The sequence below is a fragment of the Dendropsophus ebraccatus genome, chromosome 3 (genome assembly GCF_027789765.1).
Source record: "Dendropsophus ebraccatus isolate aDenEbr1 chromosome 3, aDenEbr1.pat, whole genome shotgun sequence".
NCBI lineage: Eukaryota > Metazoa > Chordata > Amphibia > Anura > Hylidae > Dendropsophus > Dendropsophus ebraccatus.
Genome location: NC_091456.1, coordinates 40,716,656 through 40,788,744, shown reverse-complemented (window position 1 = coordinate 40,788,744; position 72,089 = coordinate 40,716,656). Strand labels below are relative to the sequence as shown.

At 42.1% G+C, this 72,089-nt stretch overlaps 6 protein-coding genes across 6 annotated transcripts; 5 read left to right on the top strand and 1 right to left on the bottom strand.

Moving 5' to 3' along the window:
* The first annotated feature begins 3,534 nt into the window (after positions 1-3,534).
* On the top strand, positions 3,535-4,488 carry LOC138786463 (olfactory receptor 6M1-like). The gene has a single exon (XM_069963451.1). The coding sequence runs from the start codon at positions 3,535-3,537 to the stop codon at positions 4,486-4,488; it is 954 nt and encodes a 317-aa protein (XP_069819552.1).
* A 19,865-nt stretch (positions 4,489-24,353) lies between these two features.
* LOC138786462 (olfactory receptor 6B1-like) lies at positions 24,354-32,428 on the top strand. The gene is made up of 3 exons (XM_069963449.1): positions 24,354-25,258; positions 27,865-27,882; positions 32,422-32,428. The coding sequence occupies exons 1-3, from the start codon at positions 24,354-24,356 to the stop codon at positions 32,426-32,428; spliced, it is 930 nt and encodes a 309-aa protein (XP_069819550.1).
* Positions 32,428-33,351, top strand: LOC138786461 (olfactory receptor 6P1-like). Its single transcript, XM_069963448.1, has one exon. The coding sequence runs from the start codon at positions 32,428-32,430 to the stop codon at positions 33,349-33,351; it is 924 nt and encodes a 307-aa protein (XP_069819549.1).
* Positions 33,352-36,385: 3,034 nt separating this feature from the next.
* On the top strand, positions 36,386-37,309 carry LOC138786460 (olfactory receptor 6P1-like). The gene has a single exon (XM_069963447.1). The coding sequence runs from the start codon at positions 36,386-36,388 to the stop codon at positions 37,307-37,309; it is 924 nt and encodes a 307-aa protein (XP_069819548.1).
* Positions 37,310-43,765: 6,456 nt separating this feature from the next.
* Positions 43,766-44,707, top strand: LOC138786458 (olfactory receptor 6B1-like). Its single transcript, XM_069963446.1, has one exon. The coding sequence runs from the start codon at positions 43,766-43,768 to the stop codon at positions 44,705-44,707; it is 942 nt and encodes a 313-aa protein (XP_069819547.1).
* Positions 44,708-50,203: 5,496 nt separating this feature from the next.
* Positions 50,204-51,151, bottom strand: LOC138786457 (olfactory receptor 6N1-like). The gene has a single exon (XM_069963445.1). It carries the CDS (start codon positions 51,149-51,151, stop codon positions 50,204-50,206), a length of 948 nt encoding a protein of 315 aa, XP_069819546.1.
* Between the last annotated feature and the right edge of the window lie 20,938 nt (positions 51,152-72,089).

The following is a 72,089-nucleotide window of genomic DNA, read 5'->3' as shown; positions in this document are numbered from 1 at the left end:
ATTTCATTCCTTGAAGGGATGTGTAAAAGAAATATACAAAAATATGAACGAAAAAAATGCAATAGGCTTCTGCAAGACACATTAGAACTCTGGCGGTATGCGGGCAATTTTAATGTGTCTTGCAGGAACCTATTGCATTTTTTTTTACTAATTTTTGTACATTTTATTTTCGCATCCCTTCAAGGGAACAAAATATACAAAAATTTGAACAAATAAAAAAATACAATAGGTGAACCAGGTACCCTCCACTCTGCCGAGCGGCGAGCACCTGGTTAACTGCTGATTTTAATGGGTTTGTTACTTAAGCTGACCTCTTCAATATTGAAAAAAATGCATGACTCATTCTAGTACTGTCTCAACACTAATGTTTGACTATATTTGGCCATGGTGTTAATGAAGGTTTTTAAAGCGTTTTTAAAGAACTGGGTGCCCCCTCCCCAAGTAAACAACCTCATAAATTAGCCAGTTCATATATATATATATATATATATATATATATATATATATATATATATATATATTCCCCCCCCCCACTTCCTCTTCCCCTCCGTCTGACTCTTCCTTTCACTTTTAATCTGAACTTACATTTTCTTCTAAAATCCTCCTCAGCTAAGATTTATGCAATATCTTACCACAGTCCCCATCTGTGTAACCATGCCCTTTATTCGTATGACCACATCCTATAAATGTGACACTAACTGGATAGCATCATCTTCACTGGTATCTTTACCTATGCATCTATATTGCCTAAGAACCCTAGACCATTTTTAGGGGGCCAAACCCCTATTTCCGTGTAATACTAGGCTTTTGGATATCCACTCAATAGGCCATAACATTGATGCCATCTGATGCAATTTATTAAAGTCTAGTTTCATAGTGTATATGGAGCTATAGAGTGATATATGTAAAAAGATGATGAAACCATTTCCACGATTTAGTCATTGTGCGATTTATTTATTATTTTATCTAGCGATAATCCCAAACGTACTATTGACGGTTCCCAGATGTTATGTAATGCTCCACATAATTCTAATTGTCTGCCTATATAACTGCTTCTTCTTGGCGCACAGGTCTCTTAGACCATACAGAATTGGAGGAGGATAAACCTATTATGTCACAAGTGGCTCATTTTTATTATGTGACAAGCGGTTAATTTTTTTTTTATGTATACAAAGGTGAGAATAGAAGGAAAAATGCTTTGTGATTTATTATTATTACACCGCGCTGGGGTTCACTTATCATGAATGCGTTTCTATCCCACTTTTTTCTCCGTTTCATGATTATATTACTTTTAATGCTGCCACATTAAAGCTGGTGTACAGGACAAAAAACATGTGACTTTATTCTTTTTTATTTTTTTTACCCAACACAAGACTAAGAAAGCGTAGAAATTCTAGTGTGTTCATGTAACCATCAGTTTAAAACATCTCAATACTTTAAAAATTGGTTCTGTCAGGGCAACATTTTAATAAAAAGTTTTAAAACAATAAAAAACGTGTACATAGCAAATATAAGGAGAATCCTCTATTTAGGATAGTGCACCATAGAAACTGGCTAGGACCAAATCGGCAAAAGATTTCCTCCTGAATGGTAAGAGCAGGTAATGCTCAAAACCGCAGCAGTACAGGACCAAGAGGTGAAATGACAGAGGAGAGTGTAAAGTAGTCATAATTATTTACTAAATATCAGCAGCAACGCGTTTTGGCTCAGTCATCCAAAAGACCCTCTCTCAACCATATTAACAACCGTTATCTTAAATATTACTTAAAGGAGATGTCTCGTGCCCAACATTTTTTTTAAAAAAGAGTCAGGGAGGAGGTGGCTGAACTTAACTACATGCACTTACCTCCACAGCTCTAGCGTTGGGGTCTGCTGTCCACCCCTCCGGTTCCCAGTCCCCTGGCTGGTTTGAGCTGTCAGCCCCTTTGGTTCCCAGTCCCCTGGCCACTTCCTGGTCTGAGAGGGAACCGGGGTTTGAAGTATCAGAACGGCGTAGTCAGCGGCGGAGGAGGGGCCGGCTGACCCCAGCGCTGGAGTCCAGAAGGTAGGTGAATGTAGTTTCATGACTTGTAAATGATCGCTGACCGTTGACCTGTATCCTTTAAATGCTATTTAAGAGTGGTGAATCATGGTTGTTATTATGATTGAGGTAGGCTCTATTGGATGACTGAAATTTAATAACTAATTATGACTACACTACACACTCGCAACTTGGTCCGCTACTGGTGTGGTTTGGAGCTTTTTATATGAAACTTATTTTGCATTTCTAACTGTACAATATATTTATCTATATTATAAGATAATAAATCTATTATCTATTAATAATCTTGCAGTTTTAATTCTGGTCACTAAGGCCCCTATTACAAGGAAAGATTATCATGGAAAAAATTGTTATATCGTTTGAATGTAAGCAATAATCTTCCTGCGTGTATGTAGGCAACAGTCAAACAACTAACAAAAATTCATTGATTGTATCTTTTAAACTGACCATAAAGTCATCGTAACTTGTTCGCTAATCAAAAATCTTTTGTTTGTTCGTTATTACGATCATTCGTATACCAGAGTATATGAACAATCACAATTTCGATTGTTATTGTGACTATCTTTCCATCTATGATGGTAAATGATTTCAGGTCATTCGCAAAGCACTACTTTGCAATCATTTATTGTTGATTGGAGAAAACAAAAAATCACTAAGTGCTATTACATGGGCTGATCTGGAGGAGCAAGTGAGCACTGACCTGTCAGATCAGCGCTCGCTTGCTCCTCGTTCCCCTCTCACTGCTGGCGCTATTACAAGCGCCAACAGCAAGAGGGTAAGAGCAGGGAGGGCCGTGGGGAGCTGCGACCGCTACCAGCAGACCATCGTTATCATTGTACTTTTTTCAACAAGTTGAAAGACAAGGATCAGCCGAGATCCTTTAGGTTGGCTGATCGTTGCCTTTTAACACTAGCTATTACACCAAGCGATTATCAACCATAATGGCCTATAATCGGCCAAATGCAGCCAATAATCACTTGGTGTAATAGCGCCTTAAGTCTCATAATAAGCTGATTCTTACTGTTCTATAGAGAAAACTTTTCTGCAGTCTCATCATCATGCAGGATTAGAATAAAGGTGACATCAGTAGATAGGATCAAACCATTTACATTAAGTGATGGTCATAGCTCTCCTCTTCTGTCTCTGCAAAATGACTTCCACACAGGTCCCAGAGTATGCCTAGAAAACATTTCCATAAAGGTCAATAGCCCCCTTCGCTCTATTTTTTTCTATGTCCATGAAGCTACTGTAAAACATATACATCTAAATCCTGTTAACAGAGCAGACCATAAGCATGCGGCAATAGGGCCTCCATAATGATGTGGAAAAATTTTTGGGGGAAACATTCACTTTAATTCATTGTTGGCCACTGATGAAGCCATGTAGCTCACTAATCTACAAATGTCTCTATATACTTATTGAAAATAAACAACAAACTAAGGAAAAATTACCCTCACCCGTCCTTACTTTATCATTTTTACAGGGTGAAAGTTATGGAAAATCAGAGCAGTGTGACACACTTTCTCTTAGTCGGGTTTACTTTCTCGGTAGAACTCCAGTTTTTTCTGTTTGTGGTTTTCTTTGCCATCTACCTCTTGACTGTAACCGCTAATGTTGCAATCATTGGCTTGGTACGTCTAGACAATAGACTCCATACGCCTATGTATTATCTTCTTAGCCAGCTCTCTTTTCTCGAGATCTGGTACACATCATCCATTGCGCCAAATCTCCTAACTAATTTGGCTGGTTGGAAATACATCTCATTTTCTGGCTGCCTCTCACAAATGTACTTTTACTTCTCTTTGGGTTCCACAGAGTTTTTCCTCCTGGGAGTGATGGCCATTGATCGTTACTTGGCTATATGCAACCCACTTCGCTATCAGGCCATCATGAATGGGCAAGTATGTGTCCAGGCAACCGCAGCTTGCTGGTCTGTTGCTTTCCTGTCTGTATTTTTTCTTATACTTCTTATTTCCCGCTTGACATTTTGCCAACCTGCTATCATCAACCATTTCTTCTGTGACCTTCCACCTCTTCTTAAGCTTTCATGTCAAGATACCTTTGTAGAGGAAATTATAGTCTTCTTTTTCGCCTGCAGCATTATTCTCACCTCACTTCTTTTTACTATTGTATCGTATGTGTATATCCTTTCTACTATTTTTAAGATACCATCCACCAAGGGGCGTCAAAAAGCTTTCTCTACGTGTGTCTCCCATTTCACGGTGGTCACTATTCTCTATGGTACGGTTATATTCATTTATGTTCGTCCTAGTGTGTCCTACCCAATGGATGTCAACAAGTTCATGGGTGTTTTCAACACTGTGGTGACCCCTTTACTTAACCCTTTGATCTATTGCCTACGGAACAAAGAAGTAAAAGAAGCTCTGAGGAAAGTAATGAATACAAAGCGCTCACAAATAGATGGGATAACCTATATTACTAAGTGACGGTGGACAGACATTGGGAACAAGATTCCAAATTGATAAGAGATTTACAGAAGACAAAGCGCCATGTTATTTACCAGATTATGGACGTGTGGGCGCTTTGGATGTAAAACATTGGCTACTACCATTTCACCTTCAAGTATTGTTTTATATTAGTGAAACCCATACTGTCAAAGGAAAGTAAAGCGGATATGAATTAAAAAAATATATATTGTGAAAAGATGAAAATTAAAAAAAAAAAATCATTGATACAAGGAAAAAAATACAAATACAACAAAACACAATATTAATGTAACTTACTTTTTAAACTATTTTACCCCCCCCCCACACACAAAAAATTGTACATAAAAATCTAAATGGTGATGACTATCATTTAGTTATATACTGACAGCAGCTCCCTGTGTACCTTATAGAGCTAAAAATCCAAATCTTCTCCTCCAGGCTGTACTGTCCTGCTCTGTGGTGAGTCTGTCCATAAGATGGCCGACATGGAGGAGCATGTTACCATGCCCCGCCCCCTGTGTCCAAAACTGAGCCTGTATATATCTATGGAGGACACTGGGGGGCAGTGCATAGTCACATGCTCCTCCATGTCGGCCATCTTATGGACAGAAACACCACAGAGCAAGACAGTACAGCCTGGAGGAGGAAAGTCTGATTGTAGCTCTATGAGGTACACAGGGAGCTGCTGTCATATATACAGCGAGTGCAGTTACTTATACTGTACACTGAACTATTTTACTATAAAGTGGCCAACCCCTTTAATTTACTCTATGTCAGAAATGTGTGCCTAAATTGTTACACACAACTAGTATTGAGCCAATTTGCATCAAGTTCGGGTTCAACAATGTTCGCTTAAACCCTCGGCATTTGACTCCTGGCGTCTTGAGAAGTTGAATGCTGCCCTAGGGAGTCCTGGAAAATATGCATAAAGCCTTAGGCCATAACTACATCTTTTTTTTTGGCTGTTTGACAGCCATTTTTTTTTAATCACGTTTATTTTGGCATCAAGACGTGTCTGGTTTATGCAAATTATAGCCGTAATTTGCATATAGCCGTCATTTTGCGTTTGGTGTCAAAACTACAGTTGGCAAAAAAAAAAAACATGCAGGCCTCAGACATGACAAGAATTTCGGAGTTTCTTTTTATTCTGGTAGCCATCATTCAAGTTTGCAGAGGCTTTGGGGCACTAAAATATTTTTGCAATACAAGTTAGCAATCTCATTGGTACCATTGTAAGGCAATATGTGACACTTTTTATTTCTTCTTTAGTAAACACAAAAAAAGATTAGGAAAAAACTATTATGATGATACTCAATTTATACACTTTACACTTTTTTTTATGATTAAAAAAAAAAAAAAAAAAAAAGGTTTGTGTAAAGCCATATTCTGAGAGCTGTATTTTTTTTTTAACCAACAGACTTGTCTGAGTGTTTGTCTTTTGCTAGATGAGTTGGAATGTTAGTGATACTATTTTTGTAGACATGCGGCCTTTCGATCACTTTTTATTTTGTTTTTTTATGGAGGTGGGATTAACAGAAATAAGTGCAAGTGCAAGTTTTTTTGTAAACATTTTTTACAGCGTTCACTATGCATTTCAAAGTAGCTACAGACGCGCCAATACCAAATATGTATTTTTTTTTAAGACACCATTTATAATTGGGAATAGTGGGATTGTATGTTTTATTGATTTTTATTGTGTTTTATGTAATAAATCATTTCTTTATTTTACTTTATTGTCACTTATTTTTTTCTGTCCCACTAGGGGACAGCTAGCTTTGTCTTGGTGACAGGTTCCCTTTAACTGTTGATCAGACATATAATAGACTACAGTACAGATTTATCCTGCAGTGTATTATACCTGTCAGTGTTACACTGAACGTCAGGGGCGGATTAACTTTACCATAGGCCCGGGGCTGTTCACCAAGCCTAGGCCCCCCCACCCCACTGTAACTATGGCGACACTAGCCTGCCGTTCACAGTACAGGGCAGATAATGTCATGATGTCCTGATTTGTGCAAAATTGCCATAAAAAAACTGTGATTTTTTGCAAATAATGGCGGAAGTGTAGCCAGGAGACAGTACACCGCTCAAAGTATAAGTCTTTTTGGGTGGTCATGGGCCCCCCAGGAGCTCAGGGCCCCGGGCTGCCGCCCAGAACGCCCCTATTATAATCCACTACTGCTGAACGTATAGCTGATCAGTCTCTGCCTCAGGGTAGACCTTGAGAGGCTTCAGTAGCCAGGAAACTGGAGGCTTCTCTGAGGCCTCTGGTTCCTATGGCTACTATCATGTTGCAAGTTGCTGATTTCTCTCTTTGTCACCCTGTTAGATTATGGGCAAGAGGTAGGGGTCGGGAATTAAAAAGGCACTGACCTTACCTGTTCCCATGCCCGGGTTGTGCCACAGGACCGGGCTCCAACATCCCGCCAGGTGTCAACTTCTCCAGGGTTCCAGGTATGTCACGACCCAGCTGAAGCGACATTTTGGTGAATGTTTATTTAAGTTAAAAGGGTTGTCCAGGCTTAGAAAAAGTATGACCACTTTCTTCTATAAACAGCACCACTCCTGTCCTTAGTTTGGGTGTAGTTTTGCAGCTCAGTTCCATTGAAGTGACTGGAGCTGAATTGTAATGCGACACACAACCTGAGAACAGAGGTGGCGCTGTTTTTGTAAGAAGGTAGGTGTGCTATTTTTTTTTAATCCTGGATAACCCTTTTATTTGTTTTAATTTTGTTTAATGCAAATTTCAGCAAAAAAGGTGTATTTGCAACAGTAATTCTGACCCATTATATGCAGTTATTAAGGTATTAAAGTGAGACTCCATAGTTAATAAAAGTGTTACAGTAGCTTGGGTAACTTTGTAAGATTTTGCTTTATATATATATATATATATATATATATGGGTTGTTGTATAAAATAATAAAAGTCATATCCACCATTCCCTGCTTGCTTTTTGTCTGGCTACTTGATCATTACCACTACTTCCTGTATCCAAAATAAGTCATCCTGTGGTGCACACCCACGTGGGTGGTCGACCGATCACTTGCCAGATGGTGATGTGGGATGCCACCACTGTGGTGGTTGGTCAAAGTATCGCTTAGCCAGATGTTATTGTGTCGTGGCGCCAGTGCCTGTTGGGCACACAGGTATGTTTTTAGTTTAGAGTGGCGAGCCATACATTTTCCCCTGTGATCGGTGACCTGCCGGGCTGTGAGGGCGTCCCTTGTGTACTTATCACGGTGGTCCGGAGTGGAATTGTGACCCACCCGGACTATCGGTACTGCCACCCACAAAATGGAAAGATGTCCCAAGGATGTGGTATCTACTGTGTAGGTGCTTGAGCAATAATCACTGAGTCCTCTTATCATAAATAAATCTTCTTTAGTGGGAGAATACTCTATACAACAGTTGACCATAGACAGAATCTATGCTAAGAGCCGTAGAATAGAAGAGCTGATCTGACTTGTATGCTGAGATGTAGAGTGAGCTGAGAACAGTAGAGAGGAGTTTGTGCTTCAAGTACAGAGTAGTGAGAGGAGGTTTGTTGTAAGAGTCCCAACCCAGGGTAGAAGTGTGCTCTGCCGGAACTTTAGAAGAAGAAGAAGAAGAAGAAGAAGAAGTAGAATACTGAAGACTTGAAAGTAGAAGTATACTTGTGCCCATGTTTCAACTTTAGCCGTCGTTATACCACCGATTTGCTCTACAGTGTCGGGTGACCCGTCCTAACAGGGTGACACAAGCCCCAGACCTTTTTATTTGAGTTGAGCAGATTCCTGATGGTCAGGATTTCCTGGTGACACCCACTCTGCGAGATAGAGTACATAGGCTTCTAGCAACTTTGCTCTATCCGGATCAGTTCCTCTTGTTATCAGGACAGGACCGTCCGGCACTTTTAGACGTGTTCTTGGCGTGGGTTGGGGTGTTCCCTGACTTGTCCTCTCTTGAGTAACTTAACACTGCATAGTGTGTAGGAGTGCTGCTTTTAAGAAAGTGGTGTCTGCGTCTCCCATGTGCATCTGTTCACCACCACCGACTAGACTACATTGGACACTGACTAGGTGGGGACCTGGCAGAGCCAGGGCCAAGCTGGACTACAGCAGGGACCAACTTGTTCTGCGTCCTCTCTCCACCAGGACTTAGGTAAGACTCACTAAGTGTGGGTGTCTACTTCCTCTCCCCATGTGACGACTTCCTACAGGAGGTGTAATGTCTCCTGTGAGAGTTGGAGAAGAAAGTATAGAGAAAAAGAACATAGAGACAGGTAGAGAAGAAAAGAGTGCTCTCATTTGTGCGCAGATTATAACAAACTATAACCCTTAGTTACTACAGCTGTGCAATATACAAGTACAGTTACATAAAGTAGCGATATCTTGTGGCAAAACTTAGGTACTACTTCCTTACCCCTTTCACTTGAAGTACAGACTTTTTCAAGGGGTGTAAGACAATATAAACACCCATGGTGGGACACCATAATCCTAGCAGGAAGTGTCTGCTTACTCACTCACTGGCAACAATGTTGTCCCCTTAAGAAAGCAGAAGCAGCACTGACGAGCAATGGACCAGATAACATCAGACTGGGAGCTTCGGGGGACTGAGGTAGGCAAGTATGACTTATTCCATTTTTTAATACATGGCCGCAGTTAGTGTAAAAATAATTGAATATGTCTGGGCAACCCTTTTAAATGGCCACTGTTGGTTCAAACAACTTTTAATCACTTAATTTACCAAAAATGATGCCTTAAACTGGGAGCCTGAAAGGGAGAGCCTGACAATGCCTGAGCTCCAGAAAAACTGCTCTAAAGTCTTGACCACTAGGTTTCTTTCATCTCTGCAATTTGCAGTCCATTGCCTGTTGTTGGGGGGAATCCATCACTGGTACCAGCTTAAGTAAGACCAGAAGTGGAGGAGGGGCATACCATTTTCTCTGTGAAGGGAGCATGTGTTGAGGGCTCCTTTCTACTAGAAATGTAAAGTGAAGGGGACGTCCTATATAACTACTGGGGATGTACAGGGGGAATGGCTCCCATATACCAACTGAGGGTGTACCTAGCTAATGTACTGGCACCTATCTACCTACAGTAGGAGGTGCACAGCTAATAAGGAAGAGTGTCTATTTACCTATTGGAAGATGTACCTCGTAAATGGAGGAGGGGGATGCCTGTCTACCGACTGGGGTTGTACCGGGATTATGGGGGGGGGCGATCATCTATGGGAATTATCTACATACATGGGGTGTACCTAACTAGTGGATGATATTCCTTTCTTACCTATGAGGGATGTACCTAGCCAACTTGGGGGCCACTGGGTGGGATTTACCTACATAACAGGGTGTTATCAACCTAGGTTTTACTGAGGAGAAACTTATTTCTGGCTGCTCTGCCATAGGGCCCATATTGGAGTGCTGATGTCATGGTTGACCTTCTGGACATTTCTCCCATTTCCACATGGGATCTTTTTAACTCAACCAAGGCCGTTCTCCCCTGATTACTTAGTTTTGTGCAGCGGTCAGTTCTAGGTTGTTCGAAATGTCTTCCATTTAAGAATTCTGAAGACCACTATAATCTTGGGAACTTTCAATGTAGCAGATTTTTTTTTAACCCTGTGCCCTGTTACAACCCCTTAATGATGGAGCCAATTTCCTTTTTGTGTTTTCGTTCCCCCCCCCCTCCTCGTGTTTAAAAGGCCATAGCACTTGTATTTTTTCCTCTACAGACCCACATGAGCCCTGGGGCTGTAAGTGGTGTCATTTTTTTGCGCCATGATCTGTACTTTTTATCGGTCGCTTGATTGCATATATGCAACTTTTTGTTTGCTTTTTATTTAAATTTTTCTGGATTTGATGTGACCAAAAATGCACAATTTTTCACTTTGGCGCGTTTTTGCGCTTACACTGTTTATCGTGAGACTTTAGAAAAGTGATTATTTAATAGTGGCGATTCCAAATATGTTTATTAATTTATTTTTATTTATAAAATGGGAAAAAGGGAGCAGCGATTGTCCGCACCCGCTAATAGCCGCAGTCCCGGGCTGCCGTCGGGATTACGGCAGTTCAGAGCTGGGGAGTGGCCCCGCTCTGAACTCCTCTAACGACGAGATGATGTAAATGTACGTCATCCGTCGTTAAAGGGTTAAAAGCAGTGCTGAATTTTAGTTGAGTTTTTTATATTTAATTATAAAAAAAAAGTCTATTATTTACATTTTAAAGCGAATCTCTGACCCCCTGACTGCTTTCTAACCTGGTGATACCGCTGTATAGATATCAGTGAAAGCATTTAGAACATACCTTTGTAGCCTGTGTCTATGTTTCTATTTTCTTAAAAAAAGAAATCTGGATTGTTAATGTAAATAGTGTCAATAAGGCGGAACCTATTGTTCCCTGGGCTATGCCACACTGTGTTGTATGATGTATGATGATGTATGATGTATGATGTGTGCACGGTGCAGGCATATAGCATGGCGTGTGTGTGTGTGTGTGAGGGGTAGCAGTGCTTGGGTCCATGAAATAATAGGCTCCACCCCCTTGACACTATTCACAGCTCATATAAAGATGTGTCCCAAAGCTTTCATTGCTATCTATCCAGCAGTGCTGCCAGCTCTGTAGTAAATCAAGGGAGGTCACAGATTCACTTTTTGCCATTTTATTATTAGGGGGGATGGAGTGAAGAATATTGGGGGCAACATAATAAAGTGTGAAAAAGTGGAAGGCTTTCCGAATGCACTAGAGAATTTCGGAGTCTAAAGACTTTCAGCATGTCAGGAGAGGTTTTAAATGCAAGTACTGAAAGTACTATATAAATGTGCTGTGTATTTAGCCTAGTACACATCTAATATATCCGTATATATGATTTATTTTATTTAAACTACGAATAAATTAGTGAAGTAACGAATCTTTAATTAAAAGTTTAATTTAAAGTGTTAGCAGAAAAGTTCTCCATAAAAACCTACTGAGATTTAGCCAACTGGGTAAAGAAGGCCCAGTTTTATAACACTTCTGTAATCTCCCAAGGATAGCCTTGTAGCCTTGATATATGCCAGCACATCCTACATACTATAATCAGAGAAGAAATGGGAGTCCCATATCTTACAGGGCCCTGATCACAGAAAGAAGGAAAGATTTTATAAATTGCCATCACTTTAAGGACATTTACTGCACTTTGGTAAGAAAGATCATAGTCCAATCCAATACAGTTTTTGAATTTCTGCAGACCATGGATTACAACTTGGTTCGAGAGCACTTACAATATACAACCGAAGTTCAGTCCAAGAAGAAAAAAACGGAGGGCACACACCACTATCTTCAAGTAACAATTTTATTGTTTGCATGAAACAAACAATCAAACATCAATGCTGTTGCAGGCAAGGACGCTATGCATAGACACGAGTGGATAGCTGCTGTTTCGCGTGCATGCAAACTTCCTCAGACATCATCCCTTATGCATTTCACTGGTGATATAATTCTTGTATGATGATGTGCATTAAAAAAGGTGTTACACAAAGTTTTAAAAAAATTGAAACAATTCCTATCCTGTGATAACTTACAATTTACAGGAATGCACTAAGATCGATGCAGATTGAAGCAAACTCCCCGTGCTCTAAGGCTAGGTTCACAATATGTAATTATGACTTCTATCTTTCATAAGAATGGACGTCATTGTGCAAATAACAAAAAATAACGGACGTTATTTGCACATTGATGCCCATTCTTATGAAAGATGGCCGTCATTTTTATATAGAGTGAACCTAGCCTTAGTCTATAAATTTCAAACCCTTCGGATCACCTCCATGTTTCTCTATAACATGCTGTATGAAATGGGGGATTAGAGTAAGTTCACACTGTCAAAAGCTATCACAGGATAATAATTGTTTACATGCACATCATCACACAAGGATATTTCAGCGGTGGCGTCCATGAGGGGTGATGTCTGAAGAAGTGTGGGAAACAGCAGCAACCCACTTGTGTCCATGCTTAGTGTCCTCACCTGCTACAGCGTTGATGTTTGAATGTTAGATTCACGCAAAGCAACAATAAAATTGTGACTTCAAGAAAGTGGTGAGCGCCCTCCGTTTGTTTCTTCTTGGACGAATTTGTGAAATTGTGGAGTTGGTGCAAAACTGAGTGATGTTTTACTCCTAAGGCTAGGTTCACACTGCGTTTTTAGCATCCGTTTAACGGATCCGTTTTTTTTTAGTGGTCAAAAAAGTAGTGTCAACAGTACTTTATTGTGCGTAAAAAAACCGCATCCGTTTTGATCCGTTTTTTTTAGAATGGAAGTCAATGGAAAAACGGATCAAAAACGGATGCACACAAATGCATCCGTTTTTTGCAATCCGTTTTTTGCAAAAAACGGATCCGTTAAACGGATGCTGAAAACGCAGTGTGAACCTAGCCTAATGGGGAAAGTGTCTTCCAAGAGAGAAGGGGGGGAGTAGTGCTGATCGCTTTTTCTTGTATAGACCCAAGATCACATACAAGTATATAGTTACATGGGTCAATGCTAGAGTTAAAACAAAACACAGCTGGTTGACCAGAACAAGAACAAGAATACCATGTCTCTGTTAGGCTGCATTCCCACGTTCCGTGATCCTTCCAGATCACGGACGTGGAATGCATGTACTGGAGCCCCCCCGCGCCCGGACAACATCTGTAATTAGATGCTGGGAGCGGGGGAGACTGTATTCATAAGCGCCGCGCTGTAATGAATCAGCCGCACAGTGCTGTTACTACAGCGCGGCGCTTATGAATACAGTCTCCCCCGCTCCCAGCATCTAATTACAGATGCTGTCCGGGCGCGGGGAAACTCCAGTACATGCATTCCACGTCGGATCACGGAACGTGGGAATTAGTCTTCCTTCAAGACTTGAAATAATTCTCAGAAATAGATCACAGTGGCTTTCATGTTGCAATTTTCCAGCTCATTACTAGTATACCGTTGGTGCTCCAAATCTTGCAATGATGACAACTTCAGTACACATACTGTACCCTAACTGTAAAAATGTAGTTTTAGCAATGATTTTATACTACTAATTTGAAGTGATTAATGATTAATATAAAATGATTTTATATTATTCATTTGTTACTTTTTTGTTTTTATTTTTAAATCCATAGTATTTTTTTACATTTCAATAAACAGAGCCACATGAGGACTTGTTTTTTGCAAGACAAGAGGTTTTCTTTTTTACACAGTGCATTTTACAATGTAATCTGTATTCTGTTGGTCAGCATCATTATAGCAATACCCTTTTTTTTATAGATTTTGTTTTATTTCACTACCTTAAATTTTTTTTAAAAAATAAATATGCTTAAAATTCTTCCTGATTAATTTTTTTGTGTCTATTGAGCTGTGTCAGTATTAATTTTTTGCACCATGATTTGTAGTTTTTATCTGTTCTAATTTGGGATAAGATTTTCTGGTAATTTTTTGTTCAATCTTTTCTGGGATGTCACATGACTGGGAGTTCTAATGTTTTTTTTTCTCTTCTGCGCTTGTGACATTATATTTTAGTTTCGACATTTCTGCACACAACAACATCAAATATGTTACTTTTTTGCAAAATTGTAAAATGGATTATATACATTTTTATTTGGGGAGGGATTCAAAAAATGTAAACCCTTTTTTATTATAATCCTCCCACACTTTTTTTAGTCCCCCTAGGGAACTTTTATAAGCAATAATTTGAATGCTAATACAGCTCAAAGCATTACTATTACTATGCATTTTCAGTAAAACTGGCAGATTCTAAAAAGGGGTCTTGGCCGGACTACCCCTTTAAATGACAGGCGTTAACTGGATAGCTTTATGTGGAGCAGTCACAAAGGGGTTACAAAAACTTTTATTTTTTAATCCAACATTTATTGAATTTTCACTTGTCAGACAGCCAATACAATTACAGTGTACTAAGTTACTAAAAGGTACAAATAAAGAGAATCATGTACCATTTTAGTCCATTCATACCCTGAATATTAACATTTGAGTGCAGTTAAGGGGAATCTCTATCTTTCTATTTACCCTTAGAGGACCCGACCAATTTCAACTTTTGCGTTTTCGTTTTTGTTTTTTCCTCCTTGTGCTTAAAAGGCCTCATCACTTGCAGTTTTTCACCTAAAAAACCCACATGAGCCCTTATTTTTTTGCGCCACTAATTGTACTTTGCAATGACAGGCTGAATTTTTTCATAAAGTACACTGCGAAACCAGAAAAAAAAGTCAATGTGTGGTGAAATTGAAAAAAAACAAAAATGCATTTCTTTCATTTGGAGGGTATTTTTTTACACCGTTTGCCCTGGGGTAAAACTGACTTCTTATATATATATGTTCCTCAAGTTGTTACGCTTACAACGATATGTAATATGTATAACTTTTATATTATGTGATGGCTTGTAAAAAATTCTAATCATTGTTTACAAATATTTGTTCCTTAAAATTGCTCTATTCCCAGGCTTATAGTGTTTTTATCCTTTGGTCTATGGGGCTGTGTCAGGTGTCATTTTTTGCGCCATGGTGTATTCTTTCTATTGGTACCTTGATTGCGCATATGCGACTTTTTGATCGCTTTTTATTAAAATTTTTCTGGATTAGATTTTTTTTGTGCTTGCACCGTTTACCGTGCAAGATCAGGATTGTGAAAAATTAATAGTTCAGGTGATTGCGCACGCGACGATACCAAACATGTTTATTTATTTATTTTTATTTATAACATGGGAAAAGGGGGGGTGATTCACACTTTTATTAGGGGTGTTTTTTTTTTTTTAACATGAATGACTTTTTTTTCTTTTACACTTATACTAGAAGCTCTCCTGGGGGACTTCTAGTATAAGTATACTGATCTCTCATTGAGATCTATGCTGTATAGTAATACAGCATAGATCAATGAGATAGGCACTCGATTGCTTCCGGCTGCTGCAGCGACATTACGGCACAGACCCCGGCCTGAGTCGGATGTGTGGATTCCTCCTCCGGGACGAGCGATCCACCCCACTAGACACCAGGGAATGGCTGCATAAGGTAATCGGATGCAGCTGTCATCTTTGACAGCTGCATCCGATTACCTAATTAGCGGGCACGGCGATCGGACTATGCCCGCTAATAGCCGCGGCCCCGGGCTACATGCGGCACCCGGGACAGCGTGTGTTTGTACCCTAGATGCATTTCCCATAAGTGTCTATTAGTAATTTGCATAACTTTTTTTAAATTATTTTTCCCCGACTTCCCCTTTAACTGTGATACCTGCCTAGTTAGTTATCGGGGTAACCCAGGGGTGTAAAATAGCTGTGTATATGTGTGTTTATGTACCAAAGTTATTTGTGAGTATTTCTGTAGCAGATCAACTAAAAGCATATGAACACAAGAGCTGCACATACAAACAATACTTTATTAACAATTTAGAATATACAAAATCCAAAAAAGGAGCAGGGTAAGGGAGACAAACCTCCTCAAATGACCATATACAGAATTAAAAACACCTTAAATACATCTATTAGTATCCTGCTTTCATTTAAGATGGGATACACCAACAATTGACCCCTAATACAACACTGTCAGACAGTGGCGTCGCTATGCAGTTTTATCTGGGGCTCCTGCCCCGGATAAAATGCCTGCTGCCCCGGATGTTTTCTTCCCCTGCATCTCCTATAGACTGTCAGTGAGTGAGTGCACTCACACTGACTCTGACTGTCCCGTGCAGTCAGAGTCAGTGTGTGCCGGTGCAAGCTGTTATCTGACTGGGCCCTGGTTCAGGCACTTACCCAGTCAGATGCCAGCCAGTGCGGGCACACTGCACACTGAATGTGACTGTCCTGGCCCTGCAGCAGGATGTGCAGCAGTCAGTGAGTGCAAGCTGTCATCTGATGGGGCTCTTACCTTACCCAGTCAGATGACAGCCAGTGCTGGCCCCTGCTCCTGGAGAGGCCCAGTAGGCTGCCTCATGCTGTAGTCTGGGGTCCTGCTCCCTCCACATAATATGTTTCCTGCTCTCCTCTGCTGTCGGGAGGAGGGGGAGGGGCGGGAGGACACAGGAGAGCCGGGACCGTGAGGAAGAGGGAGGCTGGACAGGAGCTGAGGACAACCTGATAAAAAGTAAGTGTGTATGTGAGTGTGTGTGCCTGCCTGCCTGTCCGTGTATGAGAACTGTGGATGTCTCTATGCAGTGTGCAAGTGTATGTGTGTAAAGTGTGCTTATGTATGTAAGGTGCACAGTGTGTGTAGTAAACGTGTAAAGGATGTATGAATGCATGTACAGTACATGATATATGAGCAGTAAGTGTATGCATGTACAGTATACGATATATGAGCAGTAACAGTAAGTGTATGCATGTACAGTATATGATATATGAGCAGTAAGTGTATGCATGTACAGTATACGATATATGAGCAGTAAGTGTATGCATGTACAGTGTGTGCATATGGTGTATGCATATGTGTACAGTATGTGTATGTGATATATGTGCAGTATGTGTATATGATGTATGTATATGGTGTATGTGTGTATATGATGTATAGAGTGTATGCATGTACAGTGTTGGTGTATATGATATATGTATATGGTGTATGCATGTATAGTATGTGTGTAAGTATGTGATGTATGTGCAGTGTGTTTAGGGTGTGTGTGTATGCATATGGGGTGTATATGATGTATACACAGGGGGACTACCAGCAGGAGATATTAAACCACCTTTGATGGCGGCCGGATGGGGGTGGCCGCTAGGTGAGGTAATGTGTATGTGTGGAGGATGGCCGCCAAATGAGGTAGTGTGTGTGTGTGTGTGTGGGGGGGTGTCAGCCAGGTGGGGTAGTGTGTGTGTGTATGTGTCAGGTGGGGTAGTGTGTGTGTGGGTCAGGTGGGGTAGTGTGTGTGTGGGTCAGGTGGGGTAGTGTGTGTGTGTGTGTGTGTGTGTATGAGTCAGGTGGGGTAGTGTGTGTGTGTATGAGTCAGATGGGGTAGTGTGTGTGTGTGTATGGGTCAGGTGGGGTAGTGTGTGTGTGGGTCAGGTGGGGTAGTGTGTGTGTGTATGGGTCAGGTGGGGGTAGTGTGTGTATGGGTCAGGTGGGGTAGTGTGTGTATGGGTCAGGTGGGGTAGTGTGTGTATGGGTCAGGTGGGGTAGTGTGTGTGTATGAGTCAGGGGGGTAGTGTGTGTGTGTGTGTTTGTATGGGTCAGGTGGGGTAGTGTTTGTATGGGTCAGGTGGGGTAGTGTGTGTATGGGTCAGGTGGGGTAGTGTGTGTATGGGTCAGGTGGGGTAGTGTGTGTATGGGTCAGGTGAGGTAGTGTGTGTGTATGAGTCAGGTGGGGTAGTGTGTGTGTGTGTGTGTGTGTGTGTGTGTGTGTTTGTATGGGTCAGGTGGGGTAGTGTGTGTATGGGTCAGGTGGGGTAGTGTGTGTGTGTATGGGTCAGGTGGGGTAGTGTGTGTATGGGTCAGGTGGGGTAGTGTGTATGTATGGGTCAGGTGGGGTAGTGTGTGTGTGTATGAGTCAGGTGGGGTAGTGTGTGTGTGTTTGTATGGGTCAGGTGGGGTAGTGTGTGTATGGGTCAGGTGGGGTAGTGTGTGTGTGTGTGTGTATGGGTCAGGTGGGGTAGTGTGTGTGTGTGTGTATGGGTCAGGTGGGGTAGTGTGTGTGTATGGGTCAGGTGGGGTAGTGTGTGTGTGTATGAGTCAGGTGGGGTAGTGTGTGTGTGTATGAGTCAGGTGGGGTAGTGTGTGTGTGTATGAGTCAGGTGGGGTAGTGTGTGTGTATGGGTCAGGTGGGGTAGTGTGTGTGTATGGGTCAGGTGGGGTAGTGTGTGTGTATGGGTCAGGTGGGGTAGTGTGTGTGTATGGGTCAGGTGGGGTAGTGTGTGTGTATGGGTCAGGTGGGGTAGTGTGTGTGTATGGGTTAGGTGGGGGTAGTGTGTGTGTGTGTGTGTGTGTGTGGGGGGGGGGTTACTGCAGGCAGAGAGGGGGAAATATATTACTATAGTGGATACAGCAGATGCATTATTACTATATAGGGAAAAAAGCAGGGGACATTATTACTATGGAGGGACACAGCAAGAAAATCTTCTTAGAAATGCTTTTACTTGGCAATTTTTCACCACTGGGGTGTACTGCGACTGGTGACAGTGACCCTGACAGGAGCTCAGGCCAGGTGGCTGCCTCTTTCTGTTTAGCCACAGTTGTTATGAGTGGCAGCAATAGAGCTGGGCTAATAGAGCGGTCATTGAGGTTACTAACTTCTGCACTGGGCTCCTTCGCTAACCATTTATGACGACACTCAGAGGGCCCGGGCCCCGGATGTTTTAGGACCCTAGCAACGCCCCTGCTGTCAGAGAAACTAAAATAAGTGCAGAAATGATAAATTTCTGATTTTTGATGATAAACACGGTACATCTACCAACCCCCAAAAAATTGGTAAAAAGGAGTATCACCATGTGTGAAATTATAAGGGTTATGTCACCATATGTTGACAGCGGAATGCATGGGGTTCTCTTCCCACCTGACCCCTTATTATCATTTCACACATGGTGACATACTCCTTTTTTATAATTTTTTTTGGGTTGGTATATTTACCGCATTATTCATCACTTCTGCACTTATTTTGGTTTCTTTACCAGTGATGTGTTGTGCTAGGGGGCCTATGTTAATGTATCCTGCCTTGGATGCAAGTGGCATACTGATAGATGTATTTTAAATGTTTTTAATTCTGTATATGGTCATGTAAGGGGGTTTGTCTTCCTTATCCTGCTCTTTTTAGGAATTTTCAATTTTGTATATTCTAAATTGTTAAAGGGATATTCCACTCAAACATAACTTTTGATGTGCTGCCGCCGATGGTGAGACAATTTCTCCCATACTTGTTATTATCTATTCAGTCTCCTTCCCCCAGTTCTTTGTGCTTTTCTCTCCATTTCCCAATCCTCCCCCCTCTCTTCTGAGATGGCTGATGTAAGCAAGTCGCTGACTGGCTTTATCTGCAACTTTGTAGTTTCTTTGTAATGCTGGGAGGGTTATTCTGAGGTCAAGTTGCAGATGAACTCACTGTGATTATTTCTTCCAGCATTAAAAAATTGCTACAATGTTGCAGATACAGCCTGCCAAGGACTTGTTTACATCAGCTGGCTCAGAAGGGAGGGGGAGGAGGGGGAGACAGAGAGAAAAGCTCACACACAGATTTTTGTGTCTTCAGCAGAAAGCAGCAGCTCAGAACTGGGGGAAGGAGACTGAAAAGATAATAACAAGTATGGAAAGAATTGTTAGTCTCACCATGGGCGGCAGCATATGAAAAGTTATGTTTGAACGGAATACCCTTTTAATAAAGTATTGTTTGGAGGTTCAGCTCTTGTGTGCATATGCTTTTGCTTGCATATGCTTGCTCTGCTATACAGTCATGGCCAAAAAGTTTTGAGACTGATACAAATTTTAACTTTTACAAAGTCTACTGCTTCAGTTTTTAAAATGGCAATTTGCATATACTCCAGAATGTTATAAAGAGTGATCAGCTTAACAGCAATTACTTGCAAAGTCAATATTTGCCTAGAAAATTAACTTTATCTCCCAAAACACATTTCAACATCATTGCAGCCCTGCCTCAAAAGAACCAGCTAACATCATTTCAGTGATTGCTCCATTAACACAGGTGTGGGTGTTGATAAGTGCAGGGCTGGAGATCAGTCATGATTAAGTAAAAATGACACCACTGGACACTTTAAAAGGAGGCTGGTGCTTGGCATCATTGTTTCTCTTCTGTTAACCATGGTTATCTCTAAAGAAACACATGCAGTCATCATTGCATTGCACAAAAATGGCCTAACAGGGAAGAGTATCACAGCTAGAAAGATTGCACCTCAGTCAACAATCTATCGCATCATCAAGAACTTCAAGGAGAGAGGTTCCATTGTTGCCAAAAAGGCTCCAGGGCGCCCAAGAAAGACCAGCAAGCGCCAGGACCGTCTCTTAAAAGTGTTTCAGCTGCGGGATCGGGCAGCTTGCTCAGGAATGGCAGCAGGTAGGTGTGAGTGCATCTGCACACACTGTGAGGCGGAGACTCTTGGAGCAAGGCCTGGTCTCAAGGAGGGCAGCAAAGAAGCCACTTCTCTCCAGAAAAAAACATCAGGAACAGACTGATATTCTGCAAAAGGTACAGGGAGTGGACTGCTGAGGACTGGGGTAAAGTCATTTTCTCTGATGAATCCCCTTTCCGATTGTTTGGGACATCTGGAAAACAGCTTATTCGGAGAAGACGAGGTGAGCGCTACCACCAGTCTTCTCTCATGCCAGCTGTAAAGCATCCTGAAACCATTCATGTGTGGGGTTGCTTCTCAGCCAAGGAAATCGGCTCTCTTACAGACTTGCCTAAAAACACAGCCATGAATAAAGAATGGTACCAGAATGTCCTCCAAGAGCAACTTCTCCCAACCGTCCAAGAGCAGTTTGGCGATCAACAATGCCTTTTCCAGCATGAGGGAGCACCTTGCCATAAAGCAAAGGTGATAACTAAATGGCTCAGGGAACAAAACATAGAGATTTGGGGTCCATGGCCTGGAAACTCCCCAGATCTTAATCCCATTGAGACTGGACTGCTATCAGTCATAATTTGGTTCAGAAGTTGATAGAGAGCATGCCAGGGAGAATTGCAGAGGTCCTGAAGAAGAAGGGTCAACACTGCAAATATTGACTTGCTGCGTTAACTCATTCTAACTGTCAATATAAGCTTTTGTTACTCATAATATGATTGCAATTATATTTCTGTATGTGATAAAAACATCTGACAAACACACATAAAAACCAGAGGACAGCAGATCATGTGAAAATATAATATTTGTGTCATTCTCAAAACTTTTGGCCATGACTGTTCATAGCAGAGTTGTGTGTATATGTATATATGGGGGAGTTATGTGTGTGTATGAGTGTTGCAGAGCCTGGGCCAGACTTTGACTAAAAAGGAGTCTTGGCACACAAATCCTGCCATCCCACATACTATATGAAATCCAACCCTATATTGAAAAAAGTGTTGTGCTGCTGGAAATTATTCTTTACTAGGGTTACTTTCCTCGGTAGCGCCACCAAGTAATCCTCACAAACAAAACCCCTGAGGGAGGGAATTAATGCATCCCTTCCCCTTTTAAGGATGGCTATGGGATTTCTGGCAGATGCCTTAGTTGAGTCCATCAGGTCTGGCGCTAAGTCAGCCGCACTGTGTGTAGAACCTTATAGTTTAAATCTTGGACTGCCGACAGTTTATGTAAGCATAAATTGTGTTCCGCCCAGAGTTAGAAAGATCCTCGAAAGGGCCACAGATAAAAATAATGTCTACCCAGAAGAACCCAAAAATAAAAAACAGCACTTTTAGAAACACTGTTTTTCCAACTGAGAATACAGGGGAAAAGGAAAGACGGGAAGATGGAGCTTCCTTAAAGGGTGAGAAGGCTGGGGGAGAAGTTTCTCCCTTAATCTAAACTCAGGCCAGCCCAATACCTCCAAGTAATGACAGGTCACTGGTCATGGAAGGCTTCTCCGCTTTTTTAAAGCCTTGTGGAAAATTACATTGATTCCCTGGGTGCTGCAGATCCTAAAATAAAATAAGGTTACAAAGTGGAATTAAAAAGCCTTCCTCCGGACAGATTTAGACCTGAAGGGCGCCTATTATTATAACCCCATTCTCTGATTGTGTCAGAAGTATCTGAGGTTTGCAGTCAGAATGGGGGAAAGGATTTGTCACTTCCAGTTCTGCTGCCTACTTTTCGGGATATCCTCTGCCCCGAGAATCTTTATGAAAGTGGTGGTAGAAATAGTGGCCTACCTAAGGTCCAAGATGATAATTCTATTTCTATATTTGGATGACTTTCTTCTGGTAGAAAACTCATAAGAGACCCTGTTAAAACACCATAGTCCTAACCTTACTCAAAGATCTAGGTTGAATCATAAACCTTCCCAAATCGGATCTGGTTGCCGGGAGACAAAAGATCTTTCTGGGGGTCCCCTTAGATTTCCAGAACCATATCTCCTGTTGTCCACGACACAAGGTGGAACACAATTTTCAGGATTTCTCTTCATTCAGGAGAAAGAAGAAGGTGACCATCAGAGAATGCAGAGGATCTTGGGGATCATGACCTCCTGCATTTAGTGTGTGGTTTGGAGTCAAGCCCACTCCAGAGTTCTCCAGAACCAAAATCCTTTCTGCCTGGGCCGAAAATCCTTTGTCCCTGGAGATAAAGATCCTTATTATCCCAACGGTAAAAGCTTCCTTTATTAGTAGCTATGTCCAAAGAACCTAAAAAAGGAGATGGGTTGGATACAGGAACCTCTCGTAACCTTAACAGTAGATGCCAGAAGTTTAGGTTGGGGAGCTCAGTGCCAGGACTCTTTTGCCTAGGATCTGTGGTCCCCAGAAGTTGCATGGGCTTCCTCGAATCTGAGAAAACTATTGGGAGCATGGCATGCCCTTCAGTCTACTCTGAAAGGCAACCACATAAAGAATCTATCAGACAATGTTACCAAGGTAGCATATCTTCTTCATCAGGAAAGTACAATGCTCCTCCACCTGCAACAGGTAGCAAGAACACCAATGCAGATTTTCTGAGCAGGAGGTTGATTCTTCCAGGAGAATCAATCCTGAACCAGGAGGTTTCCAGCCTACTAGTGCAGAGATGCGGGAACCCTCAGGTGGACTTATTTGCCTCATGACAAAACATAAAGGTGGACCTATTCTGTTCCCTGGGCATTTCAGACAATCCCTAGGCTATAGACGCCCTTTCCATTCAATGAGGGATAAAACTATCATATTTCTGTCCACCATATTCCATCATCCCTCTAGTTCTGAGGAAATTGTTTTCCCTAGAGGAATTGGTTTCCCCACTTAGAAGCGTTGTCTGGAGTTGTAGATACTCCAGTAAGGGTCCAGTAGTCCAGATATCCCTGCTATCTTAGATTTTTTTATGGGAAGGCTTAGATAAGGGGTTAAGTCTAAGTACCATTAAGGTCCAAATTTTGACACTTTCCATTTTTTTTCCGATTTTCCCCTGATGCAAAACAGGTTAGTCAAGAGGTTTGTGAAGGCAGTCTCAAGATTTAGACCAGTCCTTAGCTGCACTATTCCACCATAGGATTCAAAGGTGGTGCTTGAAGCTCTCACATCCCATTCTTTTGAGCCTCTGGAGAGTTTATCCATAAAATTACTGTCTTGTAAAGCTGCCTTTCCTGTGGCCATAACCACCTCTAGAAGGATAGGAGAATTAGCGACTTTTTCCTCAGAAGAACCTCAAGGAAAAGATTATTTTATGCCATGATCATTCGTTTATGCCTAAGATTGTGTTTTAGATTGTGTTTGACTTCCACTGGAACCAAGAAATAGTAGGGGATTTATAAAGACCAGCGTTCTTGTACGCCGGTCTTAAATCAGGCCACACCCCCTTTTTTCCCGCCCAGATTAATTAAGAGGCACACGCCTCTTAGTAAATCCGCCCAGCCGTGCACCCGATCCTATGCCCGGAGCAACAAATCTACACCTGCTTCCAGCAGGTGTAGATTTGGATCATGATTTACGGCTGGAAAGTGAATTAATAGTGAGAATAATTCTGTATTTGTATAATATTGGTTTGAGTACAGTGGGCTTTGTTTAGTAACGGTATAGTGGTATTTATATGGGGATAATGTTTATTCCTTGTATAGTGGTATTAGTTGGTAACTGTATTATTTTACAGAGGTCAGTTTTGGTGATACTGTTATATACAGAAGATTTTCTGCATGCAAAACTTTCTTGTGATTTCCAGTTCAGCCATTTTAGTTTTCGCCTCAGGCAACAGAGAAGCTAGAATCAGCCCTGCTCATTATGTAGAACAATTTGGTGGGAAAACCAACATGATTGTGTGGATTCTTCCAGAGTACGTGTAAAGCTATGGAAGGGGAAGGAAATCTGACCAAAATCGTTAATACTTTTATTATTATAGGATTCCCTTCATCTCGCCCTATTCAGATTCTCTTCTTCTTCATTTTACTCTTTATGTACATCTTGACCACAGTTGAAAATCTTCTTGTGATCACCATCATCTGGAACAGTTGCAATCTACATAAACCCATGTATTTTTTTCTTGGAAACTTGTCATTTTTGGAGGCATGGTATGTTACTGTCACAGTTCCCAAACTATTATCCATTTTTCTTTCAGAAAGTAAGCAGATTACATTTACTGCCTGCATGACACAACTCTTCTTCTTCCTCTTCTTGGGCTCCACTGAGTGTGTCCTCTTAACAGTTATGGCATTTGATCGATATGTGGCTATCTGTAACCCTTTACATTATGTCACTATAATGAACTGGAATTTTTGTTTTGTCTTGGCATGCTGCACCTGGATCATTGGCTTTGTGATAGGTATTCTTAAGATTTGCTTCATTTCTCAGCTTTCTTTTTGTCAGTCAAACTTGGTCAACCACTTTTATTGTGATGTGTCTCCAATACTCAATCTTGCCTGCACAGACATGCAGCAAGCAGAAGTTGTAGACTTTATCCTTGCCCTGATTATCCTTCTAATGCCACTCTTGCTTACTTCCTTATCCTATATGTGTATAGTGGCAACAATTGTTAAAATTCCACATTCCAATGGTCGGAAGAAGGCTTTTTCCACTTGTGCTTCTCATTTGATTGTTGTTGTCATCCTCTATTCCACTACCCTTTTTATGTATGCTAGGCCAAGCAGAGCTCAGTCTGTTAATTCCAACAAACTAGTCTCGGTTGTTTATACGGTGGTGACGCCGTTTCTTAATCCGATCATCTATTGCTTAAGAAACAAGGAAGTGAAGGAGGCCACCTACAAACTTTTCCTTAGAATCTGAGTGGACAACAATTTTCCTGAAATGACCTGTAAAAACCCAATAATGTTTTAGCGTAATTATGTTGTCATAATGAATAAATTGATGCATATTATTTATTGTATTTATTGTATATTGTATTATTATACTGAATAATATTTGAACACAGAATTTATACATTTTTTTCACACAGTAAAACTTTGTTATCTGAAAGTGAAATGGGGAATTACACCCTTAAAAGCCATACAAATATATAATAGGTGGCCGTACCATGTGAGAGAGTCTTAGTGTCTCATAGTGACCTAAGGTATTTCATATTATCTGATCTTGCATTACTTGAAGCATTGCAGCCCAGGGAGTCCAATACTAAAGCATCAAATGAAGCATACCACAATTGAATTCATAAGAGCACCTGCTGTTCCCCCTAGTAATAATGCCCCCTTCTCTGCTGTGCCCCCACAGTAATAATGCCTTCTTCCCTGCTGTGCCCTCTTAGTAATAAATCCCCCTTTCCTGCTGTGTCCCAATAGTAAATGCCCCCTGCCCTGCTGTGCCTCCATAATAAATGTTCCTTGCCCTGCTGTTCCCCCACAATAAATGCCCCCTACTCTGCTGTACCAAACACAAACAAAACCTCATACTTACCTAAACCGGGCATGGAGTGGGTCCCTCCATTTTCTGGCTCTCTTCTTCTGAGAGCTGATGAGACGGATACTCCAGCAGGCACAACAATGTCATATTACGTCATATCGCAACTCATGGAGAGATCACATCCAGCATGAGAGCACCGCTGAGTTAGGACTCATGGGGCACAATTGATTACTCAGCACACCCCTGGACCTCACTCAGCGGTAATCTATAGCGCAATAACCTCCTCACTTCTGGACCTTAGTGCGAATTACTGCTGCTCTGCTGAGTGATTTTGGGCAGGGGGTCTGGCATTGGTATCAACAGCTTAATATTGTGGTCGGGGTGGAGGTTATTGACTAAGGAACAGGATCAGTAGCTAATCCCACTCCATACAGAACACATGTGGATGTCAGTGGCTCTTATGACAGCTTCTTAAGGGAGTAATCCGGCAAAAAAAATCTTTCAAATCAGCTGGTGTCAGAAAGTTCTATAGATTTGTAATTTACTTCTATTTTCCAATCTGAGGTCTTTCAATAATTATCAGCTGCTGTATGCCCTGCTGGAAGTAGTGTGTTCTTCCAGCACTCTTTGATGCCACTTCTGTCTGTGACAGAAACTGTTCAGAGCAGTAGCAAATCCCCATAGTAAACTTCTCCTGCTTAGTTCCTGTCATGAACAGAGGTTGCAGCAGAGAGCACTTTGTCAGACTAGAAAGAAAACTCCACTTCCAGTACTGGAAGACTTGAGATTTTTAAAAGAAGAAAATGACAAATCTAAAAAACTTACTGACACCAGTTGATTTGAAAGGAAACAAGTGTGAAACTGCGGCCTTCCAACTGTTGCAAAACTACAATTACCATCATGATTTTGGGGTTGGCTGCCCAGGCATGCATGTAATTTTGCAACAGCTGGAGGGCCACAAGTTTGACACCCCTGCTCTAGATAGTCAATAGTAACTACAGCATCTAGGTGGTTGTAGAGCTGAAGTGGAACTAAAAATCAGCCTAAACTCCACCAGCCCATATGCCATATAATTCCTCGCAATCATGGATGGCAGTGTGCAATGCAGGCTGCAGAGAATCCTACTTTAATAAGTCACTCCTTTAAAGTGACTCTGTATCCACAATCTGACCCCCCCAAACCGTTTGTACCTAGATAGCTGCTTTTAATCCACGATCTGTCCTGGGGTCCATTCGGCAGGTGATGCAGCTATTTTCCTAAAAAAAAAACAACTTTTAAACTTGCAGCCCTGTCAAATTGGTGTGACCTAGAGTGTGTGCATTAGGCTTGCACAGCCTCTCCATCCTTCCTCCCCGCCCTCCTCATCATTAGGAATGCTCCAGGCAGGTTTTCTCCTATTTACATGTGCTGGATCGTACAGGCACCTGTGCAGTTTTCAGACAAGTGAGGAATAGAAGAAAATCTGCCAGGGCCATTCCTAAGGGTGAAGAGGGTGGGTAGGAGGGACAGAGATGTGGTGCAAAGTTAGGGCATAGACAATCTAGGCCACGGCAATTTGACACAGGGCTGCCAGTTTAAAAGTTGTTTTTTAGGACAATAGCTGCATCATCTGCTGAACGGACCCCGGGACAGATCTTGGATTAAAAGCAGCTATAAGAAGGTACAAGCGGTTTGGGGAGGGCAGATTGTGGGTACAGAGTTGCTTTAAATATATAAACCCCCACCATCAACACATGGAGTAAAATAAAGGTACAGCATAAATTATTTAGAAAACATTAAGCTAGCTTACCGCTCATGAGTCTGTCGGGCTCCCACTCCAATCCGTGTTGATATAGGATACAAAGAAAAAGTTGAGTCCAGCATCATATGAAGTCACGTATATGCGATTTATTTTCCACCATCAACATGCACATGCACACATGACAGTATCACCCTCCACCTAACGCCATTGTGTTTCAGATGCGTTATGTACTGTTAATCACTGCTTATATATAAGTAAGGGTGCATAACACATCCGAAAAGCATTGGGGTTAGTGTGTGTGTGTGTGTGTGTGTGGGTGAACGCTGAAGGCGGAAAATAAATTGCATATATGGGCCAGTGCTTCTAACGATGCTCCAGACGGCCCACCGGCATTTGCCCAGTCTGCCAGATTGTCAGTCTAGTGGTTAGATGGTTAGACAAACTTGACCGACCCTGTTACCTAATTGCTAGGTTCTGATTGATTAAGATGGCAGCTGGGGGTCCAGTATTGACTCTTTGGGCTGTCATAGTACAGTCCTTTAGTACACGTAGTACACCCTGCAACTGTTCTTCCCATGGACACAATACGGGAACCCAACTGATCCCCTTTTATAGTAATTTTGGGTCAGTTGGGCACACTAAGGGGGAGATTTATCAAACTGGTGTAAAGTAGAATAGTCTTAGTTGCCCCTAGCAACCAATCAGATTCCACCTTTCATTTTTTAAAGAATGTGTGAGGAATGAAAGGTGGAATCTGATTGGTTGCTAGGGGCAACTAAGACAATTCTACTTAGTGTCTGGCAATGAGTCGGCCTGGCATTGCTGTTACAGCTTCTATTGTACTGGAAACAATGGCTACAGTGTGAACAAAAAAATCAATATAACATATAATCCTAGCTATTTTTGTACTGTAATTTAAGTTCATTAATCTTTTATGTAAAAAGTTTTTCATCATATTATCTTTTGAGATAAAGCAACAAAAGTTTCTAAACATGCAAGAACTTGTAGCCAATCACAGTATACCCAAGTGACCATGTTACATTGCACAGAGACAATAAATACTTCTTACAGTAATTCTGTGTCTCCGGACAATGAACATGGTATAGCAGGTGGAGACGCCTGTGTCAGGTAAAATATATCTACTTACATTTACAGCATGTGAATATTATAATATATTATATTATATTGGTAATTTTATCCATACTTCATAGATTTTCTGTAAATGTCAATCATTTCTGAAGAAAATTGAAACGGACTGATCTGAATATTTAGAATTTGTCAATTTCTAACACTCTAATATTTATGCCAGTGATTATTTCTGTATATATCATCATCACTTAGGAGGTGCCGTATTACAAGACATAAGTTTAGTGAATTTTTTTGCTATTAAAAAAGCTATTATTCAAATGAATAGATGTGATATTTTTACAACAAAAGTCCTAAATGAGAATATACTGCTATACTTGGTAGGTGAGTGCCTTGTTATGCATTGGGGCACTGGAGAGTCCTTTTAGTCCTTTTAGTTCATTCACAGGCTATTGGTCTAGCTCATTGTCAGAGACGAAAGAATAAATTCACTAACCACACATGCTGTGACATTTGTACTAGAATAGCGTAGGACTCACCAGTCATTCTCTATGAGAGTTGGACTCATCTCAGGAGCGTGCGCGCCGGGCTTCAGTTACGTATAAGGTGCTCTAGCGGGGTCGGGGGCCTGTCACCCCGGCAAGGGGGGTGACAGGTCCTCTTTAAGTTGAGCAAAACTGTAATGATTACAGCATAGTTGCATTTAAAGATATCTGATGCTTGTGCTCAAACATTTTATGCAATAACACTTGCAGTTATACTGTCCACACACTTGAGGTCCCAAGTCTCTGACTAGATTGTTCTTACTTACCAGTATTACTTAACAACACCAGTCTTTTCTGACTTTCTCTCTCTCTGTCAATGGGCAGGGCAGTTTCTAGGCCATTTTGGCAACAGGGCGACTCTGAGAAAAGCGCCCCCCCCACCTCCTATTAATGGGGGGGGGGGGGCGCTATCAATCACCGCTGAGTGAGGTGCGAGGTCTGGGTGGGACACACACTGCAGAGCGCCCCTTTATGGAAAATGTGTCCTGGACTCCTGGGAGGGCTGATACTGGGGGACATCTACAGAAGGAACCAGTGAGAAGAGACACCACAGCTTCATTAAACAACAACTACAATTCTCAGAATGCCTTACACTTATGAAGCTCTCAGGGTATGCTGGAAGTTATAGCTTGTGAGATGACAACACCTTGAGGTGTCTGTTCATTTGTACTTCAACTTCCAGTATATTCTGAGGGCTGTGGACTGTCAGTACATGCTGGGAGTTGTAATGTTTGCAGCTGTTGTAGTTGGAGTCGCATTGGTTCCGGAGCAGGCCCCTCTGAATTTACTAAGGCTGGGTTCACACTACTTTTTTGCGATGTTTTTCCAAAAAACAGATATAAAATGTATGGAAAAATGGATGCTCGTGTGCATTCGTTCTTATCTGTTTTTCCATTGACTTCTGTTTTTTTAACATACACAAAAACACAGTAGACTGAATTTTTGTGTACGTTAAAAAAAAAAAAGGATGCGTTCTGATATGACTGACAGGAAAAGAGGCTTCTAACCGACCTATTTTCCTGTTAGTCATCCTGCAGAGCTCACGGACAGGCAGAGAGCCATGACTAGTCACAGCCCAGATGACTAGTTCCTGGCTCTCTGCTTGATTCATGCGCCAAAATATTAGACCGTTTCAGCACCTAAATTTCTACAGAAGACATAGAACACAGGGTAAGGAAGCATTTTGGCATCTTCCAGGCACCGCTAGTAGCATTACCGGGAAAATCTAAGTTAATGATTTGCTTTATCTTTTACAAGTCTATGGCACTATACATTCTTCCAGAGGAATGAAAATCCGCCTCAGGAATGGAAGAATGGAGCGCCATAGACTGTAATAGACATCGGTATAGCAGCAGATTTCACTGTGATACTCCCAGCGTGAAATTTACTGCAAATGCGGTATGTGTGGATGTACCCTTATAAACCCTTGGTAAGTTTGAACCTGAACCAGAATCGGATGGTGTAGCTGTATCTTTTTTCTTTTCCAGGCTGTGTTATCAACAGCTGCACCATGCGGGTCTGGTTCTATACATTACATAGGATATCACACACAGCATACTATACATTACATAGGATATCACACACAGCACACTATACATTACATAGGATATCACACAGCACACTATACATTACATAGGATATCACACATACCTTTGCACATTGAACTCTTTACACACAAATATAGTGGAGTAGCTTTTTGTAGCTGGGTGCAGTCTAGAAAGGGTTAAATCACCAGGCACAGGTTCTATGCTAATAACCCTCCCCCACCCCCTCCTCCTGACTGAAGCTGCAGAGTCTTGTGAGCTAAGGGGAAAGGATGAAAGTTAGAGGGAAGATGAGAAAGTATAGACTGTGGGGTATGAAGCTGCCCCCCACCCAACAATCACATTCACATACACCCCAACACTGCACTGCTGATCCCCCACAGTGACCCCCCTCCAGACGACAGCAGCACTTACATAGACGTTCTCTTCAGCTGTGTGCAGGCCGGGTCGGGGGAGGAGACGCCTCACACAGGAGCTGCTGCCTGTGCTGGATGATCAGCAGAGCCGCTGGGGGGAACATGGGGGAGTCCCTGCTGCCTCCTCTATCCTCTTCCCTCTGGTCACAGGCCACAAAGGAGCCCCCAGGAGCCAGGTACTGTGTGTGGGGGCGCTCCAAAGTCCGAGCCTGCTGCCCTGTGCAGAACATCACTGATGCTGTGTGGTGAGGGAGGGCGCCCCCTAGCTGTCAGCGCCCCGTGCAGTGGCCCGGCCTGCACGGTGCTAGAAACGGCCCTGTCAATGGGTGTGCAGTTCAGTGGCTGAGTACTCTTAGACCCCTGTTCCTACAGCCACTCACTGCCTTGAAGTGGCAAATAAACAGTTGAATGAATACGAATAAATCCCGCCTAGAAACATTGCACTGTTACTCTTCTAGCACTGCAACATTCAGCACCTAGTCAGATGCAAGGCACCATGTAATATCCCTTACTGGCTGTCATCTCCCCCTCCTGTATGATGACAGTCTGGGAACATCGGAATGGTGACACCAAGGGGTGGACACAGATTGCAGAGGGCCCTGTGCGAAAAATGTGAATGACCTATTCATACCGCCATGTGTCATACAATACAGAATACAACACAGCACTGATGATTAGATGGTGAGTATGCACTTGGCATAATATAGTATAATAAAGCTCATGTTCATCATCCAATCCCAACAAGTGATTGAAAAGGCTCTTTAAAAAATGTATGACCTAATCTTATGGGGGCTAACGTTAAAACCCTGTCATATTTTATAGAGGCAGCTTAAGTAACCTTTGTATCTTTGTTTTGTTCACTCAGCTTTATTGAACAGGTCTCAGAATTCGCATCACCATCTGAGGACCTTTGTTATTTAAAGGGGGTTTTCAGGATTTTTCCCCCAAAAAAAGAATGCCAAACCTGTACACATTTTTGTCTTAAATTTAAGTTCAGCTCCATAGGAGTGAATTGGTCTGAATTGAAATACTACAAACCATCGTTAGTGCATTTTACTTTTATTTTTCTGCTGATTTTACCTTTCTCTGTTTTTTTGGAAACTAGGACAGTTGCAACTATTAGGTCTTTCCTTTATATATTCTGGAATAATGTAATCTAATGCAGTTACAATAACCGATACAGAATATCTGTATTCCTAATCATTTAAAGTGTTCTGGATATCTTGACAATTTCAGGAGTTAATGATGAATATAACAGAAGGTGTGAATAGCTTTTCTCTATTAGGTTTCCCCACCAGCAGGCCTATACAGCTCTTACTTTTCTTCATCTTCTTTCTAACTTATTTTTTAACAATACTGGAGAATCTCATTGTTATTATGATCATTTGGAACAGTCCAAAGTTACACAAACCAATGTACTTCTTCCTGGGACAGCTGTCATTTATAGAGATGTGGTATGTCACGGTCACAGTTCCTAAATTACTTTCGGTATTTCTATCAGAAAGTGGAAACATTTCATTTATAGCTTGCATGGCACAACTTTACTTTTTCCTCTCATTGGGCTGTACGGAGTGCGTGTTGTTGACCGTTATGGCATTTGACCGCTATGTCGCCATTTGCAATCCATTACGATACATTACCACCATGAATTGGAAATTCTGCCATCTCCTGGCATCAGTTTCCTGGGGTGGGGGCTTTGGTATCTCCCTAATCAAAGTCTACTACATCTCTCGTCTCACTTTTTGCCAACCTGCTCTTGTAAATCACTTCTACTGTGACATCTCCCCAATACTCAACCTTGCCTGTACAGACATGAGGCTAGCGGAGTTTGTGGACTTTATACTTGCTCTTATTATTCTCCTTCTTCCACTCTTACTTACCATAATTTCCTATGGTTGTATTCTGATCACAGTTATTAATATCCCGACATCCACAGGGCGTAAGAAAGCCTTTTCCACCTGTGCATCCCATCTAGTGGTTGTTGTTATATTCTATTCAACTACTCTATTCATGTACGCCAGACCAAGTAGGGCCGAGTCATTAAGTTACAACAAATTAGTTTCGGTTGTATACACAGTGGTAACCCCCTTGATAAATCCGATGATATACTGTCTGAGAAATAAAGAAGTGAAAGAAACTATATGGAAACTTTTTATAAAAATATGATGTATTACCTATTCACTCACACATTTCACACGTCACAGTGTCCAATGATTTCATATCTTTAGGGTATGTTCACACTGAGTGGAGAGCGGCAGCAGCGGAGGAGCGCGCTCTCCCATAGAGAAGCTGTGGCACACTGAAACAGGCGGGAACTTTCCACCACGGAATTCCGCCTGATTTACTCAGTGTGAACATACCCTTACTGGCCCCACCAGCTCTTCTAATTCAAATTCAAAAAATGTATTCCAGCACTATGATCACTCACAACCTCATACTTTTCTCAACCCTCTGTAAATCAACCAGTAGGTCAGTTTAATAAGAAAAGCACAACAGTAATTTTCAAAGTTCTTGTGCAGTGATTCATTGCTTTTGCAAAACCCTCAATTTACTATTCAATAATTGCATGGGAGACTGAACACTAAGGGCGAGATTTATCAAACATGGTATAAAGTGAAACTGGCTCAGTTGCTCCTAGCAACCCCAAGGGACGGGGATCTGAAGGGTCTTTGAATGTGGAGGATAGAAGCCAGGAGGATGATCTGAGAAAGGTGCTTGCTCAAATTTTCCCACATGGCAGGCCTTTCGCCGGAGGTAGCACTCGTGCTGCTGGAGGGTGTAGCGGCAGTGCCGGACTTGCATCCGCAAGGTCTGGAGCTGTGGCTGTGGAGGTTGCCGCTGACCAGCAGGCCAGAATGCTGATGATCTCTGAAAGGGCTTTGGCCGTAGCTGCCACCACATGCTGAGGAATACAGGTCACTTCCGGTAGGCATGGACACTGGCGGCAATGAAAGTCAATGGGAGAAGGCTTCTCCAAGATGGCCGCTCCTGGTGACGTCAGCAGAAGTGTGTAGCAGATTTAGGGGTCCTCCTGAAAACACTTTGTGGCTCTTTGGTTTTGCTTGTGGCATAGCTTGGAACTATTGGTGGGAACACTGCACTTTTCTCACGCTTCTGTGGTTGTTAACCCCTTGTTGGACAATTGAAAGCAGATGGCGTAGAAAAAATAGGCTTGGCTGAGCTGGCACACTGTGACCAACCCCCGTGGCATGAAAATTTTTTGGCAATAGCAGAAATATACAGTTCTTTGTAACAGGGCGCTCCCCCACTTTTGGACTTTGCCAAGGGGCAGTAGTTAGGTTGAAGCAGATGGGTTAGAGGGCAGTCAGTGTGCACATATCCCTTGCGTTTTCTTGACTCCCAGACACTTTTAGGTGAAAGTAACCCTTGAGACTAATAGGTCTCTCTGCCTGTCAATCATTCCCACAGAGTGCGCTGACAGGCAGGGAGCCCTGTCTAGGCTAAGCATCCAGATTACTAGTTGCCACCGCTCTCCAGGCCTCACATGCTGTGATAAAACAACTTTTTCCCCGATGTACAGGTACTGCTGTAGTGTCCAAGCTCAGGTGTGTTACTAAGTCTTTTATGCACCTGGGCAAAGTAATTCATTCAGGTTCCCACAGTGGGATATGGTCGAAGTGTATTCTATGTTTTCACCACTAGGTGTCACTACAGTGTTTGCTGTATGTTTTTAGAGTGTGCACAGCTGAAGGAAGCATTGGGTTAACCCATGTTTATTTTCCTCCTATAACAGGTGCAGGTCTGATTTTCCTCACTTTTCTACCTATCCCTTTTCTTCTCTCTTTGCACCACACAGTCCCTCCAATTATAAGGGAGTTTAGTTTGCCCCTTTAAAAGAAGGTTAGTACTTGGTGGGAGAGTCCTCTTTAGTACTTTAGTCGGTGGAACGAGAGACACACACACAGACAAAGTGTCTTTCTTTTGAGCAAGTAACCACCACTAGCATGCAGTGCTAGATCCCTCAGGAGGAAAGGATGTCCTTTGAGGATCACCTTGTCCACACCAGGGCTACTCTCTACAAGATACAGGGCAGTATACCTGAGTTAGGTACTGACCCCAGTAGGACAAAGCTGCTTCTTGCCTACGTATCCTACTGTTACCGGAAGTCTGCACAACCCAGCACAGGGACCTCGTACTACCCTAATAGGATGGGTATCCTGACACTTTAGGTCATGAGGCGGTCAGATCCAAGTTATCTATATGTGAGTACGAGTTTCTTCTTCTTCTCCTCTCAACTACACTATCCCGGCAGAGTACACAACTACCTTGGACAGGGCCCTCAAGATGCTCCTCTACTTTCACTTCTACAGTTACTACCTCTTCTACCTCTTGTCTGCACCTGCAGTTACTGAAGCCTTATTTTTGTATTGCACCGAAGGACTTAAGTAAATGGACTTTATTCTGGTTATACTACTGGACTCTGTCTATCCCTCTGCACCTACACAGCAGATTACACTTGGGTTATCCAAACCTGCGGAAGCAGTGCCTGTCTGACCGGTGGTTGGAACCAACGTCACTGCAGGCTACCGTGACAAGTGCGCAAGTGACCCTTCACCCACCTTGCACCAGGTGGTTACTTGCTCTCTCTCTCCACTGACTAGAGAACTACAGAGAACTATATTTACGTAATATAACTTATAATAACTTATAATAATTAAAGTAAAAAGTTTTACTTTTCATCATTCAGCCATTTGAGACAAAGCAAAAAAAGTTTCTAACCATCTCTAAACATGCAAGAACTTGTAGCCAATCGCAGTATACCCAAGTGACCATGTTACATTGCACGGAGACAATAAATTACAGTAATTCTCTATCTCCAGACAATGAACATGGAGATTGTATAGAAGGTGGAGATGCCTGTGTCAAGTAAAAAAAAAAAATACCTACTGACATAATTCAAATGTTATTTTGTAAATGTAAACCAGGTAGAAACAAACCCAGAAGAATGTATCAAAAAACAATTACACTTGCCAATGTAATAATGGCCATTTGTTGCACTGATTATTTCTTTCCTGAGAAAATGTGGGATTGGGCTGATTATTTTCACTTTGACATCTGACAATAATGACACCTGAAGCATTTACAATTACTGATACAGATAATAAATCATGGCACAGACAAGAATACTTGTATTCCTAATCATTTAGTGTTCTGGATATCTTGACAATTTCAGGAGTTAATGATGAATATAACAGAAGGTGTGAATAGCTTTACTCTATTAGGTTTCCCCACCAGCAGGCCTATACAGCTCTTACTTTTCTTCATCTTCTTTTTAACTTATTTTTTAACAATACTGGAGAATCTCATTGTTATTTTCATCATCTGGAACAGTCCAAAGTTACACAAACCAATGTACTTCTTCCTGGGACAGCTGTCATTTATAGAGATGTGGTATGTCACAGTCACAGTTCCTAAACTACTTTCAATATTTCTATCAGAAAGTGGAAACATTTCATTTATAGCTTGCATGGCACAACTTTACTTTTTCCTCTCATTGGCTTGTACAGAGTGCGTGTTGTTGACTGTTATGGCATTTGACCGCTATGTCGCCATTTGCAATCCATTACGATACATTGCCACCATGAATTGGAATTTCTGCCATCTCCTGGCATCAGTTTCCTGGGGTGGGGGCTTTGGTATCTCCCTAATCAAAGTCTACTACATCTCTCGTCTCACTTTTTGCCAACCTGCTCTTGTAAATCACTTCTACTGTGACATCTCCCCAATACTCAACCTTGCCTGTACAGACATGAGGCTAGCAGAGTTTGTGGACTTCATACTTGCCCTTATAATTCTCCTTATTCCACTCTTACTTACCATAATTTCCTATGGTTGTATTGTGATCACAGTTATTAATATCCCATCATCCACTGGGCGTAAGAAAGCCTTTTCCACCTGTGCATCCCATTTAGTGGTTGTTGTTATATTCTATTCAACTACTCTATTCATGTACGCCAGACCAAGTAGGGCCGAGTCATTAAGCTACAACAAATTAGTTTTGGTTGTATACACAGTGGTAACCCCCTTGATAAATCCGATGATATACTGTCTGAGAAATAAAGAAGTAAAAGAAACTTTATGGAAATTTTTTATGAAAATATGATGTGTTACCTATTCACTCACACATTCACAGATTTTTTTATTCTTTTTCTCATGCAAATGCAAACTTTGTATAAATGTATGCCAGCACTACGACAATGTACAGCAACCTCATAATTTTCTTATCCTTTTATACATTAAAAGACAACCCTGGGTAGGGCCATTTTTTGTAAAAGTGCTGGGGAGGGGGAGACTGAAAGAAATAACATGTTCTCACCTCCCTGGCTCCAGGGGTGATTCTGCATTCTGCCATTCCAGGCCCCCAGGTCCCCAGCCGCTTCCTGGTTAGAGAGGGCTGCTTAGCCAGTCAGTGCCCAAGGTGGGACCCTTTTTAACCAGGAAGTGGCCAAGGACTGGAGTGGCAGTACGCGGCATCAGCGCTGGATCCGGGGAGGAGACAGAACGTTATTTCTTTCAGCCTCCCCGACACCTTTGAAAAAAATTGCCCCACCCGGAGTTGTCCTTTAAAGAGGTATTCCGGGAAAAGTAGGAGATCGCGAGGGGGTCCGACCCCTGAATATATTGTGCTTCTGCCCTTTCTAGTCTACTATGCGACTGTCCCTTCTATGTACTGTGCCACTGTCCCCTCTAATGTACAGTGCAACAGTTCCCTCTTATGTACTGTACCACTGTCCTCTCGAATGTACTGTGCCACTGTCCCCTTTAATGTACTGTGCCACTGTCCCCTTTAATGTACTGTACCATTGCAAAGAAAGTTGAAGCATTTGAATGCTCAATCTTTATAAAACTTGGAGTCTATGGAGTCTGCAGCAGATATTTATTGCGCAGGAAAGCATAGCAATGGAGTAGCTCCTGTTTCTGAAAGGGATGTGAGCCAAAGATCTTCATGGTAACATGGTACAAATATTGGTTAATAAGTACTCTTCATACTCCACAGTGAAAAATTGGGCTGCCAAATAAAAAAAAAATGGCCATCAACCACGTTGACCTTGGGCACATACACTCTTGGCCAGACCATTTTAATTTGTCTGCTACGGTTTAAAAGATAATTTTTTGCTCTAACCAAGGCACCGGGTGCATTTTAGAAGACACGACAGACAAGGATTTACTCTCATCAAACATATGGTACTCAGGGCCGTATTAACAGCCGCTGATGCCCTAGGCACTAAACCTGAAAATGCACCATCTTCACCCACCAGTTATCATCATGATTTTTTAGTTTCTGAACATCATACTGATTTCTGATCAGTCTTAGGCTGCGTTCCCACATGGGAACTGATGGTACTAGTGGTTTGGTGGGGTGGGTTGGCGGATACAGAGTCACTTTAATACCACTTTGTTGGAGTTCTCTGTACTTTTTGTGACCCATATCTAACCCTCTCCTTTAGATTATGCTGGACATGGTGGTGATACCACATACTGTGGGCAGCCAGTGTATGCAACATCAGACCACAAGTACACAGAAATCCAAATGCATTGACAGAGAAAGAGTCTCACTCTGTTACCCATCAGCACCCTGTAAGCAAATGTGCGTGCTAATGGCTACCAGAAGCCTAATAAAGGCATGCCCTAATAGGTTGCTAGCTTTACAATATCAGGCAATAATGCTAGCAACAATCAGAAGACTGCATTTTGATGTTCCCTATGTTCCCTATTTTGATTGTAATAATCACACAAAGTAAAATAAAAAAGAGTACACTGTTAAAACAAACAAAATAAAACATTTTTCCCATTGCATTGTGAATAATACTAAATACTAAGGGGGAATTTATTAGAAAGGGTATTCTGATGATTTTCTGTAAAAATAGAATTGCCTATATCCCCTCTGGGGGTCACTCATCGCTCCCCTAGTGACTTTTTGACAACTTTCCTGCAATTCTACAATGCTCGGGCCATGTATTCAGTGTTTGACTGGGGTACCTGGGGCCCACCAGAGGAACTGATCCTTGGGGTCTACTAATGAAGAACCAAGAAGACACGACATGCTGACGAGGTGCCATTCTGGTCTGATCTGTATTTGTGTTCACCACTCCCTTGTGAATTACAAGTCTTAACTATAACTCCCAGAATGCCATAAACGTATGAAGCTCTCAGGGTATGCTGGGAGATGTAGTTTCTGAGAGAACAACCCACCAAAAAATGGCCATAGCATAAAAAGGTGATCAGATTGTTGTGTAGATTAGTGTTTCTCAACGCCAGTCGTCAGATTCCCAGAATAGGTCATGATTTGAGAGTATTTTATACAGAGAACACCTGGGGTGTTACCCGATGCACTGACTATAACCATGTCAACTATGTGCAGTGCGCAGGCCTGAGGAGGAGAGGTTTGGTTTGATCTCTCTGCTGGGTTAGCTGTATACGGTGGTGTGGTAGCTGAGTGGGTCCAGGGTCACTTGGGCAGTTTTCACAGTAGTCTGAAGTGGTGTAGGACCCACTCTGTACAGTTGGGGTTGCAGCAGCACAGAAAGAAAGGTTAACTCAACTGTACAGGTGTATGAGTGCGCGTGCGTAAGAATAGGCCAGAGCCCAATGCTTAGAATAAAAATAGTTTTGTTTTCTTGGAAGAAGTGAGTGCAATATAAAAAAGTGTGTTGGTAGGAATAGAGTTCAGTGCAAAGGTGCTTGTAGTTTAGGTAGAAACAAGGTGCTTTTTAAGAAGAGAGCTTTGCGGTAAAGAGAGTAGAGGAGAGGGGGTGTCTTAGGGGCCTTGTCCAATGTAGAAGTGTACTCTGCCTGGAGCAGTTGTAGGTGTGTAGAAGAGGTTTATATTGAGAACACTCATATATACTGTAGACTCTAGTCTGACTGCCTTCTGCCCCCTTGTTGCGGGCTACCCGTCCTAGGTGGGTGGTACGAGCCCCAGGCCTTGTTACCTGGCCAGACTCCCGAGACTTCCCAGTTGTCCTGCACTGCGCAGTGGAATAACTACACTTTCTGTAGCTTGGTTTCACAGGGGTCAGTTTGTGTGACTACTAAGGTAACTGCCCTGCATGTTTAGAGAGGTTCCTGGCGTAGATAAGGTAATCCCTGTATGGCTTCTCTTCCAATGTTGAGCTCTAGCACTGCATAGCAGTTCTGGTGCTCATAAGTAAGAAACTGTAGCTTTGCTTAGTTGTGTCCCTGTCAGACTGCATGCAGACTACCTTAACTACCTTCAACTGAACTAACCTCCCCGACTAGGAACTAAGTCCTAACTACAGGGGTCCGTCTAACCCTGTCTGTGATCGGTGGGCTGTGTGTGGGCAGAGAAACAAAGACGACGATAGGCTGAGGAAAGGAGGGAAAGCACCTGTACCTGTGAGTGGACAAAAGGCAACATGTGACATACAATAGTTAACGCTTAGAAGACTTCAGCTGTGCAAAGAAACAAGTTACAAGTAAACACAGTAGTGACACCTAACTGCAGTGAATACCTCATCCCGGGAGAGTTACCTTACTCAGGTGCAATAAAGACTTAGGGGCCCATACCGGGACACTACAACAGGAGGCTTAGCTGGTGTTTCTAAACTGTAGCCCCATCCCCTGAGCGATGTTATCATCTCTGACAAGACCCTTCAGCCTACATACACATGTACACTGGTACACGTGTATATTTATTGGAACATTTAGCCTTGCCTCATGTGCAATTTTCTTACTTTGGTGTTAAGTGTCATTTTTGGGAACTTTGTAGTTTACTATGTATATGTTAATGAGGCAGTTTGGTGCACTCGGGGTGGGGCTATCACCCTCAGTACACTGATATAGCCCGACTGGCCCGCTCTCCTAATGTATTTTTATTCTGCGCTCTGTAGTGATGAGCACCAGAGTGACGTCACTGCAGAGCACTACCCCAATATTCATTAGAAATGGCAGGCTGGCTGGGGCCGAATCGAGGCGAGGTGAAGCTACCCCTAAAGGAGAAGTCTGGCGGATTATAAAAGCCGGCAGCAGCCAAGGGCAGGGGAGAAATTGATTACAAGTACTAATTTACCTCTCCCCATGCCCGCGGTGAGGGACAGGACCATCCATGGGACCCCTCCCTGGGCTCCAGGGTACAAGAGCTGACACATCAGGATCCAGGTGATGGACTGGCCGCTCAGCCAGTCAGTGACTGGGGTTGGACGCCACTCCAGTCTCTGATTGGCTGAGTGGCCAGTCCATCAACTGGGATAGGCCTTTCCCCCTGAGCAGTGACGTCATCACAACTTTGGGCAAAATGCCTTCCGGCAGGGGTACCTAGGCCGGACCTGCTTTTCACCAATGGCACAGGGTGCGGTGAGTTAGTACTTGTTATCAATTACCCCCTTGCTCTTGACGGCTGCAGAATTTTATAATCCGACGGAATTCTTCTTTAAGAGTCATGTATCATTAGTAAATTTTACAAAATATTCATAAAAAAGTTCGAAGAGAAGTGTACCAACTGTACTGTACATTTTCTCTCTTACTTTCAAACTTTTGGATTGTTATTTGTTAGCTGTCTGTATTATGTCCCATAGGTGCAAAGACTTTGCTAACAATTTAACTTGCAACCAATAGCTAATTGCCTAACGAAATCCTGGGACTAGCGGAAATTGGTATAAATACGTGTGTGGTTGATATTTCGTGTGGCTTTCTGTTTTCCTTCTTGGATATCTCAACATAGATATTTCAATTTCTATTATGATTTAAAAGTGTAAAGTTTCATGTATTCTCTCTGATCATTTCATTGAGATAGTGATATTCCTAGTCTACACCTGGGTAAGCCTCATTATTCATTTCCCTTATCAGTTGTAGACACTCCTTATTTCACTATATGTTGCTACTAAAGGGCCTTCAATTACAAAGATATTTGTAGGAATTTAATCCAAAGAAGAAAAGAAGAAAGAAAAGTATAGCAAGAACTCGCCAATGTCTTCTTAAAGGGAACCTGTCACCATGAAAATGCTGCCTAAGCTGTGGGCATCATTTTATAGAGAAGAAGAAACTGAGAAGATTGAAATATACCTTTATGGGAAAAGATTCAGTATAACTTGTAATTTATTGATTGAAATCTCTGATGTTTCCATGCTAAAGAGTCCAGGTCATTGAGTGACACCGCCCACAGGACTCCTTAACAAAGAAGGAGCAGGGATTTCATTCAACATGTTACAAGTTATACTGAATCTTTTTTCACAAAGGCATATATCAATCTGCTCAGCTTATCCTGTTCTATAACATGATGGTGATAGATTAGATAGCTTTGTCTTGGTGACAGGTTCCCTTTAAACCACTTTTTATTTCAAACAAATTTCTCCAGCATATTCAATCCCACACATCATAGGACAGCATTTGTTAGATGCCAGAGAACAGTCACAAGCCTTAACTAGTTATGGCGATTATAATTAGAAAGCAACTCTTGGGCCTTAAAGGGATTGTCTGGATAAATATTTTTATGTTGAAAGTGCTCATGGAGATGGTGGTGGGGAATAATAAACATTGGTAGCTACCTATCGCTGATCCCCTACTAGTGCTGTTTCAATGGTACTGATATTCACTACCGAGTGCATCTTTTTATGTATCCTAACACATAGGAAATACATAATCAGCCAATCAGTGGCCACAGAAATGACCTGCTGTCTGCTTTACTTGTGGATAGGGGCAGAGACTGGACACGGAACAACAGGCGCTCAGCAGTGGGGACGACTATAACCAGCAGGATTGGTGGCAGGTGAGTAGCAATATATTTTTCTGTCTACCATCATGAGCACTTTTAAATTAAATAATTATCACTTTTAATTAACTAATTGACTATTAATTATCCAGACATCCATTTGAAGGATGCAATTCTTTTCCACCTTTTTTTTTATCACAGCATTTTAAGACTATGGGGGAGATTTATCAAACATGGTGTAAAGTGAAACTGGCTCAGTTGCCCCTAGCAACCAATCAGATTCAAACTTTCATTCCTTACAGACTCTATGGAAAATGAAAGGTGGAATCTGATTGGTTGCTAGGGGCAACTGGGCCAGTTTCACTTTACACCATGTTTGATAAATCTCCCTCTATGTTCACACACAGTTTTTCTGCTCAGTATTTTGATCAGTATTTTTCAACTAAAACCAGGAGTGACTTGAAAACACAGAGAGGCTATGTTCACACACTGTTGAAATTTAGTGGCTGGCTGCCTTTTAATGGCAAAATTACTGTGTGGTAACATATGCTTAAAGTCCTAATTTAGGCCATATTTTAGGGGTCAGTTGTTGCCCGTGCCACCACTTTTGGGGTACACAACTTACTAAAGAGTCTCCTTGACATGTCAAAAATTTTTTTTCTTGCTGACAGTTACACTTTAACTATTAGTAACAAAAAAAAAAAAAAAAAAAATCCATCCCATTTAAATGTTGCATTGTTCACCTTGCATCATAAATTACACAGTATCCTTATTCAGTGGGTTAATACGATGATGACGTAACCAAATGAATACAATTTTTTAAACGTTTTATCACTCTTTCACAATTAAAACACTCCATTTTTTGCGGCACAATATTAGCGCACTAGAAAAATGGAAGACGACTCTAATGAAACAAGAAGCATCGGCACTTTTATCCTCTTAGGATTCCCCACTTCTCGTCCGGTTCAAATTCTTCTCTTCTTGATTTTCTTCACCATTTATTTTTTAACCATTGTGGAAAACCTGCTTATCGTCATCTTAATCTGGACCTATTCCAAGTTGCATAAGCCTATGTACTTTTTTCTCGGCCACCTTTCTTTCCTGGAAACATGGTACGTTACTGTTACCGTGCCCAAATTACTGTCAATATTTGCAGTTGAAAACCGAGAAATTTCCGTCCGTTCTTGTATGGTGCAGCTCTACTTCTTCATCGCCTTGGTGTGCACTGAATGTGTTCTGCTGACTGCTATGGCTTTCGATCGCTACGTAGCCATCTGCAGACCATTGCATTATGTCACCATCATGAACTGGAATGTCTGTAGCCTCCTGGCACTAGGATCGTGGTTCATCGGCTTCCTCATATCACTCGTTAAAGTTTATTATATTTCTCGCGTCACTTTTTGTCATTCGAACGTGATAAATCACTTCTATTGTGATATCTCACCCATACTGAATCTTGCCTGTACTGACATGAAATTAGCCGAACTTGTTGACTTTGTACTTGCTTTATTGATACTTTTGGTACCGTTGCTGTTGACATTTGTATCCTATAGCTGCATACTGAACTCTGTTCTTTCTATTCCCACCTCCAGTGGGAGACAAAAGGCCTTCTCCACCTGTACATCCCATTTGGTAGTAGTGGTCATATTCTATGCAGCCACACTCTTTATGTATGCTAGGCCAAATAGAGCCAGGTCTGTCGATTATAACAAACTGGTTTCTGTCATCTACACAGTTATAACACCTTTACTCAACCCTATGATATACTGTTTAAGAAATAAGGAATTTCAGCAAATTTTACGCCAAATATTTTCTAAAAATATTAACCCTTAAAGGGGTAGTTTACCAACAATTTTTGTTCTTTTAAATCAACTGGTGCCAGAAAGTGCCAGAGATTTGTAATTTACTTCTATTAAAAAAATCTCAAGTCTTCCAGTACTTATCAGCTGCTGTGTGTTCTGCAGAAGTAATGTATTCTCTCCAGTCTGAGACAGTGCTCTCCGCTACCACCTCTGGCCGTGACAGGAACTGCCCTGAGCAGTAGCAAATCCCCATAGAAAACCTCTCCTGCTCACTACACTGAAAAGAATCTCATTTCCTGTAGGTCATGATAAGTACTAGAAGACAGGATATTTTTTAATAGAAGTAAATTACAAATCTCTAGAACTTTCTGACACCAGTTGTGAACTACCCCTTTAAGCCTTGTTTATGTTACCTTATTTTGGGTTCGTATTGCATGGTAAAGGGCACTAACTGCAGTACTGATATAAGCCTCCAATTTCATGCAGGAGCACATAGGGGTTTTTCATACAAATCTAACAAAACATATTGTGGCATGTTGTATTATAGATGTATTCTACCTTATAAGCAGCTCATTTACAGGTTTGGAAGAATATTTTCTATGTATGTAATGTTAGTACATTAGTATCACATACACTTAAAGGACACCTGTCACCCCCCGTGCCGGGGTGACAGGCTCCCGACCCCCTGTTAGATTCCCCTATACTCACGTGATCTCGGCGGGTCCCACTTCCTGAGCTGGTCGGGTCACAGAGATTTCAGCGGCCGAAGCCCGGCGCGCGCGCTGACTGCAGAGTCAGATGCCCATAGAGAATGAATGGGGAGTCCAATGCTCCGTCATTCTCTATGGGCATCGGACTCATCTCTCAGCGCGCGTGCCGGGCTTCGGGCGCTGAAATCTCCGTGACCCGACAGGCTCAGGAAGCGGGACCTGGCGGGATCACGTGAGTATAGGGGGATCTAACAGGGGGTCGGGAGCCTGTCACCCCGGCACGGGGGGTGACAGGTCCTCTTTAAAGCGACTCTGTACCCACAATCTGCCCTCCCCCAAACCACTTGTACCTTCGGATAGCTGCTTTTAATCCAAGATCTGTCCTGCGGTCCACTCGGCAGGTGATGCAGTTATTGTCATAAAAAATTGCAGCTCCGTGCCCTACGGGCGTATCTGTGCCCTAAAGGCCCTATTCCACCAACAGATCTGACGACAGATTATCTGCCAAAGATTTGAAGCCAAACCCAGGAGTGGATTTGAAACAAGGAGAAATCCAGTCTTCCCTTTATGACCTGTTCTCTGTTTATAGTCTGTTCCTGGGTTTGGCTTCAAATCTTTAACAGATAATCTGACGTCAGATCTGTTGGTGAAATAGGGCCTTAACTTTGCACCACCCCTCCCCACCCTCCTCATCATTAGGAATGCTCCAGGCAGATTGCTTCCTATTCCCCACCTGTGTTACCACAGCACATAGGCTGGATCGTTAAGGACCTGTGCAATGTTCAAACAGAAGTAAATGTTCCAGTGGCATTCCTAATGATGAAGAGGGCGGGGAGGAGGGACGGAGGGGTGGTGCAAAGTAAGGGCACAGATACACTTATAGGGCACGGGGCTGCAATTTTAAAATGACTTTTCCTTTTCTATAACAATAACTGCATCACCTGCCGAGCGGACCACAGGACAGATCTTGGATTAAAAGCAGCTATCCGAAGGTACAAGCGGTTTGGGGGGGGGGGGGGGGTCAGATTGTGGGTACAGAGTCGCTTTAAAGTGTCACAGTCGTGTTTTTTTTTTTTTTTTTTATAAAGAAATCAATAGTGCAGGCGATTTTAAGAAACTTTGTAATTGGATTTATTAGGCAAATATGTCATTATCTGCATTCAAAAAGACTTTCCCCAAGCACCCCCTCCCCCTCCTCTCTCTCATTCACTGCTCATTATCAGCAAATCTCAACTTTATTACATCAGTCGAGCCCTGTCTAACCTACGGAGAGGGTAGAGGGGAGGGGGGAGGAGGGAAATTAGTCGCCAGCAGAGAGCTGAGAACAAAGGATTACACAGTGGGAGCTGTGTGAAAGGCAGTAATCAGAGGTCAGAGAGGTCAGTGCTGACTTCAGAGGAGATAACCAGTGATGTAGCTGTAAATTAACTCTTTGTTGTCCTGTTTTGGTGCCTCATCTCCCTCTACCCCTCCCCTCTCCATAGAAAATCATGAAGACAGGGGGGAGAGCCGAATGTATTTTTCGGCTAATAAACCCAATTATACAGTTTCTTAAAATCGCCTGTACTATTGATTTCTGCAAAAAAAAAAAAGTAAACGACAGTGACACTTTAATATGTTAATTTTTAGAAAACACAGAAAAGAAAAAAAATATATGTTGCATAAATTTTATCATGCTAATCCAAAATGGATGATATCCCAATACAGTGCCACATCTGTCCCCAGTTTGTGTCTGGTATTGCAGTTCAGTCATATTCACTTTAATAGGGCTGAACTGCAATACCAGAGACCGCCCATTGGTGAAATAAACCCTGATTTCTACTGCTGGACAACCTCTTCAAATCAATCAATGGCTTCTTTACCACATGGAAGTGGGTGTTGTCCCTGGAAGGATTGGAAGGAGGGGGGGAGAGGACTTCTGGGTTTTTGTTTGTCTAAAATGTAACTCGCTTGTCTATAAAAACTTCAATTAAAAAAACCCAATTTTAAAACATAAAGGTATGAAAGTTGTTGTTAAAGGGAATCTGTCAGCTTAACAACACCACAATGTAAACAACACAATATAACTCCAAGTAAATCAAACGTCTGTGAAATCAAACTATCCACTTAGGAAGCAACATTATTGCGCTGCCCTTGCTTTTTACATGAGAAATAATAAAGTTTATACTTACCTATTGTCTACTATTGTCCTGCAGCCTTTTGCACGTGTTCCTGGCTCACTGACGCTTCTTGCCCCATCCCTTCAATGACAGGCTGTTCAGCCAATCACTGGCTGAGATGGGACATTGCCATGGTCAGTGACTGGCTGAGTGGCCTGTCACTGGAGAGACTGAGCCAGAATTGTCAGCGGTGAGCCGGAAACATGGGAAAAAGGTGCAGGACATCAGGGGAAAATAGGTAAGTATAATCTTTGTTAATTTGATTCATCAGCAATTAGCATGTAGAAATCCACAGCCAGAGGTTTTTAAGATGATCAGCTCTTTGGCTATTCTTTATCTTTATTACATGGAGTGGTAATCTGCCGAATTAGCCTGATTTAGCAGACTATGGCGTAGAGTAATAGGACCCTTACAGCTTGCTGCATTTCAGGAGCTTGGGAAAGCTTTTATATATTTTTTTTCAAGAGAGTTGTACGAGGACTTGTACTTTTCAAAAGAACACCTGACATTATGCACAGAGTAAAGACAACCCATCCAAAGGGTCTATTTTTAATACAGTTTTGGTGGTCCTTTTTGTAAAGATTTTTACTATACTTTAAGGCTAGATTTACATGTGGCGGAATCGCAGAGAAATCCGCTGCGATCCCCTCTCCTGTCAGTTTCAATAGGATTACATACTTGCAGCGGAATTATCTTCCTGCTGCGAGTATGTAAGTGGCAGCCCCCTTAACCCCCTGGCTTGTTCTGTGGCTCCCGGCATCTGGATGTCCCGCTCAGCCAATCAGTGTGCTGTCCCGCCACAGCGCACTGATTAGCTGACCGGGACGTAGAGATGTCAGGAGCTACAGAACGAGCTGGAGCGCAGACCGGTAATGTATGCGCCAGGCCACAGGGTTGTAAGGGGGCTGACACGAGGGGGAATTGTAGCAGATTTTACTGCGGACTCGCATCGTCAAATCAGCTGCATTTCAGTTACATGTAAATCTAGCCTAAATATGAAATTTTACCATAAAGTGTACTAATTTGTGTAGTAAAGCGCGGGGTAGGTAAGCCAGTCAGCAAGCCAGTCAAGCCAACTTTACTCAACCTTTTTGTTCAAAATATAATGGTTTTCAGAAATATTATCGTATCTTTTATATGGTCTTCTTATATCGTTTCACATTGTTTGGTTTTTAATTGGTTAATTTGTATTTTATTGCATTAAATAATAATTTGATACAAAGAGAAAAACAGAACTTAATATTTGGTCCAGAAACCTTTGCTTGCAATTACAGAAGTCAGATGTTTCCTGTAGTTCCTGACCAAGTTTCCTACATACAGATCTTCTGCAGATTTTTCCTTCGGGCTGGGCAACATTGAGGTTTAGCTGCCTCCAGCAATTTTCTATTGGGTTCAGGTCTGGACACTGGCTAGGCCACTTCTCGAAATTCTTCTTATGGAGCCAATACTTATTGTCCTTATTGTCCATACTGAAAAACCCAGCCAAGACCCATCTTCAATGCTCTTACTGAGGGAAGGTGGTTGTTGGCCCCTATGACCCCATCCATCCTTCCTTTAATACGCTGCAGTTGTCCAGTCCCCTTGACAGAAAAGCACCCACAAAGTATGATTTTTCAACCCCCATGCCTCACAGTTGGGACCATGTTCTTGGGGTTGTACTCTTTTTCATTTTCCTCCAAACCCAGCGAGTTGAGTTGATCTGACCAAACGACCTTCTCCCATGCTTCCTCTGCACCATCCAGATATTCATTGACTAACTTTAAACAGGCCTGGACAAGTGCTGGCGTGGGTGAGGGGACCTTGTGTGCCCTGCAGAATTTTAATCCATGATGGCATAGTGTGTTACTAATGGTAATCTTTGAGACTGTGGTCCCAGCTCTCTTAAAGGCAGGGACCAGGTTCTCCTGTGCAGGAAATTGCATGGAGTCCCAGACTGAGGAAGATTGACCATCATTTTCTAATAATTGCGCCAACAGTTGTTGCTTTCTCACCAAGCTACTTGCCTATTGTTTCATAGCCCATCCCAGCTTTGTGCAGGTCTATGTTTTTGTTCCTGATGTCCTAAGACTGCTCTTTTACCTTGGCCATGGTGGAGAGGTTTGAGTATGATTGGAGTGTGTGGACAGATTTTCTCTGGAGGAAACAAGTTCAAACAGGTGCAATAAAAACAGGTCATTAATGTAAAGTAGGAAGAGCTTCTAAAAGACAAAATAACTGATGTATGAGAACTAGAATTCTTGCTTGTTGGTAGGTGATCAATTACTTATTTCATGAAATAAAATGCTAATTATTTAAAAATCATACAATGTTATTTTCTGGATTTAATTTTTTTTAATAGATTCTGTCTCTTACAGTTAAAGTGTACCTACAATAAAAAATGAAACACCTATCCATTCTTTGCAGGAACAGATAAGTACTGCAGTGTATTATGCCTGTCAGTGTTACACTGACAGGCATAATCTGACTCAGCTTCTATAGCCAGGACACTGGAGGCCTCTCTGAGGCCTCCTATTGCTGTGCATACCATCTGCACTCTGCGATTGCTTTACCCTGTGAGATGCTGCTACATGTACAGAGATATGCTTTAGGGCACTACATGCTTAAAGGGTTAAATATAACAAAAATGTGTTTAATCCCATACAAAAAACACTCATTGTTTTAATCAATGTCCTTCTTTATTCTTTTAAAGAACTTTGCCACAGAGTCCTTCATCTCTTTATTCCTCAAACTGTAGATAATGGGATTTAACATAGGAGTCACAACTGTATACAGTAAAGATAACACTTTGTTGATATCTAATGAGAATTTAGACATAGGCTGCATGTACATGGCCGTTATCGTACCATAATAAATCATCACAACAGTTAGGTGCGCGGCACATGTAGAAAAGGCCTTTTTTCGCCCAATGGCTGAAGGGATCCGTAAAATAGTGGAAATAATGAAGATGTAGGAGAGGACAGTGAGGAGAAAGGAGCTGAATATTAAACCAGTAGCTAATGCTGAGATGGCTGTCTCTGTAAACTGGGTACTGCTGCAAGAAAGCTTGAGAAGAGGTTGAGCATCACAGTAGAAATAGTTCACTTGATTAGGACCGCAAAAAACAAGCCTTGAGATGAGTGCAACTGGAAGGATTGGAGAAATGAAGCCACCAATCCAAGCCCCGGAGGATAAGTGGTGTGAGGTTGTGTTGGTCATTTTGGAAGAATAATGTAGAGGATTACAAATAGCTAGATACCTATCATATGCCATGGCAGTTAGTAGATAACACTCGGAAGCTCCAAGAGAGCTGAATAAATACAATTGGATCATGCAGTTTTTGAAGGATATGGCCCTATTGTTTGCTGTCACGAATGTAGACAACATCTTCGGTACAATCACTGACGTGTACCATATCTCCATAGCCGATAGATGATTGAGGAAATAAAACATCGGGATTTGCAGTTTATAGTTGGTTAGCACAGCTATGAAAATGATAATGTTGCCTGTAACTGTGAACGAATAGATAAGTAGGAAAAGCAGAAACAGAAAAGGGTAAAGCTTCTTTAGGCTGGGGAATCCCAAGATGATGAATTCTGTTACAAATGTCTGATTTACTCCTTCTCCCATTTCAATGATGAGTTTAGCGCTATAGATAAAGGGTCAATAAAATGTCATTCTGTTATATAGTATTAAAGCAAAGATATTTTCAACATATAAACAGTATTGGAAGACGAAGATTGGCACAATGCCCAACTGGTGACCCAGCCTGAGCAAATAGGGCAACATGCCAAGCATGTCGGAGGCCTGTCTGGGAATGTACCATGGGCCCTGGGCTCTACGGCAAGTGTGGGCCCCCTTCCAGATAAAATACTGAAGAAGATTATAATTTGGTTTTGATTTAAAAACAGAAATGCCGTGGGGAATCATTTGGGGGAAATCTACAGGACGTTCTTTATCCAGCCAATGCTTATACATTGACATGCATGATTTTACACAAGGTCAGGCGTTTAACCCCTTCCCGCATCAGAACGTACCAGTACGTCCTGCTGCAGTTGGGGGTGGGGGTTCAGAGAGGGGTTGCAGTGATCTCTCATAGAGTGGGAGCGGCGATCGAGCTGTCCTCGCTCTAAACCGCTGCGATCTTGCAGATAGGGACCGTGGCTATTGGCGGGCTTGGCCCAATCGCCGCTCCCACTCTATGAGAGATCACTGCAGTAATAATAAAAGTCCCCCAGTGGGGACTAAAAGTTTAAGTATAAAAAACAAAAATAAAGTTTTTTCATTAGTAAAACATCCCCTCCCCTAATAAAAGTTTAAATCACCCCCCTTTTCCCATTTTATAAATTAAAGAAACAAACATATTTGGTATCGCTGCGTGTGTAATCGCCCCCAACTATTAAATTATCACATTTCTGATCTTGCACGGTAAACGGCGTAAGTGCAAAAACCCGCCAAAGTGCAAAATTGCTTATTTTTTGTCACATCAAATCTGGAAAAATTGTAATAAAAACTGATCAAAAGGTCGCATATGTAATCAAGGTATTGATAGTAACTATAGAACATGACTCAAAAAATGACATTTCACACAGCCCCTTAGATCAAAGGATAAAAGCGTTATAAGGATGGGAATACAGTGGTGCCTTGGATTAGGAGCATAATTCGTTCCGGGACCATGCTTGTAATCCAAATCCACTCTTATACTAAAGCAATTTTCCCATAAGAAATAAAAAAAATGCAGACAATTGGTTCCACACCCCATAAATAATGATTTATTATTCTGAATAACATGTAAAACAAATGAAACAAACATTCAGAAACAGCAGAATATGTGATATTATAAGTTACTGTACAGTAATGGAGAGGATGGGAAACACAAGGACTGACAGAGACTGCAGGGAGCATGAAGGACAGAGCAGGGCAGATGTGGGCACATGCATGCAGCACTGTCTGTCCGGGGAGAGAGGGGTTACAGCTATAGAGAGATTACCTCCACTGTCCTGTCCTCTGATGCAAGCCCCAGCTTGAAGTGGATCTGCCATGATTTGGAAGGTGAGGGAGACTTCCTGGATCAGAGTACAGTGCTGTAGACCACACTATACAGACCATGCCCCTCCCCCACTTGCGCTTCCACCCAGTACAGGGAGCTCTTAAACCAAAGCAATGCTCTTAAACCAAGTCACAATTTTGAAAAAGCATGAGCTCTTAAACCAAAACGCTCTTAAACCAAGTTACTCTTAAACCAAGGTACCACTGTAGAGCAATTTAAAACACATTTAGTATTTTTTAAAAGCAGTCAGATAAAATAAAAGTTATATAAATTGCATATTGTTGTAATCGTACTGACTTGAGGAACATATATCATGTCAGTTTTACTACAGGACGAATGGTGTAAATACGAAACCCCCCCCCCAAATGAAAACAAATTGCTTTCTATTTCACTACACACATAATTTTTTCCCGATTTCACAGCATACTTTCAGTCTGCCATTGCAATTGGTGTCGCAAAAAATAAGGGCTCATGTGGGTCTGTAGGTGAAAAAATGCAAGCGTTGGGGCCTTTTAAATACAGAGAGGAAAAAATGAAAGCACAAAAATGAAAATTAGCCCGGTCCTGAAGGGGTTAAACACAATACCAACATTTAAAGATTCACGTGTCAGGTAATCAGCACAGCCAGTGAGTGTCTGTGCTGTTATATACTGTTTTCAGCATCTGCATGGGTTATTATCAGAAGTGAGATCTCCCAGTAGTTTTACGGGCCCCAAAGCAGCTGCCTGGTCTGCCTACATTGTAGCTACGCCACTGATCCTAGGCCTGCTGGTATGGAGGGAGATGAAAGTCAGAAAGAGACCTGCATAGCACCTGATGTCAAAATGTAACAGTGACAGACATACCATGTGTCATCTGTGCATATGAACAGAAGTTTTGCAGGCAAACGGGTACACTGCTAGTTTCTAAATTAGATGTCAGTAACCGGACAGCAGGGACAAGACAAGACAGTGAGCCCTAGCGCTTAACCCAGCAACTGTCCCTACCTACTTGCCTCAACCAGCCCTAGGTAGCCGTGGACAACCACAATGACGTTCCCTGCGATGGATATGTGCACACAGAACAAGACAAACAAACAAACTCAATAAAGAATAGTAAACAGTCCGGGTAACAACAATCGGGAAGCAAAAGTACAAAATCAGAATCCTATAGGTGTAGTCAAAGTCCAGGCAATATGGTCAGGGGAAGAAAGCAAGCAAGGGAGGTCAGAGATACAAGGCAAAGATCAGGAGATGCAAAGAACAGAAGACACAAGCAGGCAGAGACTAAGTCAATAACCAGCAATGAGAACACAGACTGGGGTTAGTTATATAGGAGGCCAGGGTTCTAGTCCAGAACATAATTGGACCATCCCCCTGATCTCCAAGCACAGACACCTGAGAACAAACACATCCACTGGCAGGAAAACCTGTCAGTCACAGCAGAACCAAAACAAAGATTAACCATGACATGGCCAGACAGAATTCAGCAGGTTCAGTCGGGTGTATCCACCAAACCAAGTGAGCAGATAAACCAGTGTTCAGACACTGCAAAACAAACCACAGAAACAGAATACAAGAAAATCAGCACCTTCTCGGCCGTACGGCACGAGCCAAGGGGTGCATAACGCAAAGATACCATCCTGACAGTACCCCCCCCCCCCTTTTATGAGGGGCCTTAGGACCCTCACAGGACTCAACTTCACTTTAAAAATTGCCATCTGACTCCCATTCGTCAGAAGAAGAATCCATGGCATGGAGAACAGGTTTACTGACAGGACGGGCAGAAGAACATGTTAAATTCACCTCAGATACAGGAAAAACAGGTCCAGCTGAATTAGAAATATTGAGCGCCCAAATGACTTTCCTGGGAGTCATCTGAACGCCGATGATCCGGGAGCTGGTTTCTTGCCGCTTGGGACGCTTGTGGCAGATACTGATAAAGTGGCTACTGTCACCACAGTAATAAATAGACCGTTGTGTCTTCGATATTCTCGTCTGGTCCTGGCATCCAATCTTCCCAGCTGCATGGGTTCATCTTCAGGAATATTAGAGGTAACAATAGTTTTTTTGACAGAGAAGGAGACAGAGGTTTTAGAGAGGTCAGAGCAGTGGCGTAGCTATAGGGGGTTGCAACGGTCGCCATGGCGACCGGGCCCCTAGCTACAGGGGGCCCGCTGGGCTCCCTCACCACTTCCTGCTTCTCTGCAGTCCTCCCGAATCATCTGTGATAATGGCAGCTGATTAGGGAGAGCCAGGCTGCCTAACGCTGCAGTGGGGGGTCCTAAGTCCTCCCCATCACCTGTTTCCTGCTGCACTCTGTAGTCCATGCAGGGGGGAGGGGCGGGAGAGCATGGTCAGGCACAGGAGAAAGAGGAAGCAGGAGGGGGGGGCATGGAGCTGCTGATAAAGTTTCCTCATTTAAGTAAGTGTCTGTGTGCTGAGTGTGTGTGTCTGTCTGTGCTGAGTGTAGCTGTCTGTGCAGAGTGTGGCTGTCTGTGCTGAGTTTGGCTGTCTGTGCTGAGTGTGGCTGTCTGTGCTGAGTGTGGCTGTCTGTGCTGAGTGTGGCTGTCTGTGCTGAGTGTGGCTGTCTGTGCTGAGTGTGGCTGTCTGTGCTGAGTGTAGCTGTCTGTGCTGAGTGTGGCTGTCTGTGCTGAGTGTGGCTGTTTGCTGTGTGTGTCTGTGTGCTGTCTGTGCTGAGTGTGTCTGTTTGCTGAGTGTGTCTGTGTGTGCTGTGTGTGCTAAGTGTGCCGAGTGTGTCTGTGTGCGCCGAGTGTGTCTGTGTGCGCTGAGTGTGTGTGTCTGTGCGCTGTGCGTGCGCTGAGTGTGATTGGGGGGGCCCCAAGCTAAAATTTTGCACCAGGGCCCATCAGCCTTTAGCTACGTCTCTGGGTCAGAGTCTACTTTTTCCCTATCTCTGTCACGGAGTCTACGGTCGATGCGAACGGCCAAATTCATGGTCTGCTTAAATGAAAAGTCTGGCCAAAATTTATTTTTTATATGTTATTACTGATGGAAAGTTATACAATTTTCTAATGTACATTAATTATGGGAAATGCTCATATACTGCTATTTCCCTTAATTTAGTGTATCAGGAAGTGTTAGAATTATCTCTGAAGCAGTGACGTCACGACGAAAGGTGTAATTCCTATGGAGTGTCCAGCAGGGGGCGCACTATATATAGAAGTCAATGAGTACCATTGTCTTCTATATATAGTGCGCCCCTGCTGGACACTCCATTGGAATTACAATGGATGTGTATGTAAATGTAGTATACAGTGTTTTTGATTGAATCCATTTATGAAATACTTTGGGAAGCAAGTGTCCTTGCTCCCCAAAGTATTCCATAAATGTAAGCAATCAGTACATAACAGTAAGCCTGCTGAACCGCCGCAGCCCGCCCGCCGCTACCGAACGCCCGCCGCTCTGGACTACTGAACTACTACTCTCCCAACCTGCTCATAGCATAAGCAGGTGGGGAGAGTAGTAGCTGGGTTATATCTCCAAGATCGCCGCCGCTGCCGCTGATGCCGCACAGGGGAGCCACTGATCACTGCAGCCATCATCCCCCTCCTGCTGCTTCCTTACACTATCTGATGGCTGACTCCCCGCCCGGCCACCACTCTCTGATCACACGTGCCCGCGGCCGGGCGGGGAGTCAGCCATCAGATAGAGTAAGGAAGCATCAGGAGGGGGGAGCGGAGGGGGATGATGGCTGCAGTGATGAGCGGCTCCCCTGCACGGCAGCATCAGCGGCGGCGATCTACTACTCTCCACACCTGCTCATAGCATGCGCAGGTAATGGGAGAGTAGTAGCCGGATTATATCTCTGAGAGGGTAAGGAAGCAGCAGGAGGGGGATGATGGCTGCTGTGATGAGCGGCTCCCCTGCGCGGCATCAGCGGCGGCGGCGATCTCGGAGATATAACCCGGCTACTACTCTCCCATCACCTGTGCATGCTATGAGCAGGTGGGGAGAGTAGTAGTTCAGTAGTCCAGAGCGGCGGGCGTTCGATAGCGGCGGGCGGGCGGCGGCGGTTCGGCGGGCCTACTGTTATGTACTGATTGCTTACATTTATGGAATACTTTGGGGAGCAAGGACACTTGCTCCCCAAAGTATTTCATAAATGTATTCAATCAAAAACACTGTATACTACATTTACATACACATCCATTGTAATTCCAATGGAGTGTCCAGCGGGGGCGCACTATATATAGAAGACAATGGTACTCATTGACTTCTATATATAGTGCGCCCCCTGCTGAACACTCCATAGGAATTACACCTTTCGTCGTGACGTCACTGCTTCAAAGATAATTCTAACACTTCCTGATACACTAAATTAAGGGAAATAGCAGTATATGAGCATTTCCCATAATTAATGTACATTAGAAAATTGTATAACTTTCCATCAGTAATAACATATAAAAATAAATTTTGGCCGGACTTCTCCTTTAAGGGTGGAAGGATCTAGGTGTCCTGTCCAGGCATCTTTAACCCCTTAGCGACCCATGACGTTTCTGATACGTCATGGTGCCGCGGGGGGTGTTCAGAGCGGGGTCCCGCCGGGACCCCGCTCTGAACGGCGCTGATCCCGGCTGACACGTGCAGCCGGGCAGTGCCTCTATTAGCCGGCGCGGGTCCCGTTGCCGCGTTGGCTAATTAAGCCTCTAAGTGCAGCTGTCAAACCTGACAACTGCACTTAGAGGCTTTGTACACACTATCCCTGGTGTCTAGTGGCTCGGATCTCCCCCCCGCGATGCGATCGCTGGGGGGAGATCCGTTCTTCTGCCCGTGACGGGCCTCAGCGTCGGAATGACGCTGATCCCGGCTCGGCAACAGATTGCTATGGCCTGCAGCAGGCCATAGTAATCTATGACCGATCTAATCGATCTTTGCTGTGTATATACACAGCATTGATCTCTATGAGAGATCAGTGCTGTCTATATACAAGTCCCCCAGGGGGGCTTCTAGTTACAGTAAAAAAAAAGTAAAAAAGTGTTTTTATTAATAAAAAATCCCCTCCCCTAATAAAAGTCCAAATCACCCCCCTTTTCCCATTTTATAAATATAAATTAATAAATAAATAAAAAAATAAACATATTTAGTATCGCCGCGCGCGTAATCGCCCGAACTATTAATTAATCAATTCCTGATCTCGCACGGTAAACGGCGTCAGCGCCAAAAAAATCCAAAGTGCAAAATTGCGCATTTTTGGTCGCATCAAATCCAGAAAAAATGTAATAAAAAACAATCAAAAAGTCATATATGCGCAATCAAGGTACCGATAGAAAGAACGCATCATGGCGCAAAAAATGACACCTGACACAGCCCCATAGACCAAAGGATAAAAGTGCTATAAGCCTGGGAATGGAGCGATTTTAAGGAACGTATATTTGTTAACAATGGTTTGAATTTTTTAAAAGCCATCAGATACAATATAAGTTATACATGTTATATATCATAGTAATCGTAACGACTTGAGGAACATGCATAACAAGTCAGTTTTACCATAGGACGGACAGCGTAAATGCAAAACTCCCCGAAATCAAAACAAATTCGTTTTTCTTTCAATTTGACAGCGCAAATGATTTTTTTCCTGTTTCGCAGCATATGTTATGGAAAAACAATGCCTGTCATTGCAAAGTACAATTGGTTTAGCAAAAAATAAGCGCTCATATACGTCTCTAGGTGAAAAAATGCAAGCGCTATGGACTTTTAAACTTAAAATGGAATAAGCAAAAGCGCAAAAACGAAAATAGGCTTTGACCATAAGGGGTTAAAGGGGTTGTCCGGCGCTAAAAAATTATTCACAGAATAACACACATTACAAAGTTATACAACTTTGGGCTGGGTTCACACACTGTATACTTCAGGCAGTATTTGGTCCTCAAGTCAGGTCCTCATAGCAACCAAAACCAGGAGTGGATTGAAAACACAGAAAGGCTCTGTTCACACAATGTTGAAATTGAGTGGATGGCCGTCATATAACGGTAAATAACGGCCATTATTTCAATATAACAGCCGTTGTTTTAAAATAACAGCAAAAATTTGCCATTAAATGACGGCCATCCACTCAATTACAACATTATGTGAACATAGCCTTTCTGTGTTTTCAATCCACTCCTGGTTTTGGTTGCTATACAGCCTCACAAATACAGCCTCAAATATACATAGTGTGAACCCAGCTTTGTAATGTATGTTATGTCTGTGAATGGCCCCCTTCCCCGTGTCCCACCACCCCCACCCGTATACCCGGAAGTGTGGTGCGCTATACATACCTGTCACGTGCCGACCACGGTCTCCGATCCTCAGCAGTGACGTCTTCTTCGGGCGGCAGTGACGTCTTCAGTGACGTCTTCTTCGGGAAGATCCGCCGTCCGCCCGAAGAAGACGTCACTGCTGAGCATCGGAGACCGTGGTCGGCACGTGACATGTGAGTATAGCGCACCACACTTCCGGGTACACGGGTGGGGCTGGTGGGACACGGGGAAGGGGGCCATTCACAGACATAACACACATTACAAAGTTGTATAACTTTGTAATGTGTGTTATTCTGTGAATAATTTTTTAGTACCGGACAACCCCTTTAATGCCATTAGACAACCCCTGCTTAAATTGGCATCTAAGTGCAGGATCATTCCACCCGGATGGAATGCACCACTGACGGAACTCGGCACAATACTCCTCCACTGGACGCTTGCCCTGCCGCAACCTAGTGAGATGCCGCTCCGCGTTAGCTACACAGTCAGGGCCATCGTACAGTAGGCCTAACGCAGTAAAAAAGCAGTTGACTGTCTGCAGGTCAGGAGAGTCAGGTGGTATGGAGAAGGCCCACTCCTGAGGTGGACCCTGGAGAAGGGACATAACTATGCCCACCCTCTGAACTTCATCTCCAGAGGAGCGGGGGCGTAAACGAAAAAACTATTTGCACCCCTCTCTAAAGGTCCGAAATGCCTTTCTATTGCTTTTGAACCTTTCAGAAAGCTGCACTGGAGGTTCTGGGGGAAGCAGTGAGGCCTAACTCTGAAACCACTAACTGTCCCTACCTACTTGCCTCAACCGGCCCTAGGCGGCCATGGACAACCACAATGACATTCCCTGGATATGTGCACACAGAACAAGACAAACAAACACAATAAAGAATAGTAAACAGTCCGCGTCACAACAATCGGGTAGCAAAAGTAAAAAATCAGAATCCAATAGGCGTAGTCAAAGTACAGGCAATATGGTCAGGGGCAGGCGGCAAGCAAGGGAGGTCATAGATATAAGGCAAAGATCAGGAGATGGAAAAAACAGAAGACACAAGCAGGAGACTAAGTCAATAACCAGCAATGAGAACACAGACTGGGGTTAGTTATATAGGAGGCCAGGGTTCTATTCCAGAACATAATTGGACCATCCCCCTGATCTCCAAGCACAGACACCTGAGAAGAAACACATCCACTGGCAGGGAAACCTGTCAGTCACAGCAGAACCAAAACAAAGATTAACCATGACATGGCCAGACAGAAATCAGCAGGTGCGGTCGGGTGTGTCTCCCAAACAGTGAGCAGATAAACCAGTGTTCACACACTGCAAATCAAAACACAGAAACAGAGTACAAGAAAATCAGTGCTTCTCAGCCGCACAGCACAAGCCGAGGGGTGCATAACGCTCCACAAAGATACCATCCTGACATTAGATCTGTGAATTATTTTCTAAACAGGAATGAATAAGATGGTTAATGGGTAGCTCCCAATTGTTATCAAATAAGTATTTGATAAACAAGGGCCCAAATATTATTCTATCACAGGATTCCTTGGTTCCAGGATTCCTGATATCTGCATCTGCTCCCACTCCAAATACAGAGGGCATCAGTTGTTCATTACTGTGTTCTTTCACAATCCATAATCATACTGAGGATGTGCATGATATTAAGTTGTGTTGTCAGGTCAGGTCAATGTCAAGTCATAACCATATTGAAAATTGTGCTCTGCATGCCAATACCATAGTATACATTTATAAATAACCACACCAATGTAGTTTTGTATACTGTAACTTACAAAGTAACAGATAATTTTGGAAGGAGGAAGGAGAGATTCTTTACCTGGACTTTCCCCCAGTGTTTGTAGTGTTTCAAGCACTATGCCGAGTAATCTATTGTATTAGTTTCCGGAGTGTCCCCATTGTCATTTTTATGGCCATTCTTGATTTACAAACATGGAAATTCTTTTCACCTCACCTTGTGGATTTTACCTTTCTATAAAATTTCTTTGAGGATATAGCACGGTCCACATATGACAGTATTCAAATCCTGTGTTTAGAACCCTTATACTGCCTTTTATATACTATTTCAGGCTCTGCAGGGAATCTCCGACAGCTTTGTTACACATGGGACTTGTTTGTGTAACATTCTCCACATATCACCTTCAGTATTTAAGACGCTAATTTAGGTGACTGTAAAGAGGAAATTAAATGAATTTTCCCACTTAGTTTCAGACTTAACACAATCTTAAAATATTTCATTTTTTTTTCAGCTGTAGCATTGTAAGGGCCCTATTACATGGAACGATAATCTGCCAACTTAAGAGCCTGTCTCTGAAGTGACAAGCCGCTCATCCAATCACAGAGACGAGACCACCGCAGCCAGTGATTGGCTGAGCCGCCTGTCACTTCAGGGACCGGCATTAAAGTTAAAGTGGTGAACACTGAGAATCGTGGAGAGGTATGTATTAACTTAATTATTTTACACTTTTAAAGCAAGGGCTGCACGGACATCGCTAACGTATATACAGCCCTTTCTGCACAACTATTGTGATGTGTAATAGGGTCAGTAAGTGAGATCGCCGCTTGTTTATATTACTGATTGGGCAATGTAATATGGCCCTAAGGGGCAGCAGATGTGGACCAGCTGTGCTATTCAACTGGTTTGGATTTAGATCTCACCAGGGAGTGGAGTCTAAGGCTGAGTTCACACAGAGAAAAATTGGCTGAATTCTCCTTTGCAAAATCCCCCCAGCCTCCGTGTTATACTGGCAGTCTATGGGAAGCTCGCACGCCTCCTCTCTCTGCGCTTCTCTGCTCGGAAGAATTGACTTGTCAATTCTTCCCTATGGAGAGAGGAGGCGCGCAAGCCTCCCATAGACTGCCAGAATGACACGTAGGCTGGCGGGATTCCACGTCTTAGAATTCCGCTGCGGAATTCCACCTGTTTGCTCTGTGCACTGTCTGTAATGATGTGCTACAGAACGGAGTACAGAGCTGCCGGCATCCTCATTCCTTATGATGCCAGGAGATTCTAAATTGTTTAAATTGTTGCTCCACTGTACAGAATGGTAGGGAATTCAGAATAGTGGTCTGTAGCACGTTGTCCATGGATGGACCATAATTATGGAACAAATATAATATTTTGTAGAACACGAACTGGAGAGAATGGAACGGCTGCACATCCCATCTATGGCTGATACTAATGCCGCTAGGCCTATATTAAAAATCAACACCAGAGTGTCTGTATATGAATTGATCAAGCCATATTGCCCCGTGTACCACCGCGCAGGTCCTCTGGTCCACACGGGTCCCATACTTGTGTCGTTTGGGGGCAGCCTTCCCCGCCGGTGGTGCTGGCCGGGTTTTGGTGGGGCTTTTTGGGTCTGGTCCTGTGACATTGGGGTTGCAGGGCCATTCCATGGCCTCCCTTCCCTGCATGTGCACGCTTTGCGGGGTTGGCGGTCGTTGACCGACACGGTGTGGAGTTAGCGTAGGGATCCGTGTGGACCAGAGGACCTGCGCGGTGGTACACGGGGCAATATGGCTTGATCAATTCATATACAGACACTCTGGTGTTGATTTTTAATATAGGCCTAGCGGCATTAGTATCAGCCATAGATGGGATGTGCAGCGGTTCCATTCTCTCCAGTTCGTGTTTCACAGTTCTCCCTCTCTGAACAGCTAGCACTCCTTTATAAGACCCACATGACCATAATTAGCAGGAGATGCCTGTGCTCACATGTCTGGACCCTATGTCTTCCCCATTCTGTGAGAGCAGCAATGGTAAGTGTAATACCATATCCATACTTGTGTCGTTTGGGGGCAGCCTTCCCCGCCGGTGGTGCTGGCCGGGTTTTGGTGGGGCTTTTTGGGTCTGGTCCTGTGACATTGGGGTTGCAGGGCCGTTCCATGGCCTCCCTTCCCTGCATGTGCACGCTTTGCGGGGTTGGCGGTCGCTGACCGACACGGTGTGGAGTTAGCGTAGGGACCCGTGTGGACCAGAGGACCTGCGCGGTGGTACACGGGGCAATATGGCTTGATCAATTCATATAATGACACTCTAGTGTTGATTTTTAATATAGGCCTAGCGGCATTAGTATCAGCCATAGATGGGATGTGCAGCGGTTCCATTCTCTCCAGTTCGTATAATATTTTGTAGACTGCTTCTCTGACCCAGAAAGATTATATTCTTACCTTGAGATACCTGGTCCCAGGAAGAAATTGAATTGCACAATCATAAGGATTTTTTAGCATAAGGATTGAACAATCAGCAAAATGTTATCAGGTATTTATTTTTTTCTTATTACAAAGGCTGGTTAGACATGTGTAGGTGAAAACACCAAGACACCCACTAAATCAACTCTCCTGTGGTTCAGTTAAATTCTGGATTATTCTGCTCTAGCCATGGTAACCATATAATAATTTTAGAGTTAAGAGATTCCATAATGTAGAAGACATTTCGGTAATGAAGTGACCCCATCTACAAAAATGGGGATAAGATGACAGACAAACCCAGTTCCCTAAGGAGTCTATCTACCCCTTTTAATTTTAAGGGATTATTATGGACACCAAGGGCAAACCCAATTGATGAGCTACCTTAAAATCAAGGTAATTAGCAGTTTCTGTTTTCTGCTAAATACGTCTGCTTCTGGATCTGCATTTGTTGACAGCTGTGCAAGTCTGCAAATACAGGTCCAGAAACAGACATATTCCCAAAGTTAGGGTGGGTTCACACTACGGAATTCTCGCGGATAAACTCAGTGGAACTCCGTCGGCTGTCCGCGCGCACGGACGCGTGCCTTTCCGCCGGCTCTATAGACACCATTCTATGGGCCAGCGTATTCCGCTATCCGCCGAAACAAGTGACATGGAATAAAAAAGAAGTGACATGGAATACGCCGGCCCACAGAATGGTGTCTATGGAGCCGGCGGAAAGGCGTGCAGCCGTGCGCGCGGACATACTGCGGAATTCCGCGGACATTATCCGTGAGAATTCCTCAGTATGAACCCACCCTTAGGTAGAACTGGCAACAGAATTCTTTGGATATAGTGGGAAATACCTGTTTGGCTAAATGACCTTCCCATGTCACCATATAGGAGTAAAATTTTCTGCCAGCTGACTTTTGGAAAATTTCTCGATATGATGATTAGCAGATCCACAGTAGTGGCAAAGCTCATTCTTTCTATGGATCTTTCCTATGACACTGGGAGACGGAACAGTTCCAGCTAGTCTTTTTTTTCCAAATATTTTTATTGGATTTTTCAAATTTTATCAATAACAATACAGTTACATATCAAAGGAAGATATAAATAGGAAAATAATTTTTATATTGCATAAGAAAAAGTAAAAATAAGAGAACTTTTGAAGATATAAAGGTGTCCTGATTTTTTTTTTATTTTTGAAGACATAAATAGGATACAATATAGTAAGTTTGAAAAAATTTTGCTATAAAGAACAATAGAATCTTAAGAACAAAAATGAATGCTCTACAGGATAGAAAGAAATATAGATAAAGAATCTCTATCTTTAATATAATTAAGGAACTCTGAGTACTCCTAGGGTGCCCCTTGCCTCCGCCGTCTGATACCAAACAGTATTACAAAAGTGTTTCATAACAGCTTCCCTCTCCTCCTGCGACATAACCTTTATGAGAAAAAATTTCCATTTTTAAATGAAATTTTTTGTGGAAACATCTTTGTTGCGGATTGCATCCAGCATTTCCCAATGAAGAGTTTCTTTAAGCGAGGTTGTTAACTCAGAAATAGTGGGAAGTGTGTCAGAGATCCAGTGGTTTAGTAAGCCTTTTAAGGCCAATAACAGAGTAAGATGAATACATTTTGAGGCTATAGGTTTTTCAGAGGGATCTCCATCCCCGGCCACCACAACATGAAAAACATAACTGAGTAGAGTTAACACCAAACACAGTGTAATAAATCTGCGCTAGGTTCTTTACATTTTCGACAATATGTCAAGAAATAATCTGACATGGTGGAGTAAGAAAAGTTAAAAGCGTAAATTGCCTTATGGAGTAGCCGGAAGTGGATTTCCCTCAATTTCCCACTGGGAGCGGCTGCAGTAACATATCGGATGCTATTTAGCAATTTTTGTTTAAAATTATCTGCTTATATTTCTTCAGACCATTTCCGGAGAAAAGGGGGAGGAGATTTGTGTAAGGAATCAACACATATCCAACGGTATATTTGTGAAAGAGATAAGGTGCGAGAAGAATTGGAGCATAGAAAATCAAAATCATTCGTTTTTTCTGCCGCCCACAAGATTTAACTCTATTAATAGCAAAAGAACACAGTTGTTCAACTAAAACCTGGTGATGGGGAGGGATATCATACATGTCTCTAAATTTCTCCCAAGATAACAACTCTCCCTTATAAGTTACTTAAGTGAGTGATTTGTTTTTGTTTCCATACCATATAGTCAGGATTGATGTTACCATGTAGAAAGAGGGGATTGTCCCATAATGGGAAAAACTTAGAAAGACTAAATGGGAGTTTATACAATTTTCTTAAAGCTTTCCATGTGGCGACGGTATCAGTGATAATAACATTGTGTTTTAAATGTGAGGGTAGTTCTGAAATAGGGAAGTGAAGAAGTGAGGCCAAACTCCAAGGAGAAGAAAGAGCAGACTCCAAGGAATATTTAAAAGAAAGAAGTAGCGTTAATCCAGTCTCTGATGTGTCTGAAAATGGAGGCCAAATTATAGAATCTGATATTAGGTAATTGAGCACCACCTTTATGTTTGGGGAGGCTAAGAGTATCATATGCTATTCTTGGTCGTTTTGACCTCCAAATAAATTTGGTAAAGGCTGATCTGAGTCGGGAAATATCCTTATGTTTTAGTAGTAAGGGGATCATTTGTAAGGGATACAATAGTTTAGCAAATGACATCATCTTAATAAGATGAATACGGCCTAAGATTGAAAGGGGCAATTTTTTCCATCTATCAAGTTCTTGTTCCATTTTTTGGAAGATTTGAAATATAATTTAATAAGTAGATAGAAGAAGAGGTATGTCCAATCTTAATTCCTAAATATAAAATGTGATGTTTTGCTATACCCATACCTTCAGGGTAAATATGGGGAGCCAAGTGTGGTATTAAGGATACAAATTGGCTTTTAGTAATATTAATTTTGAAACCAGAAAATGAGCCAAAGTTTTTTAAGATTTTTAAAACACCAGGGATGTGTGATGTGTTCCAGCTAGTCTTATCACTGCTTCTAAGGTCTCGAGAGGAGGAAAACACACCAACATGGTCAGACAAACTTATATCTAGTACTACTATATCTGTTCATTATTAATCTCGTACATGATAATTTCCAGCAGATTTCTGTTCTGCAAGTTGTCTTTCTCTATCATTGCACTCCCCCCTCCATAGACTTGTAGCTATCTTATGCCACTGAAGCTCGTCTACGACTGATCTCTTCCCAGAGGACACTCCTGTAGGCAATACCTGAATACTTTACGATCACTGATCCTCACAGGCCTGCTTGGATGGTGTTCAACCAACGGCCACTGCCTATCCTGTAAATCACATCTGCACCTCACCTACATCTGGAAAGCGAGTAACACATGCCCTAGTCTGCTTCGTAACCAACTGCTAATTGACTAGTTTTCTGTATACTTAACGGTCATTTTTAGTAGTGTTTGGAATTTGTTAATGGTTATGGAGTACCTGAGGTTTGGCTCAATAGTTGTTTGCAGGTGCGGGGACGCCTTGTGTGACAAAGGAAGAACAGGTACTGTACTGTACTGTACCCCACAACCTACTGGTACAACTTACTGGTAACTTGAATTCCAGCCTTTTAGAGACATACAGTTTTGTATTATCATTTATCTAACCATCTGCTGGTTACATAGTTGCATAATTACATACACTGGTTTGTGATAGATGTGAAAAATGATCTTAAAATATGGGTTGTAGTACCAGCCTACACCACCAGATGTCACTCTATCGTTTGAAACTACCCAAAATAAAATTGTATACAGTAGAAGAAAACAATGGGCTTAGTTCATGAAAATACAAATAATTTTTATTATATATAGTAGGTACCAATACATAAAAAAAGCTTTTTCAATATTAAATGAAGTTAAAAAGTATGACCACAGTAAAAACAAATATAAAACTGGTATATGCAATAAAGTATGTTACCCACAGCAATTTTTCTATATGGGAATATACTGTATATACAAGGTGCATATAATCTCGTACTGCCCTAATACTGCCTCAGTTTCATTAAACACATAGGCAACCAAAACCAAATGGCCATTATAACATTTAGAGCTTATTTCACCTACCCATATTGTCAGACACCGCACAAGCCGTTCCTACGTATGTTTCGCTATTGCACGCTTCCTCAGGGAAATCGCTGTGGGTAACATACTTTATTGCAGACACCAGTTTTATATTTGTTTTTACTGTGGTCATACTTTTTAACTTCATTTAATATTGAAAAAGCTTTTTTATGTATTGGTACCTACTATATATAATAAAAATTATTTGTATTTTCATGAACTAAGCCCATTGTTTTCTTCTACTGTATACAATAGTTGCATAATTAGTACGGTTGAAAAAAGACACATGCCCATCAAGTTCAACCAAGGAGGGGATGGATGCAGGGATGGGGGATATACAGGGAGGGGATGGAGGGAGGGAAGGGGGATATACAGCAAAGGGATGGAGGGAAGGAAGGGGGATGGATGATGGGTACATTCTATACATATGCATTTATGTTATTTTTGGTCTAAGACATTGTCTCTCCCTGTAGTGAAGCACTCCATTGTTTTTGCTGTGACCAGAACCTTGAGTAGACTATTCCACAGATTCACTGTTCTCACGGTAATAAAGGCTTGCTGGAGGCAGCGCCCCCTTGTCTTTTGGGAGGGCTTTACCTGGAATATCTTTTCCCCATATTTCTTAAAGGGGCCATGTATACATTTACATAAATTAATTATATTTCCCCTTAACCCTTAGAGGACCGGGCAATTAAATTTTTTGCCTTTCCGCTTTTTCCTCCTTGTGCTTAAAAGGCCATAGCACTTGCATTTTTTTCACCTACAAACCCACAGGAGCCCTTATTTTTTGTACCACTAATTGTGCTTTGCAATGACAGGCAGAATTTTTGCATAAAGTACACTGCAAAACCAGAAAAAAATAAATATGTGGTGAAATTGAAAAAAAAAAAAAAATTATTTGGGGGGGTTTTGTTTTTACGCCGTTCGCCCAGGGGTAAAACTCTCTTGTTATATATTTTCCTCAAGTCAGTACGATTACAAAGATATGTAACTTGTATAACTTTTATTTAATTTGATGGCTTTTAAAAAATTCAAACCATTGTTAACAAATATATGTTCCTTAAAAACACATTCCCAGGCTTATAGCGCTGTTATGCTTTGGTCTATGGGGCTGTGTAGGGTGTCATTTTTTGCGCCATGATGTGTTATTACTATCGGTACCTTTATCGCTTTTTATTACAATTTTTCTGGATTTGATGCGACCAAAAATGCACAATTTTGCACTATGGAATTGTTTTGCACTTACGCCGTTTACTGTTCGAGATCAGGAAGGAAATAAATTAATAGTTTGGGGCGACGACGCATAAAACATGTTTATTTATTTATTTTTATTTATAAAATGGGAAAAGGGGGGTGATTCAAACTTTTACATGGGGAGGTTTTTTTTTTTATTAATAACAAAACATTTTTTTTTTTTTTTACACTTATACTAGAAGCCCCCCCTGGGGGATTCTACTATAGCCACACTGATCTATCATAGAGATCTATGCAGTATAGTTAGACTGCATAGATCAATGAGATCGGCATTCTATTGCTACAGCTGAAACAATAGAATGCCGAGTCGGGATCAGGGCCATTACGATCAGGAAATTAACGGGATCAGTGCCCGTTAATTTCTGTGGTCCCGGGCTGCATAAAGCACCCGGGATCGTGGCGGTTTAGAGCCCTGGGTACGCCCTGGGTTGTCTAGCGGTTAAACTACTCAAGACTAAACAAATTTTACTCCCTTAATCTATCCTAATACCTAAGATGTTCCATTCCCCTTATTAGTTTTGTTGCCATCTTTGTAACCTCTCCAGCTCTAGAACATCCTTTTTATGAATCGGGTTCCAGAACTGAACAGCATACTCCAGATGAGGCCGCACCAAAGCTTTATAAAGCGGTAATATTATATCCCTGTCCCGAGAGTCCGGGCCTGTTTTAATGCATGACAATATCCTGCTGGCCTCTATTATCTACAAGTACACCCAGATCCTTCTCCATTAGCGACTCTCCCAGGGTAACTCCCCCCAGGACATATGATGCATGTGGGTTATTAGTACCCAGGTGCATAACTTTACATTTATCCACATTGAACCTCATTTGCCAAGTGTTATAGAAAGCCAGCAAACCAGGATATCAACCACGAAAATTTTATTGAAGTCTTCACATAAAAACAGATTTAACAGCAGTAGCTGACATGTTTCGGCCACAAGGCCTTACTCATAGCTGTGTCAGCTTCAACCTCTTCTTTTGTATATACAGAGCTGAAGAACCTATTCATTAACTCAACTTTCTCTTGATCCTCAGTAATTACCTCTCTGTCAACATTATTTAGGGGTCCTACATGCTTTGACTTTGTTTTTTTTTTGCATTAATATATTTGAAGAATTTTGGGGGGTTTCTTTTGCTATGTATGGCCACCTGGCTTTCATTGTCATTGTGATTTTTTGCTGCTTTTATTAAATTTTTACATATTTTATTAAGCTTTTTGTAATTTATAAAGGCTACAGCTGACCCCTCTGATTTGTATTTTTGGAATGCCCTTTTTTTTGGTAATTTATAGCCCTTTTAACCTCGGTTATAAGTCTCGGTTGTGGGATTTAATTTAAATCGTTTATATTTGTTACCCATAGGGAAAAAACTTGGTAGTACAGTTATATAATGTGGATTTGAAGATTTTCCATTTATTATCTATATTCTTATTTGACAGCAGATGCTTCCAGTCCCTGGTCCCTTAACCCAGAAAAATTGGCCCTTTTAAAATTAAATGTTTTTGCCCTCCCAACACGTCTAAATTTCAAGTCAAATGTCACTATATTGTAGTCACTGTTACCCAGGTGTTCATGGACAGTGACATCCCCAACCAGCTCAGCGTTGTTAGAAATAACCAGATCTAACATTGCATCACTTTTTGTTGGCTCCTCCACAGACTGGCCCAGAAAATTATCCTGCAGGAGGTTAAGAAATTATCTCCCCTTTTTAGTTTTAGCTGAACCGTGACCCCCAATCTATATCTGAATAGTAGAAATCACCTATTACCACTACTTTCCCCTCCTGGGTTCAGATTACAAGTCGTAACCTGTATAAAAAAAAATTAGTTGCAAAGCTGACTGGCAGAGTGGATTACAGTTTAGCAGGAAGGTTTCATAGGGAAGATTCTTGATAACAGAAAAAGGAAGCATTTTTGTCTGATAAGATATTTTACAAAGTTATATTTGTTTATACTACTGATCTTTGTAAAGTTTGCTGAAACGACAGACTTTTTAACACCCTAATGACTGCTTTCTATGGTGGTCACTAATGGGCCTTATTCAGATACCGTTGGCTTTTTATGGCTAGATCAGAATAAGGATCTGCTGCGCACCTGCACTGGCATCACAGGAGATCAGAGGTAAGTTTGACACCTGATCTCCTGATGTAATTACCTGGAGAATCCTCTGCTATGGGTAGTTTAACCTTTTACATGCCGATTTTTAAATCACTGTTTTGGGTTCTGATGGTTTAAGGGTAATACTTAATGATTGGAAGTCCCATGGCGAGGTCCTATCTTTTGTTAGTCTCCATGGAAATCCCAGGGGCCTTTTGAAGGCATGGCTGTGTAGATTGCCTGTAAGGCCTACTGTGGTAGTGCAGTGTATTGTTACAATGATCAGAAGATCACTGGTTAATGAACACTAGTGTAAAAGCAAAAAAACGGAACTAAATTGAACTGAAGTGAAACATAATAAAATAAATTTTCCCCTTCCCCCAAATAATAAAATAATATTGTATTCCCCATACAGAATAACCTGTTACATGGAATATTTAGAAAAAAAAAAAAAAATAAATAAAAAATATATATATATATATATATATATATATATATATATATATATGTTTGGTATCACCTCATATATAATGACCCAAGCCATAAAACTATACCATTATTTATACAGCATGGTGCACGCTGTAAAAAAAACAAACAAGCAAAAAAAAACAAAAAAAAGCAGCATCAAAATTGCTGTATTTTTTGTCAATCCGCCTCAGAAAAAACCCCATAAAAGAGATTAAAAAGTCCTATATGTTTAAAACTTAGTATCAATAAAAACTATACATCTTCCTGCAAAAAATGAGGCTAAAACCCGCTCTGTCAAAGGAAAGATAAGAACGCTATGGATCTTGCAACGTGGCGACGTGGTTTTTGTATTTTTTCAGGAAGATAGTTTCTATTGTGCCAAAGTGGTAGTTATTGACATTATTGTGTTATTTTTACCACATGCTAAATAGCGTAAGTTTAATATATAAAAAAAAGATAATTTTCTTTAGCATCACAAGCAATAACCGTGTAAAATGTCAGGTCAGATTTTGAAAAATAAGTTTGGTTGTTAAAGGAATTGTCCAGCGAAAATCTTTTTCTTTCTAGTAAACTGATATCAGAAAGTTATATAGATTTGTAATTTACTTCTATTAAAAAATATCAAGTCTTCCCATACTTATTAGCTGCTGTATGTCCCACAGGAAATGTTGTTTTATTTTCAGCCTGACCAGTGCTCTCTGCTGACATCTCTGGCCGAGACAGGAACTCTGAGGATATGCACTCTTTATGTCAGGTCAGCAGATGAGATGCTTTATAGACCAGCTCATGGAGACAAGAATAGGGAGATCTGGGACGTCAGATTTGACTGACCTGATGCTCCAGTCTATGGAGCCCGGCTCTTTTTTTTTAATCTCAGAATGAGGATAGGATGTACTGCAGTGGGGTCCTCTCCCCACTTGTTCTCCCGATTGGTACCGGTCTAAACACTCAGACCCGGAACGATCAAAAATTTCTCTATGACATGTCAATTTTTTTTTAATATATCTGAAGGTAAAATAGGGCCAAAATTTCCTTCCAAGACAGGTACAAGATTCATTGGGCAATACTGTGAGTAACAATTGCAACCATGGCAGAACAAACTTGTGTAATTACTTAGAAAATACAAAAAAGAGTAAGTAAATATTTCATTCCAATGTTTAATTAAG

Bases quoted from the DNA above. Each gene is read 5' to 3' on its own strand.
- LOC138786463 (XM_069963451.1), top strand. From the start codon at position 3,535: ATGGAAAATCAGAGCAGTGTGACACACTTTCTCTTAGTCGGGTTTACT.
- LOC138786462 (XM_069963449.1), top strand. From the start codon at position 24,354: ATGGAAGGGGAAGGAAATCTGACCAAAATCGTTAATACTTTTATTATT.
- LOC138786461 (XM_069963448.1), top strand. From the start codon at position 32,428: ATGATGAATATAACAGAAGGTGTGAATAGCTTTTCTCTATTAGGTTTC.
- LOC138786460 (XM_069963447.1), top strand. From the start codon at position 36,386: ATGATGAATATAACAGAAGGTGTGAATAGCTTTACTCTATTAGGTTTC.
- LOC138786458 (XM_069963446.1), top strand. From the start codon at position 43,766: ATGGAAGACGACTCTAATGAAACAAGAAGCATCGGCACTTTTATCCTC.
- LOC138786457 (XM_069963445.1), bottom strand. From the start codon at position 51,151: ATGGGAGAAGGAGTAAATCAGACATTTGTAACAGAATTCATCATCTTG.